The sequence below is a fragment of the Ambystoma mexicanum genome, chromosome 1p (genome assembly GCF_040938575.1).
Source record: "Ambystoma mexicanum isolate Mex_15411 chromosome 1p, UKY_AmexF1_1, whole genome shotgun sequence".
Lineage (NCBI taxonomy): Eukaryota > Metazoa > Chordata > Amphibia > Caudata > Ambystomatidae > Ambystoma > Ambystoma mexicanum.
Window position 1 is genome coordinate 1,378,245,516 of NC_090921.1, and position 72,089 is coordinate 1,378,317,604.

Sequence of the window (72,089 nt, forward strand, 5' to 3'; positions counted from 1 at the left end):
AGTCACCTTGCACTGCAAAAGTCAACTTTGCACTGCTCTGTGAATCAGGGTGTTTGTTGGCAGTGCAAAAGAAATCCATGAATCAGGCCCAGTGCCTCTTCAGGGACAGAGCTGTGGAGTGTCTCCATTTCTAATGAGTGATGTTTGGTAACCTCTAAATCACATCTGCGAGTAAGTGGCAGTGTGCCCCATGAATGCAAACATGTTTACACTGGGTTTAGTTCTCTTCGGACAAGGGTGTATTTGTTGAAATGTCATTTTAGTAATCACTTCCAATACAATTCCTATGTCACAAAGGACCATTTCTTCTCGTTCTTTGAAGCAGATTTGCATTGGCGCTGCCCCTCTCTTGCCCTGTGGCTCCCCATAGGAAAACTGGTTCTCAGGGGATCTTCTTGATTCTGAAGTCTCTGCAACTCACAGCACCCAGCACTGCATCAAAGCTGATACACTGCCACTGGGAATGTTTGCGGATGTAGGTGCTTACAGAAAATGGTTACATATTCTGCACGCTAGTGTCTCCTTTTTGTGGGCATTTTCTTTGGTACCACAGTACTCCCCCAGACTAGCCACTATCATCTCAGCAAAGCTCTTGTCTTCAGAGTTTCATTTTGGGCCTGGCGGGTCCTTGGGGCTTGGTGGGGCGGCTCTCTATTGGTTCTCGTCAATGCGGTCTTGTGTTTCCATGACTCCGAGCACACCATGCATCCTTGCTGCCTCAGTGCACACCTGCTCATAGGCTGTGGTGAGGGCTGGATCAATGGAGGGACGCATATCCATGGAATCCGTCAGCTGGACCGTGTGAATAGTGCGGGATATTAATGCGTTGCTTGTATCTCGTGGGCATCAGATGTGTTTGCCAGGACAAGCAGATGTGCACATCAATTAGTTCGCCATTTTTGTGTGTGGTTAATCACTATTTACTATTGAGCAATAACATAATGGCTGAGAAATCAAGACAGAGCATCAGATGTTGCTGTGTAATAAACTGGTGCTTCACCTGCATCAGTTACCGCTAAATGTAGGTATAAATGAAGGGTTGTCTATAGTATCAGATGGATTTCTTTCATAGCTGGGCACCCTCCCTAACTAACTAACATAGGGCTGACATAATGAGAAAGGTGTGTTGTTCCCCTGGGGCCACATTATCCTAGAAATGGAGCAGATTGATTTATCACGACGTTTTCTTCTTAGAAAACAGGGAATGGAGCAAACAGGTTTTGCTCCAATCCATAATCCTAGAAAGCCTTTAACGAGCCCAAAAGAGAATTAGACTTTTTTCATCTAGGGTTTCTGCAGAACTTAAAAAGAAATATAGTGTACACATTTCCTTTTGGGCCCCTCAGCACACCATAGCACTACAATTGTCGAATTTGTCTTTGGCCCACAGCAAGCGTTCTTTACATAACATGGATTTGGACAGCTCCAGTTTTCTCCCTTTGCATTAGATAAGCAGAAGAAATGGACATAAGTTTATAAATTAAGTACATTTTTAGCACCGGTGTAACTGTTAGATAATCTGGGTCCTGGAAGGCATTATGCAGTTGGTTAGTGGTGGGGTGGAAGGATGGCTGGAAACAGTGTTCACGCGCCCCCTCAGTGGCGGCGCCTGTAGCAGACTATTTCATGTGCCAATGCATCCAAAAAAAGAATGTGTACGCGGGACGAAATTCCTGTCATTGACAGTTGCTGTCACACTCCTTACCGCTCCTTGGGCCTCATTATAAGTTTCCCGGTCCAGTAACAACGGTACCGGTAAGCTTGCTGGTACCATTGCTACCGGAACGGCAAACTACGTGGTCTGCGAACGGGTGCCTATTCCCCCGCCAGGTCTGACCTGGCGGGCGGACCGGCACCCGTGAGCAGTCCATGTCGGATGTATCGGCACCATTCATGAATGGTGCTAGTGCACCCGACCTTCCCTTTCCCATTGAGTCCAATGAGACTCAAATGGGAATGGGGACTAATATTTTTTAGCGCCCGGGAATGGGCAATTACTGGGTCTGCCGGAGCTGTAATGCCCTGGTAATTTCCCATTCCTGGGCACCGGAAAAAAAAGTGACTCCGGGGCAGCCGTGCTGGTTTTACTGCCACGGCTACTGTTGGAGTCATAATGATGTGTGGTGGTAGCACACTCCTTCCTGAGCACACGTGACTAAGCCTCTTCATAAGTACGGTGACTCTATCCACAGCTTGAATAGGTGGGGACCATGCACCTTTGAGTTTCTAAAGGAGAAACAGCTGCAGCTGTTGCTCATCCTAACATATCTCAACCAGGAAATAGATACCTAGAGAATTTCATAAGAGAATGTTCATCCCGCGTGAGGGATGCTCAGCTCTCAGGAGATGGCTAAAATGGTTGGTCTTTTGGGAGGGGATGCCCCGTTCGAAAAGGTTTGCTTCTTACTTGTAAGAACAGTGGTCCTGGTTTTGAGGTGTTTCCTTGTGTAGAGTAGGAACATAACCTAACCAGGAAATACAAATGAAAATACAAGCATTTTGGAGTTGGCCTGGGTTCATGAAGCACTTTTGAATAGTCTGCCAGCGTTCATAATTGACGGCATACCCAGAAATCCAGCTCAGTGAATAACTAGATATGACCAGCTGGCAATCCTCTACATTATCATCTGTTCCCACATTCTCAGTGGATGTGTGCCTCTAAGCAGTAGATATTGACAAGCTCATGCACCCATTGGTCAAAGGTTGGCAGAGCAGACTCATGCTATGGCCGCGCCAGAACCATCCCTATTTATTGCGATGTAGAGGAGCCGCTCAGTGCCACTCTTTTCAGTTAGATCAGGGTCAAGCGTAATCCTGTTAGCAGCTGGCTCAATTTGAACAGGCAAATTTCACTTGGAGCTAGATAGTTGACCAGTATGTGTGTATTGCGGGCAAACTGGCATTACGTGTGTTGGTTTGGCACCAAAAGTCTGCCGCCTAGCACATTTTTATATTGGACTTTGTTTACATAGAAGCATTCTTAACAGTGCTTAATATAGAAGGAACAGAGTATTATTCTGCACACATTCAAATTGGCAGACACATATTTGCGTGACATTTTGAGAGATTTTGTAATCCTCGAATTCTGTAAACTACTCTGCTTGTCCACTTATCGCTTGCTATTCGAAAACCTTTTGCTGCAAGTTATATCAAGCGTGAATAATATTGCGATGTTGCACATTTGTGTCAAAAATAATTTTGATTACTGTTATTTCTTTTAAATCCAATCCGTGTTGCGAATGGGATTGAATGCAAGTTCTTAGTTGTAAATATTTGAACAAGTAATAATGTGGTACCCGAAAAGATTAAGATTATACATTCTTGAACAGTGAATATACGTTTATTTTGCTCATTGTTTTGTAATATTACTTGATTTACTGAAAATGTATTATTATTCCACGGAATAGTATTGATTTGTATTTGAGGGATTATAAGTGTTCTACTAAGGAGTTAGTTCAGAGGTAGTTCAGAGGTAGACATTTAAATTGGCTTCATTTGATGGGCAGGTCGAAAAATTAAAATGAGATTTAGTTAAGAAGCATGTACACAACTAAAACGAATTTAGCTGAGAGAGGTAGATAATTAATACAGGATAAACCCTTGTTTTGCCACTGGTAATACGGTCTCTATTACAACCCACACACCTCCATTCATGATATATATGCATGTGCCATTTCTTGTAAGTAGGAGGAGAAGAGCGTCACAGAACTGCTTGCAAGCTAGGGCTTAGATTATGTACAGTAGCTGTAAAGCAGTGCTCCATCTTGTAGTAGCCAAATATGTGTTGCTTGTGAAGTTGCAAATAGCAAACCTTGGAATTCTTTTTAGGCAAAAGTGTGTATTCAGAGTTTGTCGTCTTTTATGGCCAGACCAAATACTGTAATATCATTGAGCAAGTTTGTAAGTATTGCTTTTTGTATCGTGCAAATTGTCCACATCAGCATTAGACTCTCTGCTGGTTTTGCCCCACTCTATCTTCAGTATTGGTTGTTAACAGCCTTTCAAGTCACAGTTTATAATGTCCTCATTGGGTGGCTCCCTACCATGCAATGGGGTTGGGAGCAGCTGCATCGTCATGCTTTGACCTTGGCTACAGGCACTCTACAAGTCGTAGGGGAGTGGGAGGAAAGCCTCCTTTTAAGCATGTAGGCATTCAGATGCCCATCATTCTCTGTGGCACTGGTGGCCGGGATGGTGAGGAGGTTGAAAGCTTGTCTGGTGTTTGCTTTAAAGACTGGAGCCAGGGCTTCTATCCGGTATGAGCCTCATCAACTTGGCAACTGCCTCATCAATTGGGTGACTCCAAATCAACTAGCTCCCAGAATTCGATCCACTCCATTCCACTTTTGTTTATTTCAATGAGTTGCCCAATAGGTTCATGTTACACCTATTACATTTATGGGTATTGATTTATGATTTATTTTTGATTTACCCTCTGCATATTTTCCATGTATTTGTATAACCTCCTATTTATTCAGTGCAGGAAATACACTCCAGAAATAAGCACAGGTGAATGTGTGCAGTGCCCAATGATTTGACAGTACATATTGAATGCATGGTGCATATTTCTATGTACTGAATATAACACAAAGAGCAATAATATACTGTAGAGTACACTTGTCGTGGAACCCCAAATTCACAAGCATACTCAATAGTGGAGTTCCTCTCAATCTGAGTTCCCCTCACTCTCCTCTCCTAGCCATCGACACCTTGAAGCAGCTGGTTCCCTTGTGAAAATGTGGCAAGCACTGGGGTCATCATCTACATATGTCTGGTGTGCCCACACACTCACCTCACAGCCTCCACATTCTTATAAAGATGTGACAATAAAGGAACACCATTCTGATTATTATTATGGTACTCATAAAAACACAAATTGCATTGGCTGTCAAGCAGTTGGGTGTATGTAATAGTTAATACCTTATTTGATTATTTCAACCCATTTCTGGGAGTCTTGATACACAGACAGAACCAAATAGCAAGTTGGTGTACACAACCACCAGTAAACCAAATGAAAATGGTACTTGCTCCTGCAAGTGTACATACACCACTGCACACTGCTACTAGTGTTTGTAGTCATGCTTTGATTGAATGTTAATAATTGAAGACATCTGAACAAAAGCATAAAAAATGCCAATTCTAAAAGATTTTGGTGGATTTGGGAGTCAATAAAAAGAAGTTACTAAAAAAAACAACTTCTTGCCACCCAAGACAACTGCTTCACAACGAATTCCATGAAAATGAAGCCAGGAAAAATGCAGCTTCAACTCGTCCCTGTTCATTACAATGCACTCTGCTTGCTACAAAGTGTCAATGACGTTGCACTGTCCCACAGTGCACAAGGCTCATTGTTGCTCCAAGTGTGTCTATTTCTATTTATAATGTTACAAAACTAACAAAACCAAGGATTTGGCAAAACTAGTTTTGGCCTTTGTGTAGGCGTTTGAAGGCATTCACCCTATACCGTTAATTGTCATAATTTGCTCTAATATTAACATCATATGAGATGTATCACTATCAGATACCAGCTATTGCCATAAAATACCAGAGAGGTAATTTTCTATTTAAATGTAACTTGCCCAGCGGGGACAAAAACAATGAGTTTTTTTTCGAAAATAAATTTGTGGTAAAAAACCCCGCGATGAAAAGTCCCGCGATCAAAGGACGGTATACCGAGGTCCCCACTGTGGAGTGCAAATGAGAAATGTAAAGAAACTGTGGAAGCCTCTTTACACTTGTCTATTTGCACTCTGCGGTGCAGATAGAGTAAATGCTGCCTGCCCTGCACTCATGGCAGGCAGTGTTTACCATGATTTTGAATGGAAACTCCCAGTTTCTTGCTGGTGCAAAAAGCAGGCGGTTGCCATGAGAAATTATTGGTTTCATGGCAAGCATGAAAATCTCATGCTGGCATGAATCCAAGTTGTTTTTGAAGGTGGAGGGCAAACGGGAGGCAGAAATGTAACGCCTGTTCCGTCCTCTCCCTGCGCCTTCAAAAACAATGAAAATCCCCCAGAGTGTGAATGGCGGACTCCAAAATGAGACTCAATGTATTCACAGCATTGCAATGTTTTTACACCAAATGCCCATGTACTCACACCATTAAATTTGATTGCTCTACGTGTGCAGGTACTTATATATTTGATGATTAAAACACCTTTCTAAAACGCACGTTGAGACTTCAAATCAGTGGTCAATCAGCTTTATTTTGCATTATTACGTGTAGTACGTCTGAGGAGGAGGTGCACATTCTGTCACTTGTTTATTTTCTTCCAGCTCCATCCCAGCCCCACTGCCGCCCTTTTACCCTACCAAATATCTGAATTATTTCTTGTCTGTGCCACTAACTGCTCATAGAGCAAAATGGTGATTTCATACCTGACCTACTGTAATCTGCCTCCTTTTGTAATGTTAAGACAATGTAGTTTCCAATGTTGCAAATGGTTGCCAATCAACTGGTTAATGAATGTTGTTAACACCTAACGCTATAGACAAGGGTGATGTGGGGTCAGAGCTAAAGTTGCAGAGTGGTAGAGTTAGCCAAGACTACAGCCAATAGAGCTTGATCAATTATATACTACAGTATAACGTTTTTGCGATTTACTGCAGTACTTTAGTTTCATGCATGTGCAATAGAAAATCTAAAAGTTGATAACTACAATACAAGATGAAAATGATTGATCCCTTTGGAAAATGTGCCCTCAATGAGTGCCGGATTAGGCTACTACTCAGTGTTTTCATGCAGGAAACATTTAGTGATAATAAAGGCATATCACCAAAGACTTTTTCAAATGGGACCAAATTGCCACCTTACTTTCCAAGATTTTAAATGGATAGATATGTCCTACTTGGTACGGAAGTTCTTTTGGATTGTTTTGCTTCCTTGAATGGGTAGGGTAAAGGGCAGAAATGTATAACAATTTGAAAATACTCTGGTGGGTCGGACGAAGAAGTTGGACACAAGATAGACATTTGCTCTTATTTTATTTAAAGAATAAAGAAAATACCTATCTCACCTTATCACAATACAGTATTTACCTGACTAACCAACTAAACTAAAGGGGCTTGTCTGTCATCAGGAAGTCGATAATTGAAAATGTCCTCAGTTCAAAGCTTTATCTACCTATCACTACCACTAATAACCCATATCTAAACTGGGCCAAAAGAATGTCTCTGTTTGGATGGCCTCCCCATTGCCTTTTTGTCTAATGGCTTCTTCTCAGGGTATCTTCATTTGTTCCCACTCTTCCAAATATAAAGGTCTCTTTCGGATAATCTCTTTAGGTAAGACCGGCAGTTCTGATTCACGAGTTCTTGTAACTCTTTCCAACTGTTAATATACTTTGGTCTCCTACATATATGATCCTCCTCATTATTGTCTTTGAAGCAATCGTTCAAACATCTTCCTTGTACTTTATAGGGTTCACTGGTTTTACAGACTTTGAGACTTCCCCCAGTTGTTGGGAAGAGGGCACAATCTTCCCGCACTGCCAGGCACTTGAGAATACAACAAAAGCTGTCATCGGTAATATGAGAGACCAGGAAGGAGGGAGATGCCTTTACAGGTTTCTACACAATCATATTATTTTATATTTTGCTGGTGTAGTGTACATGCGGGAATAGCAGCTATCTTAGATACTAGCAGACATATTGTGGTACAAAGTTTAAACGTACCGCAGCAGTCAGCACACCAGTCCTAGGTCACGAATATGAGGAAGGGAATAGGTTGTATCCCAAACACTGATGAGAAAGTCTAGAGCTACACAGATCCATAAATCCCTTCATTGTCTTAAAATGTTGCCAAGCTGCGCACTCTGGGGAGAATGTGACCTGCAAGCCCACGGGAGGAGGGCTCAGTGCCTGTGAACGGTGTGATCCCATGAGAAAGAGGGCACAGGCCTCCAACCCCCACCAGTCCCAATCCTAAATTATAGCACCCAAATTCCCTGGCTTTGGTACCTCTGAATTCCAATGTACCAGATAACCCCAGACCACTGATCATAAACCTGCTGGACCCCGATCGATCAAAAGATCAGAAAGCAGGGCCGTACTGCCTTCACTTCTGAAGAACGTGGGTGGGAGACCTTGGAGAAATGTCGGCCTGTCTGGGAGCGATTGAATTGTGTGAGTTAGTTTGACCTTGGCTTTCCCTCTGGGCCCCTTCTGTTCGTAGCAGGTGCCCTGTTACATAGAGATAGATGTGTTGTTTCTTAGTTAGTGATATAATTGTTATTTGGCCATCCGCTGACCAATGGCAACTGCAACATTGCCCACGTGGAAGAAGATGGATGGACGGGGCTGGCACCAATGGCCTGGAATTCCCTGTGGAGCGAGTGACCTATGTGTAGGGTTTCACCAAGCAGCAGTGCAGGATTTTACTGTATGTGATGATGTCACTGATGATGCTGTGTACCTTCTTAATGTGCTGCTCATGCAGATTTTGGTAGAACGTTCCACTGCAGCAGAGTTCTTTGTTGGCGCGCATTCCTTTTGTATGGAAATAAAATGTGTTATCCTTGCAAGAGGTGTATCAGGCCTTTTTCCTTAGTGGGTTGTATTTTTTCTGGTGTGAGCATCTGGGCGGATTTCTAACATTTGATGACCCTCATGTGATACCAGTGACCCCTGCAATGACAGAGGCTTCCAGGCCATTTCCCTGGAGGACACATAGACGTGAGTACACCCCTTGCGAGGGATAACAACGAGGCATAGCGTGTGTGGGGAGTGTGACATGTATGGGTGGAAGCATAGTTTGGTGAGGCCACGTGGTGAGATTTGTTGTTTATTATTATCATTATTTTTGGGATAATATAAGAGGATTTTTATGGAGGAAAAATCGAAGTGTAGGGAACCTTTCAGAGTGAGGGAATAGTATGGCGCCATTTGTTTTGTAACAAGGAGATACAAGAAAAAATAAGGAGCTCCGTTTAACTAGTGGGCTCCCTGGAAGTAGTGGTTGTTGTTTTATCTTGTTATTTTAGCTTCTTGTTTTAGTGTATTACGATTATTTTGTGTACAAGGCAAAGGCCAGAGGTGGGCCAGTGTTGAAAATTTGTTTTGAGGGCGTGTGATGAATTAGCGTGAGTGAGCATGCGCAAAGGGGGAAAAGGGAGGTGTTCACAGGGGGCGACAGGGAAGGCGGGGACAGTGTACTGGTAGAGACTTAAATGGCACATATGGGAGGGGGACGCCATTGGAGTATATGTATAGTGCATTACCATTGTATAGGGGCATGATTGAAAAATATCACAAGCAATGGATGGTAGAGTCACAAGGGGGTGAGGTTTGCCCTTCTCCTGGTCAGAGCAGCGCACCCATAATGGAGGGATACTGGACCACATGAGCATGATCTTAGCTGCTAAGTACAAAGGTAAACAACTCCAAAAGAGAAAAGAGATATTGGAACTGTGGAAGATGATAGAGGATGGGGAAGACCCAGATGGGGGTGGGCCTCAAGGTGCTGAAGAAGTCGCCCTAGATGCAATATTTGTGGCAACAAAAGGGAAAGGGACTGGGTCCCTAGACACAGGACTTTACCCACTTACCACTCGTGCAGCCACAGGGTATACCAACAGGACATATCTACCCACCCCGGCGACTGCCCCACCTCCCTACATACAAACATTGAGTGCTATCCCGCCCCAAAACAGCAAGATACAGAAGGAGTTAGAAGAAGCGTTTGAGGCTGCACCGGTGAAATTGGCTCAATTGAGGGCAGCCCAGGACGGAGGAGGGAACAAGGGGAATGGGTTAGATGAATTGAGAGCAGGAGAGATTTTGTTCAACTTAGACAATTCGGCAATCAAGGATATGCATATCGAGAAGGAGGGAGGCGGCGATGGACCAGTAGGAAGCACGGGTTGGGGGACTGTAAGGTCAGACAGGGAGTTACGGGAAGAGGAATTTGATACCATAGATGAGTTTGAGGATGAAGAAGGGAATGAAAAGATGCCAGAGATTACGCCACGGGTGGAAAGTTTGTGGGGACCACGGTTGAGGAAAAGGTTTGGCCGAGTGGCTGTAGCAAGGAAAAAGGGAAGTGGACGGAAAGAATAAATGAGCACAGGTACTCAGAAGCCGTTGCTGCATAGAAGCATAGGCAGGACACACTATGTGCCCTGGGTGCAAATGAATACGAATAATTTGATTAAGCTGCTCCCGCCCCTTACTCCCTGGGTGGGGAAGTATATCTATGCTTTCAAAAAGCAGACAGTAGGGATTTGCTTAACTGTGGGTGGGTATGAAAAGTTTGCTTGTTGCAATGGTGGGGAACCAAGCTGGAGACGTGTGGGTCAAAGCAGGATATCCTGGAGTAAAACTAGATGATGGTGCACCTTTTAACAATATCAGAGCACAGGTGTGAGACGCACTATGGTGGACATACCCCGACACGCCAGATTTGCAGTGTATCATGCAGTACACCATGGAGGATGATGATAACCCTGCACAATAGAATATTAAGGTTCAGGAGATGTGGAGAGTGGGACGGGGGACCAGTGGGACCAATCAGTTCCTCTATTTTACTTCATTATTAAAAAGGGTTCACCAAAAGAAGTTCAGAAGGCACTAGAATGATGGGTATTGAAGCGAAGGGGTGGGCCGAGATACAAACTATCATCATACATCACTGTAATATAATAAAAGAGCAAGAAAAGGAAACAGCCCAATGGCTGCAAGTGGAGGAAGCAAAACTAGTGCAAAAGAAATTGACGAAGATAGCAGTTGAGGGGCAGTGCCATTGAGTGTGCGAACGGAGGTGGCGGAGCAGACCCCGACCCTTCCAGAGGTTCGAATAACAGCATTTTGGCCAGGAGAAGGACAAGGACAGTGGGGAGGTGGACTTAGCACCCCTACTCAGAATGGCAGCAAGTATGTCAGCAGCGCGAGAGGGGCAGGTTCAGAGAGGGGAGGGGGATTCGAAGGGATGTGACCTCAGGAAGCAGGGTGTGGTCCCTCACAATGCTCTAGGTGTTGCAAGTCAGGACATTTTGCAAGGAAGTGTAGAAGCAGGCAGGGGAAGGGATACAATCTGTATAGCAATGACTGCCCACCACCTCTGCCCCAACCACAGCTACCAACCCCGAGGCTAACCTCCATACCTAGGAGATACACCAGGCCTACACTCAAATTCCACCACAACCCCCAGGTGCATAAGTGCAACACCCAAAAATGACACAACCATTAATGCCCCAGCAGAACGCCATGGATGCGAGCAGAATGGCAATGACCGATGCGGCGCTGGACGGCACTGTTATACCCTACTGTGGGATGAGCATGGTGGAAAACTACCCCATCAAGCTCCCCGGTACAAATACATATTGTGACTAGGAAAGCCCACAGAGAACTCTTGCGTGCCCAGTCCTGTCCTTGACAGTCTTCCCTGACAAAGAACCCTTGGTGGGCACTGAGATAGGTAACAAGCAATTCATCTTAATGGTTGACACAGGTGCCACTAAATCATGCATCAGTGAGGGAAACTTCCTACTATCAGGTGAAACTCTTGGCATGCAGCGCTTCTCTGAGGCTGCCACCATGGTTCCCTATACAAAAGAACTTGACATCAAAATAGGAGGAAAAGTGGTGCGTGCACCTTAGTTACATTCTGAGAGCTCCCTGGGGCAAGACCTGTTGATCAAATTGAATATGACCGTTTCTTTCACAGATAGAGGGCTATTGTGCGCCGCTCCCGTCATTTGTGTTATAAGAGCAATGGTTATAATACATGCGCGAGGAGGAGAGGCTGTGGTTTGCAGTGTCAACGCGGACCCTGACTTGTTTGTGTATGACATAACAGTGCTTCTCGAATCAGTGCCCCAAATTGGCAAAGCATGTTGGTGAGTGCCGACTGACTTTTATTTTTTGACCTGTGGTCTCCCATGAACTGGTGGCGGGAACAATATTGTCCCTAGATTTTCAGGGTCTTGTGGTATCAGCTCAATGGATTGTTGTAGCGCACAGTGTTGTGTATTGACTTACCAATGACCTTCAAAGAAGTAACAGATGTAGAGTTGTTTGAAGATCGACCTGACAATGGTGAGATTGTGCTGGCAATTTCTATCCCTTGTGCCATTATGGTGTAGTATCAGAAAGGGCATTGTCCAATGATGGCTCTTGTAGCACCGCCTCCCTTCACTGACACAGACTTAGAACAGGTCCCTCAAAGACTGTGGACAACAAATGCTCACAATGTTGGACGCTTGCAAGGGGTGACCCCAGTTTCAATAACGCTAAAGCCAGGAGTGGTGCTGCCTCAGGTAAGACAGTACCCCTTGTCGATGGAGGCAGTGGATGGGACAAGAGACACTATTGTTGCCCTACTAATTCAGGGGATAATTGTACCTTTTAATTCCCCATGCAACACAGCGATCTACCCGATAAAAAAGACAAAAGTGGGGAGTTGATTCAGGATTTGGGCCCTCTTAACGTCATTGTACAGACAGAATGTCCAGTGGTCCTGAACCCCGCAACAATACTCTGTAACATCCCCAAAGAGGCGACACACTTTACTTTGGTGGACCTTAAAAACACAAAAACACCTTCTTCTCTGTTCCTCTGTACCCGACTCACAGTACATCACCATGTTTACACATGGGGGGATGCGCTTTGAACACTCAAGATTGCCTCATGGGTACTACGAGTCCCTTAGCATTTTCGACAGGATACTACATGCTGATTTGGGTAATATTCACATGCCTAGCACCATCATTCAATATGGTGACGACTTACTAGTGTGTAGTGTCAGTGAGCACCAGTGTAGACAGGACTTCATAACACTCCTACAACTTCTGGCCACAAGGGGTACAACGTTGACAAAGCAAAATTACAGTATTGCCTCCAGCAGGTGCTTTACTTGGGTCAGTTAATTTCTGTCAATGGCAAAAGAATAATTCCTGACCGTTCTGCATCTGTGCGTGCAACTCCACAGCCCAATACAGTAAAGGAAATGCAATCATTCTTAGGACTCTGCAGTTATTGGAGGGCATGGATACTTGATTAGGCAGCTTAAACATGACCATTGTTGCAGGGCCTCAAGGAAGCTCAGAAGGGCGACAGCAAAATAATATGGACAGAAGAGATGTGTACAAATGTCAATGACCTCAAGGAGGTTATTTTGACTGTGCCAGTGTTAGCAACCCTAGACTACATGCAAAGGATCTACCTATTCTCCATTCTAACAGCACAGCTGATGACTGCAGAACTGACACAGAAAAGCTCGATGGGCCAAAAGCCATTGGCCTATTACAGTGGTATCCTAGATTCAGTAATGCAGGAGCAATTCGTCTGTGAGCAAGCACTTGCTGCAGCGGGATTCACCATTGTTCAAAGCTTGACTATCGTTAAGGGGTGCTCCATAACATTGTATGTTGAGCATGCAGTGTTTGCCATTCTGGAACGCTCTAAATCCACACTAACCACACAGCGAGCATCCGCATAGAAGAACATTCTATCCAGTCCAAACATTCACATTGTACGATGAAAAACCGTTAACCCTGCCACTTTTCAGACCGAAGTGTGTTCTGCTGAAGACCTGGCCACCCATGACTGTGTAACGTTTGAAGGTGAGGAAGATGACATCCCTAAAGCACATGACAGACCACTCGAGGGGGGGAGGTCATCTTCGTTGACGATTCAACCACAATTTACCAGGACACTGGCTTGCAACGTACTGGGGTGACAATGGTCCACATAGTGGAGGGGGCATATGAAACACTAGTGCAGAAAAGGTTACCAATGCATTTCTCGGCTCAGGCGGCCAAGCTCATATCACTTATTGCAGCACTGCAAGCATCCCAAGGGTGTCTACTCAAACTCAGCATATGTTACCATCACAGTACATGCAGGTCTTGCACGGTGGAAGAGAAGGGGATCCAGGAGGGCACACAGATCTCCCGTGCAACATGCTACATTGCTAGACAAGCTCATCCATGCACTTTCCCAGCCATCCGCAGTGACGGTCGTAAAATGCACCAACCACATGAATAACACAGATGAGGTCTTGCTCGGTAACACCCCTGTGGATGCGGCAGCAAAAACTGCAGCATACCTCCCAGTGCAGAATATCCTGCATTGTCGCCTACCACCGAACAGTTGCCTACTCCATACAATGCCTTACCAATTACCCATTTGATTGAGCTACATGGGCGGGCCCCACAGACAGAGTAAGAGCTGTGGGTAAAGAAGGGGTGTAAAAAGTTTCCGACAGACCCTCTTGTGGAGACAGGAGATATCAGGGAAAGAGGTAATGCCCCATGAGTTGTTACTAGTAGCGTCTGACCAGTTACATCATCCATCACATGTTTACAAACAACATATTGCAGCAGACTTTCAGGAAGACTGGTTTGTTCCCAACATACAAGAAAGTGTAACAAACATGGCCACACATTGCACTACGTGCCAAAGTTACAATACAGGTCACACATTAAGGACTATCAGAGGCACACTGCCCCACCCCAGTGGGCCGTTCCGCAAACTCCACATTGATTATGCAGACATGGGCGAAAGGTGTAATGGATCCTGTTACCTCATTGTGGTCGTTTATCCTTTCTCGTGATGGTTGGAGGTAGGACCTTGTGCACATCCAGATGCTAAGTGCGCGGCCAATGTTTTAGTGAGAGGTTTACCTTTGATGGGGTGTGTGCGATGTATTAGGGTCAGATAACAGCACACATTTCTTTAATGACCTTTTTAAGGAAATGTTGCCATTACTGGGTATCAGGCATAAAATGTGCACCCTTTACCACCCCCCGGGCCAACAGAGTTGTAAAGAGGATCACTAGCCTGCTAAAAAGCAAGCTGTCAAAATGATGCACCAGATTGAAAAAGAAATGGGTGCATTGTTTGCCACTGGCATTATTCAGTTTGCACACACAGCCCTGTAAGGGCTACCATTTATCGCCCCACAAAGTGGTCACAGGGCGCTGCATGCACACGCTGCTCTCTCTGTCAGGTGAGTGTCAGACGCTCATAGAGCATCATCCATTTAATGGGAGGAATTTAATAGCTGACTGTCCTGCCTAATGAAGGCAATAAAATGTGTCTCTCAACAGATTGTGCCTCCCCGGACAGACGAAGCAACTGGTGCCACAGCAGACACGCCTTGAACATTACCTCTTCTGCAACTCTTCCCTGGTGATCTAATTTATGCTAGGCATTTTATTCACTGATGGAACCAGGCCAGGTATAAAGGCCTGTTTCAAGTTGTCTATTTCACTCCCTTCAATGTCAAGGTGAAAGAGCTATGTTACTGGGTACACCTCTCTGATGTACAAAAGGCACTTTTGCACCAACCTGCATCAACGGATTGAACTGCCCCTTGCCCATAATATCACGACTTCGCCCTCAAAAAACGCCTGAACAACCTTTTGTAAAGATTAAAAAGGCACCCCCCAGTACCTCCACACAAGGCTACTACTCATTACTTTTGCACAGGAATTGCACTCTCGCTGTTCCCCATACTCTCTCTCCCACTCCCTCTTTCTCCAGCTCTCTACCGCTCTCTATTACTGCATCTATCTCTCTATATTTATTTGTCTATCTTGCTCAATCTCCCTCCTTCTTTCATCTACCTCTTATAATTAAAAGTCCTTTTACGGTTGTCATCGCAATGGATCCAGCAAGCTCCAACAGTTCCATTTATATTAGGAAAAGTAATGCTTATAGTACTGTGTCAAGATTTTCCTATTCATATCTATGTGAGCTGGATTACATTGCTGGACTATTTGCAATATTTATGTTTGATTTAGGAATATATTTAGGGCGTACTTTTATTTGGGGAGAGCATATAAAAGAGGAGGGTATATGCAAGCAAATGCTACCATTATTGGGTCTATTAAAGATGCTAACTTGGCTGAGAGGGAATTGAGGATGTGAATATCACCAAAAAACTTCACAGACATGACACTGTGGCCACAGACACCAATGTTGAAGATCAAATTAGAAGTGACAGTTTTGATCGTAATGCTACAGATTTTAGTGCTCCTTCCACAGCTCCTTCCAATTTCACCAATTTCACCAGGTCTCTTCAAAGTATATAAAATGTAACTTGAACACGTAAGAAAAGGCAACTTAGAAAATATAGATATGATAAGTATAATGGGCTAAGCATAGACACAAAAGATGTACATCATGCAGAATGTTCAAATAGTTGGTACGCAGACATGAGTTTGGTGGGAAAGAGAAGAGTGAATGAAAGTTATGTTTTTTTGTTGATATCACGTGTCAGGGGGACACAAGGTATTAATACCGCAAGATCTACCAATTATAGAGGCTCAATGCCTGGTTCTTCTGGCACTGTGTAGGATGCGAGGCACATTCCAGGCACAATATGTGCAATTAGAAACTATGGACCCTGATCAGCTGCAATGCAAGAAAAAGGCCAGAAGCACCCAGTGTCTGTGGAGGCCATACATGAACTTACAAGGAGGGAGGTATTTAGACAGCAGGTGGCAAGAAACATCAATGTGCAGCAGGAGGGTTACTGGAATTCAGAGATGAAGTAATGGAAAAGCCAGTAACAGTGCAGCAGCAAGAAACTCATGAACTATGCTTTTACAACAAAGGAACTGTTTTTGTGGGGTATAATCTCAAATGCAATAAGACACTGTTTAACCCAGACCTCAAAAAAGGCACTGCTGCTGTAATGGACTACTACTGGCTGTGTGGAGAGCAGGCGTCTTGCACCTCGCATCATCATGGATTGTCTATTGCTCACTGGCCTTGTGATTCCTGAAGAATACCTTGCAGTGGGATCAAATACTTTGCCTGCCCCAAGCCCAGCCACAATAGGGCCAACCAGAAACCTGTTACCATGCACCATCTTCTGTGTCTTGCCTGAGAAAAAAAAGAACAGCAAGTTACACATGAAAAGATCTAAATTATCTGTCTCAGGACTCCTCTGAATGGCTCAAAGAAATACCTAATGAATATAGACTGTTCAGCAAAGAAGAAACATTATTTTCTTCTCTACTTCTGTTGGGGGTCCAAACAGCGACAAATGCTAAGTGCCTGCAAATAGTCAGATGGCAGGTCATCCAGCTGGCGATTGACACAGAACAAGGCCTCAATGCAATCGAGTTTGAGATGTGTGCCATGAGGTTGCTGATCCTTCAGAACTGGTAGGTGCTTGATCTGCTCACAGTGATGGAAAGAGGGGGTCTGCTGAAAAATTGGCGATTCTTGCTGCATGTTCGTGCCCCAAAATGACAGAGAATGGCTCCCTGATGCAAATAATGGTAGCACTGCACTCCCTCGGATCACACATACAAACTGAATCTGGCATACAAGAAGTTGACTGATTTGATGGACTTTTTCGGCTTGGGAACACCAGCTGTGTTATGATATGGTATTTATAACACACCTATACACAAGTGTTTCAAGGAACAAAATATATACTAGCAGCCATATTGTGGCACAAAGTTTAAACGTAGCGTGGCAGTCAGCACCCCAGACCTAGGCCGCAAACATGAGGAAGGGAATAAGTTGTATCCCCAACACTGATGAGAAAGTCTAGAGCTACACAGATCCATATAACCCTTCTTTGTCCTAAAATGTTACCAACCTTCGCGCCCTGGGAAGAATGTGTCCTGCAAGGCCATGGGAGGAGGGCTCAGTGCCTGAAAATAGTGCAATCCCATGAGAAGGAGGACACGAGCCTCAAACCCCCACCAGTCCCAATCCTAAATTATAGCACCCAAATGCCTTGGCTTTGGGAACCCTGAATTCCAAGTACCAGATTACACCAGAACACTGATCATAAAATTGCTTGACCCCCCGATCGATCAAAAGATCAGAAAGCTGAGCCATCCTGCCTTCTCCTCTAGGTCACTTGATTTGTGCTGCGAGGTGCAGGGAGGGATGAAATTATAGCCCAGAATGAGGGTGGGAAACCTTGGATAAATGCCGGCCAATCTGGGACTGAGTGAAGTGTCGGAGTTAGTATGAGCTCTGCTTTCCCCCTGAACCCCTGTGTTTTCGTATCAGGTGCACTGATACATGGAGATAGATGTGTTTTTTCTTAGTTAGTGATATAATTGTTATTTGGCCCTCCGCTGACCAATTACGACTGCAATATCGCACACATGGAGGAAGATGTACGGACAGGGATGGGGCCAATGGCTGGGCATCCCCTATGGAGCGGGTGACCTATGTATAGGGTCTCACTAACCAAAAGTGTGGGTTGTTACTGTATGTGATGATGTCACTGATGATGCTGGGTACCTTCTTAATGTGATGCTCATGCAGATTTTGGCAGAACGTTCTATGAGTTCTTTGTTGGCTGGTCTTTCCATTTGTATGGAAATCAAACTTGTTATCCTTGCAAGAGGTGTATCAGGCCATTTTCCCTAGTTGGTTGCATTTTTTTTCTGGTGTTACCGTCGGGGGGGCTTTCCAACACAGTCTTGGATCTTCTTACTGTATTATTTCTGTTGTTTATTTCACTTGACACTCTTAATCCACCACCTGTATTATCACACTTCCTGCAATGGACACCCCACTTCTCTTCAATGATCTAATTTCGCATTGTCTCTTCGGGTTCTCTATCTCTCTTGTCTGTCTCCATTGAGTTAATATCTCACATTCATTCTGATTCTTGAATAGTTCCTTAGATATCCCAATTCCTATCTTCTGAGATTACAATTTTAACAATTAACGTCTCTGCTCTGTATGATGAATCCTCATGGGGGTCTCCACCACTTCAGCACACCCCAGTACCTGTGTTCATCATGGTTGAGCTTGCAGGGTTTGGCAATCACTCAGGTTTATCGTTCGGCTTTCCTGTTCCTTCCGCTCTGGTTTCTGGCTCACCTCACACTCAGCTAACAATCAGCGTCCTTCTAGCTTGCCACATTCAATGCACTGTGTCAGCTGGGAGCTTACTTGGCTCACTGTGTTCCCGGTCTCAGCGTAGTTGTGTGGGTGCCTGGCCCACCACAGCACATCCGTGGCCACACCACCTCTTTGGACTGTATGTTCCAACCCGTCTTGACCAGGGGTTCCCCATTGTCAATTTTTCGAGCCCTCCAGTGTCTCTGATGGCTGTCCTCCGCTTCTCGGAGTGTTGCAGGTTCCATGATCCTGCTTGGCTCCATCTCTCCAGGGTGTTCTGATGGAAGGGGACTTCCCCTGCATACCGTTCTCTCTCCTCCCTGTGGGCCTCCTCGTTTCATTTCCATACCAACTTTTTCTTAGAGAGATATTTCCTTTTCCTTTCCATGGCTTGTTTGAATAAACATTATCTCCAGCCAAACAGAAGGAAGACACAGTGTTTTTGACACAAGGCAATCCCATAAATGCACATAAAGTGTCTTTTAAAGGCAGTTGCCCTTGGGAATGAGAGTCCTTGCCCCCTACGTGGGAGTCCCACCCAGTGAGGCCTCACCTGTCCAGTCCCCTAAGGAGGGTCTCGAGGAATGGGCTCACCTCCCTAGTTTCACAGGGGGTGGCTCCCACTTGGGAAGAACGGATAAATGCCCCTGATTCGTCACAATAGGCAAAGGACAGCATGTATTGGAGAGGTACAAATATGATACATAGTAGGGCCCTACCAAACCTTATCCCTACTGCCCCATGCAATGTGGAATCAAAAAAGGAGAAAGGGCCAAGCCTTAGTTTAGATGTGGGTCCCTTCCCATTTTAAAGTAATACACATAATGCATACATTTTTACACCTTCGGCTCTCCAGATGTTTTGGACTACAACTCCTATCAGCCCTAGCGAAGATTGTCAATGCCAAGGGATTGTGGGAGTTGAAGATAAACATATCCAGAGAGTCAAAAGTTATAGACCCTCATAAAAATCAAGAGCAGCTTTTACAATGCTGGTGAGTGCTATTGGGCAACTTTCTTCAAATCGGTGTTTGCAGTTCGGCATGCCGGTTACTTTTGTTCCTGAGAAATACGGGGGAAAGGCTGCGATCAACCAGGAGACCATTCAGAGGTTGCTAGAAGAGAATGATCAGCTGATACGATGCATTGCTGAATATCAGAATAAGGGGCGAGCTGTCCAATGCGCCCAGTACCAACAGATTTTACACAGAAACCTTATTTATTTGGCCACAATAGCAGATTCCAGTCCAAGTACACAGACAAAAAGTGTCTCGGAGGGCTAATGCAGAAACGCCTTGGTTCGGAAATGCCCAGAAGTGCCTGTTAGCCTGGAGGGAACGCTGCTGCTACGTGGAGAATAACACTGGACTGTTTATACATTGGATCAAGGAAAACCCCGCCCACCAGCTCCCAAAATTCTTGAAAAAGGCTGGGTCGCGCGCACTTGCACGCGCGCACCAAGGAAGTGCCCAGAAGTGCCTGTTAGCCTGGAGGGAACGCTGCTGCTACGTGGAGAATAACACTGGACTGTTTATACATTGGATCAAGGGTGAGCTCCCATTAGCTCATCCACGGACAATGTGGACTTATATTATCTTTTAAACAGTTTAGTAGCTTACAAACTATTACTAGAAGCTAAATAGCATATATATTCTGTTTATTTAGAAAACCCCGCCCACCAGGTCCCAGAATTTTTTTAAAATGCTGGGCCACGTGCTCCTGCGCACGCGCACCAAGGAAGTGGCCAGAAGTCCCTGTTAGCCTGTTAGCCAGGAGCCGGGGCCTGGGAGTATAAGGCTGTCGTATATAAACAAGATAAGTATTGAGGAAGTATCGCGTTTGGGCTTCTTTTCTGCAATGATCCGCAGACCGCAAGCGCTGCCTGCAAAATGAAATTAATTCGAGTGGGATGCACTCGTGAGGTATGTGTAAATGTAAACACTGTGCATTGATGAACGCATAAGCGTGACTCCGTAACGGAAGCTGTAAAAGCTTTAGAAGTATATTGTTGCGAGAGGGATGTATTCTGAAAATCACTGGCAGGTAAACGCAACATGTCCGAGAGAAAATGGTGAAGCGCAATGAGTAATGCACACAATTGTTTAGAGCTGAGATTGCATGGTATACGTATGCCCAAACGAATGCTTTGCAAAAATCATACTGCGGCAGCCTTCCACACATCGTGATGAATGTTAAACAAGTGTTGCAATGATCTTGACATACACACAACCAATTGGGTTGAAATGTTTGAATACAAAGTAATGATCAGAATACGTGGTTACCCTATCAGTAACTGGAATAAAGTGAAACTTGCGTGTAATGTGTAAAGAGTTGTAGCCACTTAGACAAATTGCTAATTGAAAACATTTCCTTTGTAATTTCTATGGTGTAGACAAAAATGATGTTATTGACATAATCATACATATTAAGTGCTGCATAACCCCTTGGGAAGATGTACATAATTTATAATTGACCTATAGAACACGTGGTTTGTCTAAATATACCTTCAAGTAGGGAATAGTAGGAAGGAAAGTTACGTGTGATTCTTTAGTTAAATCACCAAGGTAACGAGTGGAAACTTACCCAAGAGGAAAATGTGCTAGTGGTTCTTCCTGTGCTTTATACATCTCCTCTGTGATATGTTAGAAGGCGAAACTTGTTGGCATTTCATGAGTATAAGAAATAAAGCAGGTATGAAGAAAAAGGTTATATGTTCAAGAAAGGATGTAGCATTAGGACCTACAGTGGTCACCACTAGGAGACGTACAATGCTAAAGGCACTGGCTATGCCCCTACCACCTTCCCCATGTCATAGAAGTAACAGTCATGAGGAAGACTGTGTGGAAAGCGAACCCCCACATTGCACAGATGTTGAATTGGTAAAAATGGCTGATGAAATGGAGAAAGGAAAAGGTGAACGGGAAGAAGTGGAACCAGCTCAATCTCAACTACTGTTCGAGGATGATGGGGACGGGGGAGAACAGTTTAAGGGATGCTCGGAAGGGGGAGGAGCTGGTACATCGAATACAGAACTACAAACTAGTCTGATGGCAGATACCCCACTAATATTTACAAAAGGAAGAATAACACAACTAGCAATGATGGGGGATGTAATGGAGGGCTCACAAAGAGATCAAGTGGAGAGAGAATGGCCTAATGATATAAACTCAAATACCGCAAGTAGGGAAAGGACCTTCATTATAGTGACTCTATGTGTACTAAAAGAGTGGTTACATAGGGAAATTACCAAACAAACGGTTAGTCTGGAGCATATTGTTGAGAGAATAAAGATGTTGGAAATTCGAAGTGAGAATGTGGTGGATGTGGCCGTGGAGGATAATATGGCAGTATCTGGTGGAGAAGTGAACAGAAAAATAGGTCTAAAACATGGTAAGGACAATAGTAAAGAGTACACTCAGAGAGACCACGACATTAGTGACACAAGGGAAGCAATATATATAATTGAAGAACAGGCACAAAAAAGTAGAGACAAGGATGGAGAGGAGGGAGAGTTAAAAGTGGTAACATCAAAAAACGCAAAAAAATGCGAGAAAAAAAACAGTGCTAAAAGCGGCAGAATTGAAAACTGGCAAGGCACCATCATTAAAATTCCTGCGAATTATCAGAAAGGGACTTACTGGAGAAGAAGCTATAAAAGAAAATGATTATGAGGAAAGTAAAGGTGGGTCTAAGGAAGGGTACTCCATTGTGAATGAACCTAACTATGAAAACTCGGACATAAGATTGAGGGACGCACTCAAGGGGAAAAAGGCAGAAAAAACACAAAACAATGCCCATGAAGGAAGATCTATGCAAGAAAATTCAGATATAACATTGAAGGATACACGTAATGGGAGAAAGCCAAATATAATATCTAATAAAGTCAACGAAGGAAGGCTCACGTATGATATATTTAAACCCCCGATAGGAATTATGGAGGGAAGATCTATGTAGGATGCACTTAAACCCCCTTTACCAGTACCCCCGAAACAACAGCAGATGACCTTTAACAGTACTGGGAGGGAGAGTAGATGGGAAATAAGTGGGGAAGAGGAAAAAGAATATGAATATAGATAACCGAAAGGCAGAGAAAGAAAAATGAAAGAAAGTGGTTGCAAAACACAAGAGGATGAAAAAATTGCAAAATAATTGGGAAAAAACAACAGTGGAAGAAAATGGAACATAGTAATGGAGATTTTGAAGGAAAAGAACTGTAGTGAATTGCAACATATGACAAGAACAGAGAGTAATCAACAAATGGAGAAGAGAGTAGAGGCGGGTAGAGAGTATGAAGGAGGAGGTAGAAGAGAAGTAGAAAGGGATGAGTACTCGAAGGATGGGCAGCACAACAATGAATTATCGAATGGGGGATGTGAAGGAATGCACGGATTAGGAGCTTTGAAGCTCCGTAAAGCCAAATATCCAGATGCATCAGGCCTGATATTACAATACTTGTTTGAGGAAGGAGGGCCGGAGTCACTGAATAGGAGGAAAATATTGGAGTTATTCGAAGAAATCTCTGAATGAAGATTAATTACATCTGCAGATATACAATTTGTAGACTTCATTCACGGGTGGAGGTATGATTATGTTAGATTGGTTATGTCGGCAACCCTCCAGGCCCTCCAGACCACCGTTCATCAACTGAAGAATGATGGTCTGGAGGTTTGCGCAGAGCAATGAACAGAGGTTAAGATTAAGTCTAAGGGAGTCATTAGAAGTTTGGTGGTATCTAGATGGTATTGCCACCACACAGATTTAACATTACGGCACTCCATCTATCGAAATTACCAGAAGATTCTGAAGGCCGGTAAATTAAGTAATTCCCCATTCCATTTAAGACTCTATGGAGGGTATTGCCGGAATTACCGGCACCGGAAATACCAGTGCCGGTAATTCCAGCATGTTTTTGCCGGCAAGGGCAAGATTTTCCTCCAGCTCTGGCAAATTTGTGTTTTGGCCGTGTGGTAAAAGTGCCGATTACCACCACTTTTACCACCACTTTTACTGCACCAGGTAAACTGTAATGAGACCCTAAACCTTCCAGCCATCACCTCTTCTATTTTCTCAGACTCATAGTAAGAGCCATTGTGATCATTTAATCTTCCTTTAGGTCTACAGCACATACAGTGCTGTCTTTTTCAATGGGCCTCATTATGATACTGGCGGTAGCCATGCCGGTAAAACCGGCAGGGCTGCCACGGGTATCATTTTGTTTTCCGGCGCCCGTGAATGGGCAATTACTGGGTCATTATGGCCTTGCCGCACCCGGTAATTGCACATTCACGGGTGCCGGAAAATATTCTTCCGCCCCATGGGGCTCAATGGGAATGGGTAAGCCGGATGCACCGGCACCATTCGTGAATGGTGCCGGTGCATCCGACATGCTCTGCTCGCGGGTGCCGGTACGCCCTCCATGTTAGACCTGGCGGGCGAAAAGGCACCCGCGAGCAGAACTCGTAGTTTGCCGGTCCGCTAGTAACGGCGTCGCTAGGTTACCAGCGCCATTACTACCGGACCGGCAGGCGTATAATGAGGCCCAATGTGTGTTAGTAAGAAAAAATGGTATTGCATGCATTTTAAAATATATTGCTTTTTGAGTTTGCACTTCAGTTCCACTTCTAAAAAGAAACATTTATGTCTTGCAATGCAAAAAGAAATCATTGCTTCATGAAAATCGTGTTCCTCCATTCTGCTGCTTCCAGCAGCGAGGCAGTGACTAGCCACTGCTAGATTTAAGTGTAACTGCCCTGGTGACAGTGCTGTCCCTCCGATGCTAAGCGCCTTTTGTGTCCTTAGATTGCCCATATTAGACTGCTATTAGCAGAATGGTCATAAAAAGTCGTAAAATCTGACTTGCAAATGGAGCTCTTGCGAACTTAAACTGCCATCAATATGATTAAGATATAGCTGGTAACAACTGTTTTTGCACATTAAGGATATAATTGATACACATTCTGCTCTTTATGGATAGAAGCTGCAGCGAGGGAGTCGCTGTGCGGAAGCACTCCAGGCAGTTAAACTGGTTCTCATTAGTAAAGAGCTGAACTAGTGAGGTGGAAAACGGCGCCACACAACTTTGCGCCCCGGGACCCATGGATGCGAGCAATGTACACACAGAAAACAGGCTGCAGGAGAAACCTGGCATGTACTGACACGTTTTTATGCTTTTATTTCATGTTTGGCAATCATTCTTTAGCAAGAAGGCTACCACTTAGTTCAGACATGATGTATTGAGGCTACATTACAAAATGGCGCAGGCATTCCCTAGGTACGTCGTCCGCACAATTCATGGTGGGTGTTAAGATCAGGAAAATGCAGGTGGCGGAGGGATATTATTAAAGGGGCGTGGAGCAGGTAGAGTGGCTGGGGACTAAACCTGCATATGATTAACATAGAGGACTATTGCGTTTATACATTTGAGAATGATGTAGTTGGGGAGTGGAGGCTGGGTATTAGTCGGGGTGGGATGGTGTCGTGGCAGGAGCGGCCCTTTCACCAGCTAGCAATTGAAGCTTCTTCCGGGTCTTGAACAATGCCACTGATCAGCGGGTTTTGCCAGTGTGGGGAGAGCATTATAATGACGAGGGTAGGTAGGGAGAAGCAGGTGAAGTGGGAAGAGGTCAGGGTGGGAGGTACAGAAAGGTTGTGGAGAGAGGAGGGGTGCAGAGGTCAAGAGGGAGGGCAACGAAGGCTTTGGTCAGCAAGGTGGGACTGGGGCAAGACCGTGGATAGGTTTGAAGATGATGGTCTGGTTTCGTTGGAGAGGATGTACCTGGCTTTGTTCAGAGGAGTAAAGGAGTAAAGAGAAGAAAAAAAAGGAGTAGACTTGAGTAGTGGCCCAGTACCCTGGGCACCAGGGTAGATATTAGAGTTGTGTCTGAGTGGTGGGTGAGGTGGGGGAATATATTTTATGTGTCAGGAAGGTTGATTCTGGCAGCCGTGAAAGTGGTCACAATGAACTTTTGGGGCAGTAGGTCAGTCTCAAAGAGAACCCCAACTTTTCGTGCTTTAAGGATGAAGCGAAAAGGGCAGGAGAAAATGAGATTTTAGATGGGAGAGTGGAGTTACCATCAGAGTCTGGGTAGGCGATGACTGTCATCTTGAATAAGTTTAACATCAGGTCACGTAGAGCCTTGCCCTGATGGATAATGGTGTGGCAGGTGGTGATGCCATCAGAGGTGCTATGGCTGATGGAGGGAATGAAGAAAATGATCTGCGCGTCAATAGCAATGAGGCAGTTTTTTAAGCCGAAAGATGAGATGGGTTTAGGAAGGGACTAAGCGTAGAGGGCAAAGAGGATGCGGCTGAAAAAATGAAATGATTGTGAACATGTTAAACCTATTTGTGCATGGTCACTAAGGGATGATTTGTCTCTGTATAGAGAAACATATCCCTCCTAAACTGTTGAAGAGTCAAACACGTGAACAATGGTGGAGTGCGAGTTAAATCGGGACCAAGTTGGCAAGTTATGAGTATCACATTTTAGTTGCCTATTGCTGCTCAATAAATTCCAATTGATGAATGATTATGCCTCGTTTCAAGCCCTCAAACTGGAACTGGTCCTAGATTATTTAATTTGTATATTTAAAGGAATTACAGAGGGGTTTATCCCACCGACCCCCTCATTGTTAAATCTGGACAAGTACAGTTAAAATCACAAGTACAGATAATGTTCTCTGATCCTCCCCAGTCAATCCACCAGTTAAAGATGTAAGTCAACTTGGCCCTCAGTTGATCCTCACTCTACACTTTAGGGATACAATACATGATGTTCAATAATAAAATCTCTTTCTCCCTGGCACTTACACCTGCTGTTCACTCACGAGCATGGGCACCCCATCACTTGCCCCCCTCTCCCTCTTCCTCTCTCTCTGCACTTAAATGCTTTGAATGCTCACAAGGCCTAGTAGATTAGTCTTTATCGTCCAGTGTAGTCATTGTTTTCTATCCCATGTTGCCTCCCTGTTGCCTTGCGGGTGTTTTGAAGCACAATTTAATTGTTGTATAAGTGCCTAATAAATTCCCAATAAATAAATAAATAGTACCATCATCACTAGACAGACCAACCGCAGGGGGTGAGTTTGCACCAAGGGCGCATTCTATTAACTTAGCATCAAGAGTAATTCTAGATGCAATTAATAGCACCCCAAACTGTCTGCCCTTTTTTTCCCCCTTAGCTACACCCTTAAAGCAAACATTAAACCTGCCTGTGATCAGGGGCTAAGGCAACCTCTTGAAATAATATTATATCAAATTCAAAAATGTATTCCGGGACAATGGTTCCCAGAATGCTGTTGTATCCCTTGTGTTGCAGCTGAATAGGCATAAGCCCTTTTGGTGTTTTCCAGCCCTGGAGTTTGTTGAAGGGTTGCTGACAGCCATGTCCAGTTATCTGCTTCACCTTCCATTGTATTTTCCCAGTGAGAGGCACTAAACACAAGCCTCCGTTCTTGAGCCACACTCGAGCATGTGATCATTAGGTCACTCATTTCCAGTCTGACAGCAGAGTGTATGTGTGCCTCATCCTACTCATGTTATGAGTGTGCATCTTGTTATTTGGTGATGGGTATGCGCAAGCTAGGTTAAACCCCCCCTGCAGTAATAATGCTATTACCTCACAGACCAGCGTGAGAACAACTTTAGAGGAGTAGAGTCTTACTTTGTTCACGTGTAGGCCAGACATGAATTCCATTTGGCCGGTACAATAGTTCAGTGGGATGAGCGCTCTCTGTTGGGATTTGTGTGATCTGCAGGTCGCAGGTTCCAATTCCGACAAGGCCAACTCCGACTTTCATCCTCCCAAGGTTGATAAATGAGTACCAACTGTGGTTGGGTGATATTGTATGTAAAATATGTTCTATGTAAAGCACTTTAGTGAAAGTGCTATATGAATAACACATCATTCTCATTTAATGTCTGAAGACCTGATAGCCCTCAGAGGCGGGATCCCCGAAAAGAGTGCCAGGATCCACATTCTATTCAGAGGACTCCCCGCATCCTCCTTTAGTACGGATTCTAAGGAAAGACATAAGTTAGATCCCAAACCTGCCATTATTGAATTCACAGAGCTTGCAGGCAAGGTCCTGTCAGCTCTGTTTGTCTTCATATTAATGAACTGGTTATCTTCAATTAACCTCTTTTGGCTGGGTAGACGTCCCACGAGAAGACAATCATCGTTCTTTATAATGACTAATATGTCCTCACCTTGCCTTTCCTCTTCAATCATGGCTGTGCTTTTCTGTAAATGGGATCCATGCCTTTTTTCCTTATGTGTTCTACTTAACTCAACTATGTCATCAAGTGTGAGAACATCTTGTCTATATCCTCCGGATTCTTCTTTTTCTTTTATGGCCTAAATAAGGGGACGATCTCTACTTCAAGAGATTTTATCAGTTTCTATGTTAATCCACGGAACAGCAGCCCTTTGGGCCATGTGTCGTATGCATTTTCAGGGGCCTTTCTTGTTCTCACTTACAATATTCTGTTGTCACTGAATGGCCAAGTTCTGGGTTCTCCACCAACTCTTGCGTTGTAACTCTTTCTGGTTGTTGGTTAAGTGGGGCAGAATTCCCTTCGGCCTGTTTCCTATCATGGTCTGATGACATCCCATATGTTAGCCTAGAGTTCAAAATATCATGGTTCTCTAGTAATTATTAAGTTATATTGGTTTCACTACTTTACTGATTGCCATTTATTGGTTTGAATGGGACCTCACTTTGCTACAGATAGTATCGTACAGACTAACGACTGATTCCAACACCGTATTCAAGGCTAAAATTTACGAATACCCTAACGTGTCCACTTCAATAACCAGAGGAAATCCAAATGTGTGGAGCAGGCAACAATTCATTATGGTTAGGACAACTCCTCCTCCTTACGGCTGTTGTCCACCTCACTATGGTATTTTTTGTCTTGTCATGGCATATATGGTTACATTTTAGCAGTAGGGGCTCAACGTGCAAGGAATGTGTTTTGTTATATGTTTTTTCTTGGCTGTTAATGGTGTATAATGTGTAATGAAGATACTACATGTCTGGTCTTTTAATACAATAGAAAAAATAGGGCGCCTGGCAGAGTCCTGATTTACCCAGGTGGGTGTATGTACAAAAGGAAAAATAATCAGGATGAAGAAGATTCTACAAGAAAGCCAGTTGTGCTGTGCATGTATGTTTATTTTACATTGACACAGTCCTATTTTTTTTAGTTCATTCGACAATTTATTTTACAGGGCTTTCGATAAGCACAAAAGTTTTTTGGCATCAAACGGACAAAAGTGATTGTGAATGGTGGTGACACGGGTAAGTGCCAACCTCTGATGTGTTGAGGTTACAACTCCACATGAAAGTACATTCCCTGTATAGATGTGATAGAGAAAGAACTATCAAGCAGGGAAAGTATGCCTGAGGCTTGAAAATGGCCCCAGGGTTAGTTCACCCAAGGGTTACACAACAAATATTTACACAACATACACGAGGGGGAAGATACAGTTGTGTCACGGGGATCGACACAGGTGTGTTTCGGCCAAAATATGGCTTGATTGAAGCCGGTCTATATGCTGGCCTTCGTCAGGAAAAGCACTAATGGTGGTGCTGTCCGTTGATTCTGTGGGTTTAAAAGAAGCAGTGAGGATCTTCAAAAAGGGTGATTTAATTGATTTAAGATAGTATTAAATACTGGCCGATTTTGGCCATGATGTTACATCTCGTGGTGCAACTGAGAAACGGCTTACCTGCTGCTCCAGTGGCAGTGGCAAGCTGGGAACTATCCTCACGTGGTTGAAGGATAGTGAGTGCGTGATTGCACTTAGGAATAGGCCTGAGAGTGCTTCAGGCCGACATCTCTCGGATTCCCGCTGACTGTGAAGGGCCACAGTGGGTCCCAAATCTGAGAGAAAGAGAATGCAGGATCAGAATGCATGATCCTAGATAAGGATTCAGAGTAGTGGATTCGGTGATGGTGAGCGAATCCTACTCGGGGTAGACAGCCCTCAAAGACCATGGTGGTGAGCAAGTACGTGCCTATGAGGTGAAGATGTCTGGCTGGTGGTTCAGGTGGTCTGTGATGTGTCCATCTCGGTGAGCAGGGAGGTTCCCGCGGAGGTCGAGTCGTTCCGGTGCAGCAGAGGTCCATGGAGGTGGAACTTGCCGCATATCAAAATCCTGTATGGTTATCAGGAGTGCGAGTGCGTGCATCGAGTAGCGCTGAGGTCTAGGCAGAAAAATGGCCGGTCAAAAACACTAAAATTGATGCAGTGAGACCGTGTTGGGGTCAGAGGAGTGAGAAAAGGAGTGAGAAAAGGGCGCGTGGGGTGTAGAGGACCAGAAGTGCCAGCGGGTGCGCGCATGAAGTAGCGCTGAGGTGAAGACACTGATGTCGCTAGTGTTCAATATTACAATCAATGCGGTGAGATCGTGTGGGGGCTGAGGAGTGAGAAAAGGCACGTGGGAGGTGCGAAAATTCGGGTGATTTAGGTGCCTGTATATGGCGGTGTGGGCACCAGAAGTGTCTCTTTGTTGTAACGAGTGGAGACCGGCAGAAGGGTATTTATAGGTAAATGTAGCCAGTCATGAGACAAAGGACAAAAGGCGCTCTGTGGTCAACAATTAAAGAGCTAAGGTGCTACTCCCTGACTAGCTTACCGCAGTATGTCCGGCGTACCTCTGTAGGCGGGGTCCTCAGCTCGAAATGAAACTGTAAGGAGAAGGCTGGCTGCTGTGTAAATAAACAGCTGACAGGCTAAGCGGCGGCCAATCAAAAACGCGCATTGGAAGTACCCAATGGGTACAGGAAGGAGTTTGAACCAATCGCGTGTTATCAAGGGGGCGGGTCCGTGTGGAGCACAAGTGAACTACTCGAATCGTGGAGCATCAAGGGAGGTGTGGTCCCAGATACGGTGCTGGCTGACCAAAACAATGCTGAATGGGATGCACTCGTATGAGTGCTGGCATAGTACAGGTAGAGAGGTCCACAACACATGCTGTTGAGTGCATACGCATCCATTCATAGTACAGGTCCACTAAACACGAGGTTATTTTGCATTGGATATATAGGTGGTCCCGTCACAACAAATGTCACCCGTGGTGGTAATTAATACATGTGTCCACTTAGTGTTAACAGGAGATACATAAGTTCTGATTGCGAGAGGTCAAAACAATTGGTGACAAAAATACAGTTGTTGATGTATGCAAAAAGGTTGCCCCTAGTGTCCCGAAATGCTAAAAGAAGGAGGGTGAGGTGGTTTTATTTTTAGAAGTGTTTCCATTCAACGGTTATATTTAAACCGTGACGTACAGTGTCCAATTTGTGAACCCATTTCTGTTCCAGTTTTGTCAGAGCCAAATTGATATCACCCCCACGACGTTGTGGTTGAAGCTGTTGCAGCACGGTCCATGAAAATTGTTCATGAGTGTGGCCCTTTTTGGTGTAATGTTCAACGAGTGGTTTGTCTTGGACTGAGTTCTTTATGCAGGACCTGTGTTCATTAATCCTTTGTTTTACGGGTCTTATTGTCTTGCCAATGTAGACCATGTTGCAGGGGCATTTAATGGCGTAGATAACACATCTGCTCTCGCAGTTAGTGTGGTTGTTCATCTTCCATGTGAAGTCCTTGTGTGTGAAAGTCTTACTATTGGTGGTGTATTTACAGGCGACACAGTGTCCACAACTGAAGTGACCTGTAACTAGAGGGATACTCCATAGGGTTGCAGTCATTTTCGTGGGTTCCAAGAATGTATGTACAAGGGTATCCCTCAGGTTCCTGTTTTTCTTGAAAGCGAACAATGGTTTTTTCGCTAGGCTGCCCTCGTTTTTGATCAAATGCCAGTTGGGGTTGATGGTGCTCTTTATGAGATTGCTGACCGGGTTGAAGGTAGTTACACATACGGTCCTGTTGATGGGTTTTTTTTCTTTTGTTGTCAAACAAATCGAGCGGTCGGTGTTCTCTGCTCTCTTCCTGGCAGTCCTGATGGATTTTTTCGGTTAGCCTCTCTGTCCTAGGCGTATTTGGTGTTGTTTCGCATGATGGAAGAATTTCTCTCTGTCGGTGCAATTCCGGCGGATACGAAGGAACTGGCCGTATGGGAGGTTGTACTTTATCCCTATTGGGTGATAACTCATGAAATGCAGCAAAGTGTTTCTGTCGATGGGCTTTCTGAAAAGTTCTGTTTTTAACGTATCTTCAGATCAATAAATATGTAGATCGAGAAAGTTGATTGCTTGGTAATCCCACTCGATGGTGAACTTTATGTGGGTATTCTGTCTGTTGAGCCATTGATGAAAGGCCAGTAGTGATTCTTGACTGCCTTCCCAGATCAAAAGCACATCATCAATGTATCGGCGCCAAATTTTGATGTGCGATCTGTGGGGGTTGTTGTTAAAGATGTTATCTTCCTCATACTGAGTCCTCTACACCCCATGCGCCCTTTTCTCACTCCTTTTCTCACGCCTCTGACCCCAACACGGTCTCACTGCATCAATTTTAGTGTTTCTGTCCGGCCATTTTTCTGCCTAGACCTCAGCACTACTCGATGCGTGCACTCGCACTCCTGATAACCATACAGGATTTTGATATGCGGCAAGTTCCACCTCCATTGACCTCTGCTGCACCGGAACGACTCGACCTCCGCGGGAACCTCCCTGCTCACCGAGATGGACACATCACAGACCACCTGAACCACCGGCCAGACATCTTCACCTCATAGGCACGTACTTGCTCACCACCATGGTCTTTGAGGGCTGTCTACCCCGAGTAGGATTCGCTCACCATCACCGAATCCACTACTCTGAATCCTTATCTAGGATCATGCATTCTGATCCTGCATTCCCTTTCTCTCAGATTTGGGACCCACTGTGGCCCTTCACAGTCAGCGGGAATCCGAGAGATGTCGGCCTGAAGCACTCTCAGGCCTATTCCTAAGTGCAATCACACACTCACTATCCTTCAACCACGTGAGGATAGTTCCCAGCTTGCCACTGCCACTGGAGCAGCAGGTAAGCCGTTTCTCAGTTGCACCACGAGATGTAACATCATGGCCAAAATCGGCCAGTATTTAATACTATCTTAAATCAATTAAATCACCCTTTTTGAAGATCCTCACTGCTTCTTTTAAACCCACAGAATCAACGGACAGCACCACCATTAGTTCTTTTCCTGACGAAGGCCAGCATATAGACCGGCTTCAATCAAGCCATGTTTTGGCCGAAACACACCTGTGTCGATCCCCGTGACACAACTGTATCTTCCCCCTCGTGTATGTTGTGTAAATATTTGTTGTGTACACCTTGTGTGAACTAACCCTGGGGCCATTTTCAAGCCTCAGGCATACTTTCCCTGCTGATAGTTTTTTCTCTATCACATCTATACAGGGAATGTACTTTCATGTGGAGTTGTAACCTCAACACATCATAGGTTGGCACTTACCCGTGTCACCACCATTCACAATCACTTTTGTCCGTTTGATGCCAAAAAACGTTTGTGCTTATCGAAAGCCCTGTAAAATAAATTGTCGAATGAACTAAAAAAAATAGGACTGCGTCAATGTAAAATAAACATACATGCACAGCACAACTGGCTTTCTTGTAGGATCTTCTTCATCCTGATTATTATTCCTTTTGGTCTTTTAATACAGACATATTAAGTATATATACATGTGCGTACATGTATACATTATGCCATTGCGCTAGCGAATGGCATATTTAAGGTTAAGATGAATTGCGAATAGTTTCAGAAAATAAGTTTTCTTAATAACTCTTGAGCCCTTGCATGACATAATCGGGAAATATTCCGCAGTAAAATGTTCATGCTTCTGCCTGGAAAATGTCAGAATTTTTCACGGATGGCTTCATATCTAAAAAAGAAAAATAGTTTTGATTGCATTTTGAAAAACCTTCAACGTAGGGTTTTCTCATAGGGAAAAACATATTTTTTGGCACAAATATCTAAAAAGTGGCTGCTTGGATATTCACCTGCACCTAGATATAATTAATTGGTGCCCTGGAAAAAAAGGTTTGAAATAAATCGAGATAGCCAATTTCGAGACATTAATGCAAGATGTATCTATGTATGATGCATGTGCAGAATGAATATGGATTGTTCTTATGAATTGTACACTTATGTATTGAAGATGTAAATTTCGTGATATTTCCAACTGTACTTAGGAAAATTCACATCGAATTGAGGAATCACTTTGATGTCAGTTTTCATATGTATATCAGATGTGTAGAAGATTTAAATTGCGTTCATTATTGCAATGTAAAACTCTTTTAAGCCCAAAGTGACAGCTCACATTACCATGCGCATTTATACGTTTAGAATGCGTATGACACAAGAGTGCAAAGAATGTGCATTTTATATTCGATCTGCACATGTACATGTAGGCGACATAAATTTCATACAAATGCACTAATATACGTCTGAACTCGGATCAAAGTCATGCTAACTTTGATGACAGTGTTCAGAAAATGTAAATTGCTTTCAGGTGCGAATTGAAAAACTCGTATTTGCATCTTGTACGCATGAAAATCTCACATCTCAGTTAGAGCTCACTTTAATGTGAGCTAGCATACATTTAGGGCTATATTATACGTGAGCCAAATTAATGTACATTTCATATATGAACTCTGCACATACGTGCGGTACATGTACCTTCCGTACATGTAAACTAATATACATCTGAAAACTCACACAATAGTCAGGATTGAATTTTATGTCAGTTTTCAGGAAATATGAATTCCATTGTTGTGTGAATTTTAGAGTGTAGACATAATATTGTATCTAGATGAATTTGTAGAGTGGCGCCATTGTAGTGAATCCAGGTGAATTGTAGAGTGTAGCTATTGTATGGAATCTTGGTGAATTTTAGAGTATAGTCAATGTATTGAATCGAGGTGAATTTTAGAGTGTAGCCAGTTCATTGAAATTAGGTGAATTGAGAGTGTAGCCAATGTGTTGAATCTAGCCGAATTTAGGTGTAGCCAATGCATTATGCTAGGCACAGTTATATAGCCAATGTGTAGAATTTAGCCACATTTCGAATTCAGCCGCATCTACGCAACCAAGAAAGCAGTCAGGACACACAGGTGCGTATCAAACTCCATGCTTATGGAAACTACTCTGACTCATCTGCTGTCCGACGCTACTCTACGACACTTCGAACAGCACATCTGCCAAAGAATGCAGCTGTTTCCCACAATATAAATTCGGTCTACCTCCACACATAATAACTGTCCTGCTCTTCCCTACTCACCAAACTACCTCACAGCATCCAACCACATGCAAGGTCGACATGGGTGGGTAGCAGGGACTTGAACACTCCTAGCTACTTTTGTATTGGCGAAAATGCTCACACGCATTTTAAATGCCTCTATAGACTGTCGAAATACGTCAACTTCAGTCCCCTGATGGTGTTCAACCTACAGCATGTTCGGACCATACCAGTGGTGAAAGGTGCTATACAAATGGTAAATGATGATGATGATATTTACAGACTGTAAAACTCATATATACACCTCCTGTACAGATTTAAAAATTACATCAAAGTGAAACCTGATGAATGCTGAGGCATAAAAACAAGCTTGCGGGATAGCATCACTGGACTGCGAGCTGACTGCAAGTGGGACGCAGAGTTGCTCTCCCTCCACCGATCTTTTGCCTACACATGTTACGGGAGGCTGGGCTTCAGAGGGGCTGCACCCAGGTTGCCTATGCCAGGCCTGACTTTGAAGGGCCACACTGTTGGTAATCCCCCTCGCTCACCACTGTTGGCAAACAATGAATAATGGGGGAGAGTTGGATCGCGGCTGGCTCTGAACTACAGGAACTACAATTCCTTGCTATAACATTGTGATACTTACCAATAAAGTTCCACCTTGCATACCTGAATCAGATCTGCATCCCTGATAGCAATATTTTTTCCGTGAGCTGATTGCAGCTGGGACGCAGAGTTGCACCCCAACCATCCCTCTTTGGTCTACGCAAGTTTTCCTATGTATCTGCTGTATATAGGAGACGCATATTTCATAACTTTATGCCAAACACTTGTATGCAATTTATATGCCATAATCTCACATGCCACACACTTACACACCAAATACTCATATTCCTCATACCAAACACTTATGACAAACACGCATACGACACACACAACTCAAACTTACGACACACACTTATGACACATTCTTTATACATGTGTGCTACTATACAGATGAAAACTATTGTGTACATTTAATAAATATAAAGCGTATAGCTCATATGACATACACTCGTACTCTAGTACACTCATATGCAAAAGACTCATACTACATTACCTTATACTACATAACTCACATACTATACCCCATGCTCCCCACAAAGAACCCACTGAAATTATGGATACAAAACCTTTTTTAATCACAAATGACAAAACGTGTATTGTACAAAGACTGAGAATAATAACGCTAAGGTACAAACACTCACTGTATAACACTACCAATCTAGCCATGAAACAAAAAGTATAAATACTACCTCCATACCACTACAAATTGAACCTTAAAGCTCATTTCAACTATGGTATCCATGCCATTACAAATCGAAACTTAACCTCACTTGAAATATTAGGCAGGCTACATCAATATCAGAGATGAAATTAGTTTTAAGGTTTGATTTGAAGTTGTATGGAATTGTTGTTTATGGTTTGAAATTTCATGGTTGATTTTGTAGTGTGGAATATAGTTTGTGTACCTTAATGTTATTATTTCCACTCTTTGTACACTTTAGTTTTTATTAGATTACCCTTAACTCTTAACATAATGGGCCTCATTACGAGGTTGGAGGCAGCCATGGCGCTCTTAGCGCCATGGCTGCCTCCAAACTCGATCCGACTCCGCCCTGGTGAATGGAGCAATTACCAGTCCATTCCAAGGTTGGCTGGACCGGTAATTCCCCATTCACCAGGGCCATTCCCCATTCCCATTTGAGCCCCCATAGGGCTCAATGGGAATGGGGAAGGCGCTAATAACGGTACTTGCGGTACCGTTATTAGCTCCAGAGTCCCTTTGCGGGTCCCGTCCTTAACGCCTGGAAAAACCAGGCATTAAGGGAGGACCCGCAAAGGGAACTCGTAGTAGGGCGGTAAGGGATTACCGCCACCGGTGCCATCACCGGTGCTGGTAATCCCTTACCGCCCACCTCGTAATGAGGCCCATAATATGTTTTTTAATCTAATTATATATATATTTCAGGGCCTGCGGTAGCAGCCCTTTATTTATGGTTAAGTTGCTCAACTCATAGAAGGAGCACTTATTGAGCGGCTTATAACTCCCCCCCCCCCTGACAAATCTTCACCAAACTTTGCAAAAAGTATATGGCCCCCTCAGAATTATTTCACAAAATCTTCCAGGGGGTGGGGTGGGGCAAAGTTATAGAGGGTTTCCAAAATTTGTGGAAATCATCATAGATGCAATGAAAAAGAAATGTTGCTTGTGCCAACAGCCCAAACCGCTGGATGGATTTTCACCAAATATGCACTAGAAGTGGCAGCTTGGTCCCGAAAGCATACATTTTAAATTTGGTGTAAATCCGTCCAGTAGTTTTAAAATAAAATGCCAAAAAGTAGGTAAAAACAAATTAGTGATATTTCCTGATTCAGAGTCTGTGGATGCCTCTAGACCAATTAGAGGGTGGCTCGACGTCCACGGACACCAAAAACGCATTGATTGGATGGTGAAAAAGTGAGGTGCATCATAATTTTTGAAACGTTTGTCATGTTGGAGCCGGGGAATAAAGTTGATATGGAGCTGTATTTATGGGTGAAAAAAGGGTTTGCCGGTGCCACTGAGTCCACGAACATCACAGCTGACTGTGGGCAGTGCAGTGGGAAAAAGTCTGAAAAAAACACATTTGGGGTTATTTAGTGGCTGAAAGGGGGCCTAGAAAGGGTGGGGGAGTGGAATAAAGTTGACTTGAGCTGTTTTTATAAGTCAATTTTAGTGTCCGCGGACATCATTTGGATTGCAGGTGGTTCAGTGCGAGTCCTGTTATCTGAAGGTGTATTTTACGTATTGTATGTACTTGTTATATGGTTTTAATTCTATTGTGGTGGTTGTGGTCAAGAATCTGGCCACTGGCCACACATAGTATAGTAATGTGGTATAGTAATTATAGGTACTGTCGGGGAGAATACAGTATTTGTAATATGGTTGAATGATAAAATTGAAGAGTAAATGGTGTTTATGAATGTAGTACAAATGAGGATAGTGCTTATGGAAATTGTATTTGTGTCTTTGTGAAGATAACAAATAGGATAATACTTATAAAACTATTATAATTATGTGAGTGTAAGTGTGATAGTATGTTTGTTTGAAATGTGTTGTAATTAAGGGTGTATTATAACTATATTGGAATACTTTTCATATGAATATGTATACTTTAGGAGGCATACAATGCATAGGCAGAATGTAGGTACATTTTATATTAAAACACTACATGCACATTTGTGATGCTAACTAACAACATACGAAATGCACACCAAATACACACATGCTTACTGCACATAACATGCAGACGTACGCCAAGTGCTATTACATGTACCTAGGACACGTCCACCTAGGACACATGCATCTATGACACCTACTACTATGAAACATGCTCCTACAACACACAATCCTACCACACACACTCTCACGACACACACTTAACGCACAATCTTATGAAACAAACTCTAATAAATGCACTCATACAACGTCTGCTCCTATGATGCATACTCCAACATGCATGCTCCTACAACACGTGCTCCTATGAAACATGCAGCCAATGCACCTGATTCTATTACACATACATGCTCCTACCACACATGGTCCTACGACACAGACGCCTAGAATATGCACTGCAATCACAAACAGAGCCTAAGAGTTTTACAGTTGGTACATTACAAAATTAACATCACAGGGAAGTCATACGAACTGTACACAGAGTGCATGAGTGTTTACTATTCATACATTACACAATTAACATCTACAAGCTCACATCAAAGGCAAGTGACAGCTAGTGTTGATGTCATTTTTAAAGTGATGTAATAAATGTGTAATTTTCATAGGTAAATGTACACTTTGGGAGGCATACAATGCATGAGCAGAATGAGAAGAATGGAAGTACATTTTATATTAGAACCCTATACATACATTTGTGATATTAACATTGTGTATATTAATACTAGTAATACAAGCTCTTTTTATCCACCCCCTTAAAACATCCGCTCCAATAACACCCACACACATATATATAGCATGCACTCCTACGACATGTGCTTGTGCCACGCACAGTCCTATGACATGTGCTCCTACAACAGACGATCCTACGATAATCTCTTACAAAACATACTCCTATGTTGCATGCACCTACGACATGCACTGATATTACTCACACAGTTATGGCACACACTGTTATCACCCATACTCCTGACACATGCTCCTATAACACGTGCACCTACATGTGCACCTAGAACATGTGGATCTATAACACATTCACATTACACATGCACATACAACACGTGCACCTATAACATGTGGGTGTAGGACATGTAGACAAACAACATGCACACCTATGACACATGCTCCCAAAACACACCAAACGATGCCACACACTCTTATAACACACACTATTATGACACACGCTCCTAGAACACACACTCCTACAAGACAAGCTCATTCAATATAAGCTCTTTCAACACACTCTCCTCCAACACATGCTTCTTCAACACATGCACCTACAGCACACACGATACACAATCTTATGACACACGCTCTTGCAACACAAAAATGTAAAACACATGCACTTATGACACATACAATTATGCCACATGCTGTTATGCAACATGCTCTTATGCCACACATACACTTATACTACCTGCTCTTACACCACATGCTAATATTGCAACAAACACTCAGAATCAATAATCACGTAACTGTAAAAAAAAAGTTGAATATATTTGGAAACATTTTTTGTTACAAAACCAACAAAAACTTAAAGTCTAGAAAGACCTCACATGAGAGAAAGGATGGGGATAAAGTTACGAATCTCAAAAAATGAGAATTTCAAAGGCAATCAAACTACTGAACAAAGGTTCTAATATCTCGTGGGAAGAAAGCGGGAACATAAAAAAGATGTTGAAAGAAAAATACAAAACCTGGCTTAAGAATCATAGACTCCTGAACTGCATTAGTAAAAACAAGGATATCTTCTGTGAAGTTATTGGGAAAGATGTAAGGGGAATTTGGTGGATTCTGAACAACAAAAGGGAATCCCAACTAAAATGTCAATCCTGCTGTGTTGCATGGTCAAAATGTTTTACAAATGAATTCAAATGTAAGACAGCTTCAGCAGCAGCACACAATACAGACAGAAGTATGTCAGCTGTGTGGGTCTTTAAGTTTCAGAGGTCGGATATTAAATTTAGGTGGACCCCATATGAGGCAATATAACCTACAAAGGGGGAAATGGTCCCCACTCACGGTGCACATATAAAAAACATGTAGCACATAGAATTAGGCGAACAAGGGCTAACCATGTTCCTGCACCGCGACTCCATTTTGTATTAGGCCGAGACCATTTTACCAATAAGGGCACCTGGTTAATGCCTTACTCTGCCAGGAAGGTAACATTGTGAATAGAACAAAATTGAGTAAGGACATGAGAGTCTTACTGCTGAAAACTAGATGAACACACTCCTAAGATAAAAAGCCACCTGTGAGTAGTGGATCTTTTACTAATATAAATAGTTGTGACAAATATTTTGACGCGACAATTCTGTGAGCTGCAATAGGGTTTTAATTGGTTTGCAGCAGCTGTTTTCAATACACATAATTTTGAGCACAAGATAACATCAGCCAGTGTACATTTTTGAGGTTACGTAAACAGTTTGTAGGGGACAGATACTGGATATTTGTAGTATCAATCTTTTGCTTCTATGTCCACTGAGGTGTCCTAAGGAAGGAGACCAGCGGACTTATTGATGTGATAGCATATTTAGCGGTGGACAATTCGTCAGAACAATGTATGGTTGAACAACAACAACACACAAAATACAGAAGGTCAACACGACAGTGTTTCGGCCAGAAGGTGAGCTAAGTGAGCTCTGGTATGATGGCCTTCATCAGGACAAGATGATTCGAGGGCGGAGGTGTCTTTAGAGGTCGGACCTTTAGAGCACAGTGGCTCGGAAAGAGACAGTGGGCCTCATTACGACCCAGGCGGTAAGGGGTTTACGGCAGCGTAAACAGCACCGACCCTTACCGCCTGAGTACGAGGTCCCTTAGCGCCATGGCGGATTTAACACCTGCTTTTAGCAGGTGTTAAAATCCATGGCGCTAAGGGACCATGGAGTTTATTACGCCACCGTAATTTACGGTGGCGTAATTAACGCCTTCCCCACTCCCATTATGCCCTATGGGGCAAAAATGGGAATGGGGAAGGGTAAATGGGGATTGGGGATTTACCGCCCCGCCAAGGTCGGAATGGGACGGTAAGTCCGCCAACCACCATGGCGTAAACTTAGTTTACGCCATGGTGGTAAAGTCACGGCCCAGGCGGTAACTTACCGCCTGGGTCGTAATGAGGCCCAGTGTCCAAATACACTGTGAGGATTATGGGGTCTTAGGTGTGCCTGTTCCTATAGGTAACCTGAGACAGGATATTGCGTCAGGTCGGCGTTGGGTAACGCTGGGTCAATCTGCCAGGATGGATGACTCGAGGTCGGACTATGAACGTCTGCAGGTGAAAGTCTGTAGGCAAGCACGAGACCCATAAGTGGCCTGTAATGTGCATGTCCCGAGTTCACTCAGAGAATCCCAGCCCGACATCGGCACACCAAACCCGCTATGCATGAGCCCTGTTCCCACGGAAGTCCATTTCCCTCCTGTCCTTTCAGTGTTGCAGATATCTAGTATCACTTCTAAGAATGCGCCCTGTGAAGAGCGTGAGACAGTTCCAGGCACCTGTACGGTGTCCATCCATCTCCACTAAAGTGCCACTGGGCCCCTGACCCCCACCCAGCCAGGTCAGAGCTGGCCACACTTCATTGCCCTAACCCCCCTACCTTTTTACATACCAATTAGTATCCGACCCCCGAGACCCTGACTCCCTAAGGTGCCCACCACAGAGCTAAAGCCTGCACGACCGTATATCTCTACAATAGCAACACATCCCTTTTCATATCAAGAGGCACCGGGGAAGGTAAATCATAGATCAAACACCAGGTGGAGACCAGGGATGCGGGAACCATAGTCTTATCGAAGTCCTGAATGTGGGGGTCAGCACAACTGTATTTTATTCTCACCTTTCTTGGCACCCCTTTCCTGTGTTGCCCAAATGTCCATCATAATGAATGAATAGCCGGTTTCACTTGTTTAGTTTAGACTACATATATTGTATAGTATGTATGCCCTGACCTTCACCGCGAAGATGAGCTCAGCTGACCTACGTGGAGCCCGATCGATGAGGAAGAGCCAGCCAATTAGCGCCGGCATCCCCAATGGAGCAGGCCCATGTATACGTTCGCACCAACCAGTCATGTGGATTTCTCCTGTATATAATGATGTCACTGATGATGCTTTTGGCCTTCTTAACGTGATGGCCGTGCAATTTTTAGTAGAGCGCTCTTGGGCAGAAGACCTCTTTGCTGACAATTTTATTTTATGAGTGAAAACCTTGGTATCCTTGCAAAACTATCTCTTGGCTTTATTCTGTAGCGGGTTGTATTTACTCTGGAGTGTGCGCACATGGGTATATGCCTTCAGCCTTTAAGTTTCAGAGGTCGGATATTGAGACTGTTATCAGTAATTTGAAGAACACAAGAGCTTGTGGACTGGACGGTGATGTGAATGGAATCTACAAGAATTGCCCTTGGTTGTGGGCTGATATTTTGTTTAGATTGTTTTCACACATTGCTGTCAATGGGAATTGTCCTGAATCTTGACTAGAAGCAACCTTAGTACTTATTTTCAAAAAAGATTGCAGAGACGACAAAATGAGCTTCCGCCCAATTTCATTAATCGACTCCTCCTCAAAAATGTTTGCCACGCTGGTATTGAAGGAGCTGATGTCTTGGGCAGGGAAGACCCAACGATTTAACCCATTGCAAACGGGTTTCAGAAAGGGGGTAGGAACACTTCTGAGTGGGTTGGCCATTTCGGCCTTTAACTCAGGCCTTAAAGGGAACTTTGGCCGGCCAATATATTTGGCAGACATAGACTTATCAGCGGCCTTCAACAATGTTAACAACATTATTATGGAAGAAATTAAAGTGTTGGGCGATAGATGCATGCTTGTTACACATGATCCTGATGCGTTATACAGGCAACTGTGCAGACGTTTGATTAAATTACCCTGGAGATTTGTCACGCAGTTACCGTTTAGAGAAGGGAGTGCACCAGGGGTGCATCCTAGCCCCAGTTCTGTTAAACTTACACTTGGCAGACTTGTGGGACGTGGCAGGGACCTAGATGGGGTACTCGCCCAAGTAGTCTAATCTGAAGGTTAACTGCATAGCTTACGCAGATGCCATTATTTTATTCGGCTATAACCCTGCGTGTCTGCAAAGAATGTTATGTGGGATTGAGACTTACTTTGAAATTAATCAACTGGTCGTTAATGCGAGCAAATCCTATATCATGACCTGCTCGAAGGAAATGAAAAGTAAATCTCTGGTGTCAGAGTTGGACAACATAAAAATAGTAAGAGCTGATTCACTGTGTTATTTGGGGTTTGTTATTGCCTCAAAAAAACAGATGGACAAATGTAAACTTAGGACAGAGGATAAGACTTGTTTGCGTAAATCTATGATGAAGAGGGTAAAAAGTAAGTTATGTGCGTATTCATTGAAACCTATGATCGAATTCTATAAATTGAAGCTATCAGCGATAGTTTTATGTTGGATCGAATTGGTGAATTTTAACAAGACTTTTTTGTACGTATTGGGAGATAGAATTCTAAAGCACCCGTTAGGGCTCCCAAAATCAGTTCCAATCAGTGTCATTAGGCTGGTACTGGGGCTGACCTCATGGTGGGCACAATATGTCAAGAGAAGTGTATCACTACTGAACAAGTTAATACAGGCAGACCAAATTAGCTTGGGTTCTCATTTAAAAGATCTCTTACACAAGGGCTACAACCCCTGTCGAAGGAAACTTAAAAAAAGATGTGACCTATTCAGCAAGATGGTGGAAATAGAGGGCTACAAGTCTGACTATGTGATAAAGAATAAAATAAAAGGATGGTATAGAATGATGCATATCCACGATTTGGGGAGATTGACCCTATATAAGGACAAATAAATGTTCTATACTCTGCCATCTGGCCAAAGAATGTAATTTAAAAAAAGTCCCCTCACAGCTGTATCAGGATTGGTATTTTAGGTTTTGCCTAAACTGTCTTCCAACATTAGAGGCCATAGGTCCCAAACTGGGTGTACCAAGAGAATTGCGTGAGTGTCGGATGTGTGGCATGGCCCTGCTCAAGTCGGTTTTTTCCTCTGTTAATGGAATGTCTAAAGTTTGCGAATGATTGGATCTTGAGGTTGGGACCATTCATACATTCGACGGAACAGGTACTATTGAACAGCTTATGGGCAAGACTAATTTCAACTTCGCAACTCGCTCTGATCTTGGCATTGGTAAAATGTGTGAACATTATTTTTTCTTATATAGGAAATATGTGTCAGGATCGCTGACGGTTGTGCACTCCCCCAACTCCTCACCTGAGCTGCTGGAACTGATGGCCAGAGTCTTCAACTTCCTGAAGTCCTTTTTTTGTGTAGATGTGGCCTACCTCGGGAGGACGCCACAATGGTTGCTTGAAGTGCAAGCAGGCCAGTGACCCCGCTCACGAGATGACCGGAATGGGGAAAAAGCCAGGTAAGGCACAACAAAAATCCTGTAGTCCAATGAGTGTGATACTGTAGATAGGAAGATGGCAACCAGCAGGAAGTCTCAGGGTTTTCCAAGGGGAGTGTTCCTCATAGGCTGTTATGGTGTCCCAGGTGTAGCAAACCACAATGAAGGCGATGTTGAACAAAGAAGGTGGCAGTGAACGGCAGGACCGCCAAATAGATATGAAGGGGAGGAGTTGCAGTGCTAGCAGGAAGATGCGGCTGAGCACGGGAGGTCAGCAGCGCACCAGAGAGAGGCAAGCAACAAGGTGTAGCAGGAGGAGGAGGACCCTGAAAGGGAAAGAGAGGAAAGAGGAAATCTAGAACGAAAAGGAGAAGAGGTAAAAGGAGTGAAAGGGAGAAAGGAAGGAAAGAAATATGCAGGGCCGGTCTTTGTGTCAGGCAGCTCAGGCGGCTGCCTGATGTCAGTCAGCCTCTAGGGGGTGCCGCACCAGCAGTCCGCGGCGGTGCTCCTGCAAGCCAGGCCAGGCACATTCATTTTTATAATGTTAGGAAACAAACTTGTTACACGTGTATTCTAGCACTGGCACTGCTGCAGGTTGCAGCCTCGGCCCTCAGGCAGAGCAGAGCAATTGGCTAATAAATTAGCAACATTTGTTGCTTTATTCACTTCCACTGGCTTGGGGTGGCACCGGCACCGCTGGCGCCAGCCAAGCCCAGGGGCGCACGTGCAGCATGCCCTCCTCCAGATTATGCGCGTGCACTAACAGTCATTGATTGGGGCTGGCTGGCGTTGTCGTACAGATAAGTGTTTGGGTCCTTTCTGATGTTGTGTTCCCCACTGCTTGCTAGTAGTATCTGTAGCCACACGATTGGATTATATTTTCTAATCATGTATGTATAGAGACGGACCCTGGATAGATTTAACATCATGTGCGTGGTGCAGGCTGAATCTCAATGGTCTCGGTTATAGAATAATACAGGGTGCTGCTGGTCAGAGTGGAGGGGTGAATTGGCAGCAGAGCTTTGCGTGGAACAGTGGAGTAAAGATATTAAAGAGGGCCACACTCCGTGGGCCCTGTAATGCACCCACATACATGCGGTCATGTTCCGTGGATGCTGGAAGGACCGGTTCACTACAGAGTTGCCGCTCAGCCCCACGGGGTCAGAAGTGTTTCAAAAGAGCATTGAGACCGTCTTAAACGTCAATATTGGAAGTTTAGTTATGGGATGGGGGAAGCAAACATTAATTCAACTCAAGGTTGACTCAGCATAAAAGTTTGTGAAGAACTGGCCAATAGGCATAAGTATACTGCGCCTAATGGATGTTCCTGGGCACCATCACTCGCAGCAAATGTTAAACTGTGGAATCTTCACCTACTGGAAATTCGTAAACTGGTTGGTCCCACTCCCAACTTGCAAATTAGTTTGAATTATCACGACACTGTGTACCCTCTGAGAAGCGCTCGGGAATAGCCACCATACTACAGTAACTACCAAGTACATCAGCACATGTGGAGGCCGGGAGGGGGTGCTTGTGAGAGGTAGTCACTGCCAGTGCCATGACTGGGCAAAAAACACTTAACTGCAACAGCTTCTACCAATAGGTGTGACAACTGGCGAGAATGGGTGAGGCACGAATCCGCAGCCATCACTTGGCTCTGCGGGCCTTACTCTCAGCAACACCACACCACAGAAACTAGAGTAAGCTTCATAGGTGATGTCGAATCTACAAATCTGAACCATGGGGGAGAGCTCAAGGCGGGAATTGAGAAGGGGCACGGCGGTTTAGAAAACCCTGGCAGCACAACCTCCTTATCCCAGGCGTCAATTTTGCTGCGTGGACTGTGTTTCTTACAGTAAACTCCTTCACCTTTAACCTGGAAAGAGAGGCACTGAAATGAGACAATGTGCACATGTGTTCCAGAAATGATCTCTAAGATGACAGCATAGCCGCATGTTCCGTGGACGCCGGGATGCCATGGAGCATGTGACATACCCGTGGGCCTCAAAGCACAGGTGTGAAGCTGCTTCCCGTCTTGAACCTAGGGAGGTAAGGCACAGGCAATGCTTTACATCACACAGGCCCCAAGTGGGGCGTGCTCATGTGTACCGTAAAAAGACATCATAGAGGCACAGTGGAAAATCTGCAGAGCTAGCCGTGGCATGACACAGAGGCAGCGATCACATAAGGCAGCTGCAAACCTGCACCGCACTGATACTATGCGCGTTTGCATGCCTACCACTCTCTGGTGCAGGTGCATTGTCGGTAGCACTGTGGGTGCTGCTAACACACCATAAATGCCAAGTGGACCCAGGCCTGGGTTTTTCCATTGCATGCTGGGACTTGTAGGCCCATACTTACAATGGGAAAAACGAAACAACAAGTCCCAGCATACAATGTAAAAAAAAACAGGACTGGCTCAAGGTGACGACCCCTAACTTGGGATGTGTGTGGTGAACGCTCACAACCTTCCTTTGTTAGATAACCCTTATGGTTAAAACACTACTAATTTGGAATTTAAAGAAGGGTGCAAACCCGCTGGAAAAGGTGCCTCCGTGGAACGGCACACAACGAAAACAGGGGGTAAGGACCAAGGCCGTTAAGCCAGCGGTGCGGGCTGCACTCCCAAACACCACTCGTGGTGTATAGATTCAATGTGGTTCAAAGCACAAAATAATTAACTTCTGTCAGTTTACTGCAAAAAATGATAGTTTAATACTTGATTTTCGTCATCAATTTAAGTAATTGTGCATCTTAGAAAAAGCAGATGTGCAGGGCGAGCTCAAACAATTGGCCAATGCATTTCGGAACACTGTTCCTTCGTCAGGGCCAGCTCATTCACAAACTAATCAGATTCGAGTACCTAAAATTGAGCAAACGAATCTTGTCAAAGATACAGCATGGACTTGAATTTCACACCAACACTTCCAAAGTAAACGTGCTTGACTGGCGTTTCTATGCGTGTGCCGGCGTTTTACTTTGCGTGCAGACTCTTGCCTTCTGTAAAAAGCTCAGCCTGTCCATCACCGCCATCCCTACCAGCCGCTTGGCAGCTATATATCAGCAAAGTGTATATATTTTAAGCTGATCAACGTCAGAGAGAGTCACTTTTACCGAAATTTGGCACCCTGGTCTGTCATGTGAGCCAAAAATCTCTGCAACAAGAGTTTAACACGTTGAACAATCTTCTGAGCGATTCATGGCTCTCACATTTTTAATATGCATTTCAACTTTGGTTATTGCACATGACCGATATAATCCCCACAAAAAGGTGAGCATGCTACACCAAGTGTGCTATATGAAAGCACAACCTGTATGTACTGCATTGAACACAGTCTCCATTACAGGACAAACTGATTAGATCTGTACCTGCGGTCATCACCAGGCAGCAACCTCAGGGCCTGATTCTGAGCTGTGCGGTAAAACAGAACAGTGGTGTTTCTTCAAGGAAGGACACTTCTCTACATCGCACCAGACTCTCTTGAACTCCAGAAGTAGTTCACTGCAGTATAATCTGTCACTTTTGCTCACCAGTCCAGGTCCTCACTGCACAGCTTGGCAAACGCTCCTATTTACTGCACCCACCGCTGAGCCACCAGTGCAGTCTCATTCTACACGATCGGCGCACATTTTTACCTATGAAAGGGTGCACAGTGTCGTTCGTGTAGAATGTCAGGTTTTGCATTTTAAAAAAAAATACATTTGTAGAGGCTCTGAAAAGGTATTGCAGAAATGGGCAAAGAGGGCGCAGAAAACCTGCAGTGAAGCAATCTATCTTCTAAATGGTGTTTTCTCTACTATCCGTCTGCACCAATCAATGGGGCAGAGAAAGAGAGAACTCTGCACAGCAAGTGGAAGCACAGGACGCATAGACAGTAGCAGCATAACACATATTCCCTTGATACACGGAATGCCACATCTGCACATCAAGATTTGGGGCAATAGCATTAGCAAGGGGGCATTGGATATAAGGCAAGATGAGAAGGCCAAACCAAAATGATGATGGAACATTGAGGAAGCTGTGGGGGGAATTTATGTTACCTCACTTTCACTTGTATCACTGCCATCTTTCATTGGTATTGATTTGTAACAATTTGCGTGGGCCTGGTCGATGTACAATAACACATCCAGGGTACCGGGAAAACATAGCCAATTGCATTGTTGTATGAATGCTAAAAAAGAGAGCAAGAGCTTGCTTAGCTGTTTGGGCATTTCTGTGTAAGCCCTTCCCTATTTACACGCCCCATTGCACGAGAGCTGGTATTTTGTGGCTTAGCGTTAAACAGAGATGAGCAGCTGCATTCCATTATCCTGCATTATTATTTCTTTGTATAAACACAGTTTTGTACCATTAAAACTTCCAGCTACAAGAAACTCTTGACTCCTTTTAAAACCGTGTACCTGCTGATTAAGACAACATGAGTTTGAACATTGACAGTAAGCTCGAGGGAGGCCAGTGGCACAGTGAGGGTGAATGCCACTTAAGGATGCTTTAACAGTACTGCCACCAGGCACTAGCAACTTTTCCAAAAGCACACAGAACCCCAGCTTTTATAATAAATGCTTGGAGCACATGGCACAGCCAGGGTGGTAACACAGTCATACACTTTCTGCTTAATGTAAAGGTTTATAACTGGCTTACATTTCAGATTCAGCTCCTAACTGACTTCTGTGATACTGGGCCGATACATTCATGTCATTGTGCTGTGTCTGCCACGCATGAGTTGTGTGAAGTGGAAGGCAGGACAGCAGCAGGTATGCATTGACGTCGGGGTAGGTGCACGGCAGGTGTGGGTCTTGTTTTGTTAGGAAGAAGGATGCCGGGCATTCATTTTGTGCTCTGAAGAGTGGGCAGGTACGACACCACCATGTTTAGGAAAAAGTGCCCTATAATGCACTCTTTTAGTCCATATGTAAATGTTATTCTTGGGAGATTCCCCAATCGCCCCTTATAGTGTTTGAGGTTCGCTTGCCACGCTCGCCTCATTGGTGCAATATGCTCCACTTTGAAAAAAAATTCCAGGGCCAATTTTGGTTCCCAGAGTAGCCCTGCCTATATTAAACTGCAAGGAGCCCCTTTCTGAGACTGCCAGAAGCCTTTTTTGGAGCCTGTACAATGACCCCTCTGAGCAACAAATGAAAGTGTAATGTTTTCGGTTTGTAGAACATGAGATGGAATTAAATATGACTTTTAAATGTCGCTTGGCTTTAGGAAAGCAAGCTGTTACCACTAGGTTATGGTTGAAATACACAGGGATGGTTGTAGGTATTGGGAGGTGCTATGTGGCAAAGGACTTCCAGGGACCCTTATTTTGCATTTGTATTGAGATCACAGAAAATTACTACAGGCAACAGAGGAAGTCAATTATAAAGTTGCTTTTTGAACACATAATACAGGTAAGAATCTAAGACTGTCACCTAGTTTCTAATGCATGCATTTTCTATTGCATTTCCATCTAGTTCTTTATTAAGTGCTCTGTTTACAACATTTGTAACATGCAATTTTTGTTTTTGTCATTTTTGGCATGGTGTGGGGTGCGCCAGCGAGACTTCCTGCTTGGGGTGCCATCTTGCTAAGACGAGCCCTGGAGATATGGTGCAGGACGCCATACGAGAGCAAAGACGAAGTACTCCGACTGCTCCGAGAAGCAGGGCACAAAGGAGAGGCAAAAACTCCCAGGTTGAAACGCGCTGGCCGCCAGGAGTTCTGGAGAGAAGTACCTGCCGGCGGCAGCCATCTTGAAAAAGAATAGACCGTGTGAGCTGCTTGCAGCTCAGTGTGATGGAACAATCAATGGCGGTGAGTGTGCCAACAATCCCACAAGCGCCATGTGAGGGGGTGCATGACAGTATACCCCCTTCCACCTCAGGGAACCCCTGGTTTGCTGGGATGGGCCCGATGGAATTTACGAAGGAGATCCGGGACATTTACAAAAGACTTGGGTTCCCAGGTGTCTTCCGAATTGGGGTAGCCTTTCCAATGTAGCAGATATTCCAGTCGTCCCCTCCTGTACCTGGAATCTCGGATCTGTGAGACTTCGTACTCCTCTCTGTTGTTGGACACTTGTGGAGACCCTCAGCGAATGGGCCGCAAAGGAACATCTGCATCCACCGGGCGCAAGAGTGAGGAGTGAAAGGCAGGATGTATCCGACTAAGACTCTTAGGTAACCTGAGATGGTAAGCAACTGGATTGATCCTAAAAATTATCTTGTATGGACCCAAGAATCTGGGGGACAGTTTAGTGGGGTGAACCCTGCTTACAATCTGCTTGGGTCTTGTAGGTTTGCTGTGAGTCCAAAAGCTTTTCCTTTGTGGTCCTATGTGCCTCTGAAATATCCACCAGGGTGGATTCTATGGATGGAATGTCAGAGGGCTGGGACACCACCAGAAGAAGGCTGCGGGGGTGTAAACCGTACGTACAATAGAAGGGACTGATGCCTATCGCAGCATGAACAGAGTTGTTGTAGGCATATTCTTTGGTTGAAAGCAATGAAACCCAGTTGTTTTGTTGTGTGTTGACATAGCATATTAGGTATTACCCAAGTGTCCCATTTAGCCATTCGGTCTTCCCGTTAGTTTTTGGGTGAAAGCCTGAAGAGAAAGCTCTTTCGATACCTAACCTGGCACATTGGGCTGTCCAAAACCGGGAAGTAGCCTAACTTCCTCTGTGCGACACTATTTTGTTAGGGAGACCGTGTAATCGGTATATGTCTCGGACAAACACTTCTGCCATGACAGAATCCACTGTCACCAGAATACAAGTACAGCCCTGAGAGGGAGGTAGCTCAACAATGAAATCAGTGGATATGTGGTTCCAAGGTCTGGCTGGAAGTGGGGCTCGCTCAAGTAATCCGATGGGCTGTTGTGTTCAATGTTTGCTTCTGGAACATACCGGACCTGCCTTGATGTACTTGTCTACATCAGATGGCAAACCTGGCTTTACAAAGAGCACGTGACCAGGTCCAGCGTACTCTTCTTGTTCCGGTATCCTGCAGTAATGTGATCATGGCACCATGATATAACCTTGAGACGTAGTTCTCGTTTGGGTATGTATAGTTGTCGGTTGACAAAGAGGAGACTGTCCTTGTCCTCAACAAAGGGTGTGTTTTGGTTGGGCATCTCTGGTCTGGAACAGATGGTAGCTTCTCTGACTTCCTGCATGAAGGCAGAAACCTGGAGAAGAATCCTGTTTCGTGGAAAGAAAACATCTGGGTTTTTTTCGGATGAGGATCATGGAGAATCACAGCGAGAAAGGGCATTTGCCATTACATTCTGGCTTCCGGGAAGGTAGGTAATATCAAAATCGTACTGAGCAAAGAAATGAGCACATCTTGCCTGACAGGAGTTAATACATTCCATGAGTTGAAGCACCTTGAGATTCTTATGGTCTGTCGTTAGAATGAATGGAAATGTACTCACAGGCGATCTTCTTGGCCAGAAGTTTTCTCTCTATTACCGAGTAGTTGCTTTGACTGCGAGTCAATGTTTTGGACATCCATTTGATGTTCTTCTCCTTCATGCTGTTGGAGTAAAACAGCCCCAACAGCTCTAGCCGATGCGTCAGCCTCCACTCTGAAAGCTTTAGATTGGTCGGGTTGGTGAAGGATGGGAGCAGAACAGAATAGTTCCTTGAGATGTTGTGGAGCTGTCACCACTTCTTCAGTCCACTTAAATGGCTTAGTGGATTTTGTCAAAAACCGGTAATGGGCAAAAGCACATTTGAGAAATGCGCTATGAATTTGTGGTAAAAGTTTGCAAAACCCAGAAACCTCTGGATCTCTTTAATGTTTGATGGGACCGGCCAACTCAGTATAGCCGAGACTTTCTTGTTGTCCATCATGATACCATTGCTAGAGAGGACGTATCCAAGAAAACCTGAACACACATTTCTCGGGTTTGATGAGAATATGGTGGGCTTGTAGGCAGAGCAACACCACCCTGAGATGTTCTGTATGTAGCTTGTGCAAAATTATAAAACATTGATGTACAACGAAAACATTTGTTAAGCATGATTCAATAGCAAAACAAACCAGTCCCCAGACCCAGGGCAAGGAGGCAGTTAGGGTTTGCCAAACCAACACATTGAGTATATGGTTTAAAGTAACAGACAGTTGCACCGAATGCACATATCAAATCAACCCAATTCAAAGAAAGGAAATTAAAAACACAAAAAGTGCGTAATTCGGTGGAAAAAATATATCACATTATAAAACAATGAGAAGAGGGGGGAGAGAGAAAAAAGACAAAAGAACAACAAAATTATTCAGTGAGAGAAGATGCTCATGGTAATCAGCCAGAAATACATGTATAAGGCCACAGACTGTTAAAATTGTACCTTAATCTTGGCTAGTGTGTATTTTGAATACTAGAGAAAAATGCAAAATTAAAAAATGTTTTATCAAGTGGCAACTTAATGAATCGAATACGATAAAAAGAGGGGTTGCAAATATGTTGCGTCATAGAAAATTGTTTTAATATTATATTTATAGTTTTATCCCACTTACCAAAGGTAGAAGTTGAGTAATCTGACAAAGTTAGGCGTGGGCTCCCTATAGAGCAAAAGACGGGATGGTTATTTATATAGGAATCTGACTGACTAGATTTCCACCTAGCAGTCATTTGAAAATAAAGAAATGACATACCATTATTTTGCAGTTGCACGAATGAATTTTCAGTAAATTATTATCTTGCTGCAGCACGGGCAGGAAACGAAGAATGCAGGTGCGGCAAGAGCCAAAGAAAACAAAGCAACAAGAGGTCAATTAGCTAATTGAGTGGTTTATCTCTGTGGACATCTGAAGCAGCAAGAATTCTCGCTGGAAGGGTCCGTGTACAAATTGTCAACGTTGACTCACCAGTACGTTCACTGCTATGTGGGGAACTGGAGCCAAACGGAGACCCTCTGTGTGCCGAGTGTAACTCGGAGATGTGAGGGAAGCAACAGTGAAAACGCCCGTGCACAGGCGAGTCACCACAGAATTAATGGGAAAACAAGAGCGCCATGATGGACTAGTGTAGATATCATGTAAAGAAAATCATTAAAGCTACTCAATATAGACAAGGATATGTTTCAGGTGTGCGTATGCCGGAAATAAATTGCGCATGGTAAATGCACAAATAGAATTGAAATTACAAAAATAAAAAAAAAATAAAAAATAAAAAAATAAAAAATAAATTGCGAGACAGAAGGACATAGATCCGGAAGACATTAGTTAATTAATTGGAGTATGAAGTCACTTGAGCTGTCCACGGATGGCAGTAGTGTATTGTAAAACACCTGTGACTGCATCTATAATAAAGAGTGTTGCATGTGCTGAAAAAAATGCTAAATAAAGGAAGTGCGCCTCGACCTGACTAGATATGCAAGGGTTGTATTAAAACGGTTGCGCCCATGCTAGCAAGTGTACTCATTAAAAAAAAAAAAATAAAAAAAAGGGGGGGGGTGGCGCTGCACCCGGGTAGATAGCATAATAGTTGAGTAATGACATGTAGATAGCGGCTGATTACCATTGACATCCATACAAATAATCGGTACCTATTGGCATGACATGTGCGAAGACCTTAAAAAACACACGTGTACCATAACTTTTAAACAACATGTAATCACAAAAAGACAGATAGTTCATGGTCTGTGTTCAGGCCAAACTCTACAGTACGGTATTGACAAATCAATCGGGCTTCCAATTGTCTAAGTTTGAGTATCTGGTTGCCTCCACGTTGTGGAAGTGACACCTTCATCATCCCAGCAAATTTGATCATTGTCTTGTTATCCATTTGATGGGATCTTTGCCAATGCAAAGCTAGGGGATATTTGGAGTCAGATTGAGTAATTGAGTACAGATGTTCCCTGAAACGAATTTTCAGCGGGCGTATAGTACTGCCAATATAGAATAGGCCGCAGACACATTTAATACAGTAAATGCAGAATTTCGAATTACAATTAATAAAAGACAAAATCTTATGTGTACCTAAGTGTCCGAAGTCGATGGAGGTGGTCTCCAGTGCATGTGAACACGTGGAGCAGCCCCCACACTTGTAAAAACCAGGGCGTGGGGGCTGGTGTAACCAAGTATGTTGCTTGGGTGGGATTGACATGAATGAAGGAGAAAGTATGTTCTTGAGGTTGTTTGCCTTAGTATAGATAAAACTTGGTGAGTTGTCCCCCCAAGGAGTAATATCACGATCAAGTTGTAGGATGTGCCAATGCCGTTTGATTATATTGTAAAGCAGCGTACTATCCGAATTAAATCTGGTAATAAATTTGAGTTTCTGAGAATGAACAGTCTCGTTCCTTACTTTCGGAGTGAGTAGATCGCATCTCTTCATGGCCCGTACATCATGTTCTGCTTTTGCTACTGAGCGTACGTCATAGCCTCTAGCTATAAACCTTTGGCGTATCAATGAACATTCCTGGTCGAAGTCTTTCGTAAGCAGACAATTCCGTCTTGCCCGAATGAATTCGCCTTTGGGTATATTGGAAACTACAGTTTTCCTATGACAGCTAGTAGCATGCAGAACTGCATTCACGGATGTAGATTTTCTAAAAGTTTTAGTTACAAACTGATTATCTGAGATACTGATAGTAAGGTCTAAGAAATTAACACATATGGGGCTATACGTGTGTGTAAATTGAATGCCCCAATTGTTAGAATTGAGATAAGCAACAAATTCATTTAAAAGCTCAATAGAACCATTCCAAACCAAAAGCACATCATCGATATAACGTTTCCACATGTGAATATGTGGCGTGAAAAGCTGGTTAGAGAAAACGAGTTGTTGTTCATAGTTATGCATGAAAATGTTAGCTAACGCTGGGGCATAACTTGCCCCAATTGCAACTCCGATCAACTGTCTGTAATAAGTGTTATTGAAAAGAAATACATTGTTGGTAAGGGCAACAGATAGTAAATCTTTGATCATTTCGATAGCCCCATATGTGTTAATTTCTTGCCACTTTTCCTTCATGTTCTGTATGTACTTGAGTGGTGGAAGAAAAACAGAATGTCATCTAAGCAGACAATTAGTGAGTGAAAGAGTAGGTCAGGGAATAATCTGTCCATAAATCTTTGAAAAATGGCAGGGGCATTGAAAAGAACGAAGGGCATGACTCTGTATTCAAAGTGCCCATATGGTGTCCTGAAGGCCGATTTCCACTCATCACCTTCTCGGACACGGAGCAGGTGGTAGGTACTCCTTAAGTCCAATTTCAAGAAGACAGTGGCACCCTGAACTGCTTTGAGAATGTCGGAGATTAGGGGCATAGGATAGCAATGTCTGATGGTGACCTTGTTAAGTCCCCTGTAGCTTATACAAGGCCAGAGTTCTGTTGAATCCCTTTTTGGAATAAAGAACAGCAAAGCACCCGGCGGTGATCTTGAGGGTTGGATGAGACCATTCTCCAAATTAGTGTCAAGGTACTTCCGTAGAGCCTTCTTTTCCATTAAGGACAGAGAAAACATACGTCCAAAAGGGATCAGGGCATCAGGAACCAAGTCAATGGCACAGGCTTCTGGTCTGTGTGGTGGGAGAGCAAGGGGGCCCTTATCCACTAACCCCGCCTCAAATTCCATAAGATCTGCTGGTACACAGTGTACAGTAAGAATTTCCTGGGGGAAAGCAGGCCGAGTAGTCACAATTTCAAACTGTGTTTCCAGAAGACAATGTTGTTTACAGAAAGAGGAATAAAACCAGTCAATAGACGGATTGTGGTTCTGTGGCTCGGATTGTATCAAATGACATCTCTTCAGTGTTGCAGGATGGTTACTTGGAGGATCTCTGTGGTGTGAGTGATGGGCCCGGAGCTGAGAGGAGTGCCATCCACCCCTTCCACCTTTTGGTCTTCCTCCTTTTCCACACAATGTATGCCAACCTTGCTGGCCCTGCTGGCCCTCAATGTATCAATGATATTACCGGCAGCGCCGCAATCAATGATGGCGAGGGTGTCAACCTTCTGTTTCTTCCTATGGATTTGTAGAGCCACCATCATGAGATGGGAATCGTCCTTGATATCCGTAGGAGAGACTGCCATAGAGACTTAGGGACTGTAGGCCATACCTCAGGAACCCGTCCCCGCTAGGACCGAGGTCGCCCATTTCCCAGACGTCTTTGAGGAACTTTGCGGCAGTCCCTGAGCAAATGACTGGAAGACCTGCAGTACATACACAGTCCAGAGTCCTTCCTACTCTTCCTTTCTTCTGGAGTGAGGGGTGCTCTGGCAGTTCTTATTTGCATTGGCTCTTCTTTATTTTGGCAGGGAGTAGACTGGGAAATCGAAGGAGTGAATGAACTCCTCTTCTTACTTTCTGATCTGCGTTCCCCTATGCAAAACTCAATTTGAAGAACAGCAGACAACAGATCTGAGAAAGTGTTGGGTGCAGGGATTCTCGCAAGCTCGTCTTTCATTTCTTCTTTGAGTCCACGCCAGAAGATTGCAAACTGAGCTTGTTCAGGCCCTCCTGCTTGAAATGTGCTATGTAAGACAGCAGTTCAGTCAACCCTGTGGAACGTCTAGGAGTTCCTCAAAAGCTGCGAAAGTGATTTCAGGGCATTCGAAAGTTTGCTTGAGCAACTTCAGGAAAGCGCCATAGTCATGCAAGACAGGGGTGTTGCTGGTCACCTTGTGGGTGGCTCATGCAAGTGCATTGCCTGCAGAGGTTCGATATCATATAGCCCACTCAAGAGTGTTCTGATGCATATGTACTGGCCCGAGAGGCAAAGTTTACCATACAGGCCTGTATGAATTCTTTACGTTTTTTAGGAGACCCGTCAAATTTGCCTGAGGAAAGGGCCATGGGAGGTAAGTCCGAAGGATGATGGTCTCTGGCTGAGACTGGTTGACGAAGCACTGCGTTTTCAGATTTTAGATTCTGGACCTCCAGCGTTAAACTCAGAACCACAGTCACAAGCTCCTGAACTTGTTCTGCGGTGGCCATCCTTGGTGTAGTAGATGTTTGGTTTTTCAAACTGTCAGGATCGCTGTTGGATGTGCACTCCCCCAACTCCTCACCTGAACTGCTGGAGCTGATGGCCGGGGTCGTCTTCTTCTCCCTGAAGTCATTTTGGTGTGTATAAATGGCCTACCTCGGTTGCTTGAAGTGCAAGCAGGCCAGTGACCCCGCTCCTTAGATGACCGGAATGGGGAAAAAGCCAGGTAAGGCACAAAAAAAACCTGTAGTCCAATGAGTGTAATACTGTAGATAGGCAAATGGCAACCGGCAGGAAGTCTCAGGGTTTTCCAAGGGGAGTGTTCCTCATAGGCTGTTATGGTGTCCCAGGTGGAGCAATCCACAACGGAGGCGATGTTGAAGAAAGAAGGTGGCAGTGAACGGCAAGACCGCCAAATAGATATGAATGGGAGGAGTTGCAGTGCCGGCAGGAAGATGCAGCTGAGCACGGGAGGTCAGCAGAGCACCAGAGAGAGGCAAGAAACGAGGCATCCTCGTGGGAGGTGGAGGACCCCCAAAGAGTAAGAGAGGAAGAAGAAATCCAGGACGGAATGGAGAAGAGAAAAAAGGAGGGAGAGAGGAAGGAAAGAGATATGGTGCGGGATGCCGTATGACAGCACAGAGGAAGGACAGCGACTGCTCCGAGAAGCAGGGCACAAGAAAGGAGGGAAAGAGAGAAAGTATGGCGCAGAGAGCGGTGCAAGACAAAGCAAAGGGGGGTTTAGCAGAGCCAAGATAGCACTAGTGTTGCACCCAAAGGAGACGGGCTGGCCGCTGGGAGTTCTGGAGAGAAGAACCTCCCGGCGGCGGCCATCTTGAAAAAGACTAGACCGCGTGAGCTGCTTTCAGCTCAGCGTGATGGAACAATCAATGACGGTCAGTGCGCCAACAATCCCAAGAGCACCATGTGACAATACGATGCAACAGCATGACAATGAGTTGTACAGTGCATGGGATTCATAATGAACTAAGACGCACTGTGTGACGGAACTCGACTGTGAGCATTGCTTGAGAAAGTATAACCATTTGATTTTTCCTTTCTGTGTGTTTTCGTGTGTTGCTTTCTGTATGAATTTTGTAAAGTGAGTTGATGGTTTACAAAATTTTATAACTAACGATTTTAGGGATTATAATGTTAATATAGTGTTTGAACTTAACAACGACATTTTGTGTAAAGTACTATGTGTACTAAAAACGCAATAAAAAATCCCCCAAAAAATGTAAGTCTAGAAACATCTGAAATAAAAATGTTAAGGGAACAAAATAATAAACTTTAATAATACATTTAAAATATATTATATTGAAATCACATATTATAGTAACCTTAACTCACCCAAACACTTAAAAACATACAATATTAATATAACAGTATAAAACTGTCATATATAAAAACAAGTAATTGTATAAAATGTAACATCATTCAAAAGTACATTAAATGTAGATGTATACTATGTGAAAAGAAAGTATAAAATGTGTGTGCAATACACATTACTACATAATAACAAACTTTACATATATTCCCAGGAAGAATTCCTCCAAAAAATTGCAATTAACAAAATACAAATTATTTTAATAAATATATCTATAATAAAAACATACATATGCATTAAAATGTCATCTTTTACATATACCGCAATATCAATTAACAAGGTGCATGTCATCATTGTAGACACATATACATTACAAAACATAAACATAACATTATAAAAAGAAAACATACCCTAAACAACAACAAAACTATCATATACAGCAAAGAGCTTAGTAATAATTACTTATACAAATAACAAAACATACACAGCATGTATAGTCATTACAGTATGAATACAAAATGCAAACATGTAATGTGTGCTAAATTAAATTTTGTAAATAATGCAAGCTGTAAATACTAACAAAAACAGCACACATGTAATACACATTAAAAACATGAATACATAAAACCAGTTGAACATTTTTATTAAAAATAAATATTCACACAACACAAAACATTACTTTCTCTATGAAGTATTTTAGTGCAAAAATGAAGTACTTAAAAGGTGTTATGGTGTCACATATTACTATCAGGTGTTGATTACTTACATTGGTGTGAAACGTGGGATCATAAAATGTGAAACCTGTGACTAGTTGGTGTGATATTATCTGGTAAATCCTTGTGAAGATTGGATTCTGTTAAGGATTTCAATCAGGCAATATACACCTTGGTCTCGGCCTAGTATGAAGCGCACAACTGAATTGCTTATTTTTATGTTAGATTCAATATTGAGATGGTTCACCACTCAAATCACACACCCTTTTCAAATACCCCGTGTCACAATGGACCATGATCCAGGCTGGTTGATAAAATGTAATATTTATTTATTTATTTGAAAATTAAAAGAAATCATACACTGTTTACACTGGGGCAGCGATCACCAATGGGGTGATAAGAACAATAGGAATGTATGCAATGCACTTAGTTTAACTTTCTTTTAACACTTCTACAAAACACCAGGGAATAGGAGCACATTTGGTTTTAGGAAAGATAGCCCTCAAGTGAGAATTTCCCTGTGCAGTGTTCCCTCAACCCAAAAATAATCAATTCTGAGTGGATAAACAGAAGCAGCAGGTAATCAGGAATCACAAATAGGAAACAGAATTCAAATCTGACCTTCCCTCCCCAAATAAGAGAGAAAAGCGGATTTCAATCCCCTTTGCAATGCTAAAAATGACCCTCGGAAATGGATGAATAAAATAATGAATGTGTGTAAAAACCTTGAAGCAGATACAATTCTTCACTAAAGCAACAATGCAAATATACTAACAATCCCTAAGAATGGATAACCAGGAGCATACAGTTCAAAAATGAGTAGCAGGGTTTAACACATGTTGCAGCAAATGACACGTTGGAAACTTTGCAAACTTTGCAATTCCCGCCTGAAATTACCCCAAACGGTTTTTAATAAAAACAGGTGAAATACCCTGATTTGAAGTTTTTTATGTTGGGGATAGCTATAGATCACAGGTACAATATGGAAGTGAAATTAAGTCTCTAGCTGGTAAATTGAATGAGTTATGCAAGCTCTAGAATAGTGTGTTTTGAGAAAAATGGAGCAGTCAAAAAGGAAAGGAAATCAGTTTTGACAAGAACACTTTTACTCTACACTAGAGCATTCAGGCTAGGCTACCAAAGAGGGACACAGTAAGCTCCTGGGTTGATTTGTGAGTTCAACCCTAGCACCTCAGCGCCCACCCTGGTGGAACCAGTCCGATCACTCGAAATAGTACTAAGGGCTTAGGATTTACGCAAGGCAGAATTACTAAAGAGATGACGCAAGCACTAGAAATCAAAGGCAAGGTTGCACGAATGATTCTGACAGTATTACAAGTTATCGGGGTAAAGATTGGATGACTTAGAGAGGGGAACTAAGGATAAGGCAAGGCAAGGCGAGGTATACTATGGTTTTCTATGGTTCCTATTGATACTCACAGTCCACTTTAGTTATGATTTTGGGACAGTCAGCCTTCTGGTCAGCAGACAGATCTGGTATAACAAAGGACAGCCGGACAAAATCAGTGGGACAGGATCAGCTGGGCAGGGACTGGATACCAAAGGATAGTTCTGGTCACCGGATGGCACAGGTACCTCTGGATGCAGTTATTGGGCAGCAATTGGTGGACCGCAAGCCATTCTGGTGTCAGGAGGCTTCCCATAAAAATACCACTGCTTCTCCCTTTGGGTATTGGGATTTTAGAATTGAGGCCTTGCTGGAAGGGTCAGCAATGCTTGGCCTGGTAGTTGTATCTGGAATCTGGATCAGTGCAAGACGAAGGAAACAGGAACAGGGCGCCGTGCAGGAAATCAGGAAGAGAGTGTCTGTAGAGTCTTGTCAGGGACCCTTATTTATAGTGCAAAATGACATCATCAAAAATATAGGCCGGTCATGGTTAACTAAGCACACCCCTAAACTACTTGGATTGGACAATCAAGGTTAGTTGCCTCCTCTGGGTTGTACCCAGTTTATGAGGTTGTATTTTATGATAGAAAAATAATTCCCAAAAAATGTTTTGCCAAAAATCTTTCATATCAGTATTTACACTTTTGTACAATGGTGGCACCTTAATTAATTGCATAATCAGGTCACAAATTTTATGTAAAGGACAGCCGTCGAATCCTGCAATCTGTGAGACATTATTTTGGACGGTAACTATTTTTTGATCATTTTAAGCATGAAAAGTTCGGCCTAAAATTCCATACCTTTATACATATGTGTGGTTAATCATAAGGTATATAAGTATAACAATTTACATTTGGGACATGTATATTTTTCTGATAATCTGCAATATTTTGTTACTTCTGTTCCCTATGCAGCAATGAAACCTATGACGTCTTAAAAGAAAGGCCATAAATTACTTCTAAACAGTGAAATATTTACATGTTTCCAAAGTCCTGCTGCAGAGATAAAAAGACTTTAAAGTCTATTTCTGACATAGGCCTTCATTCTGACTCAGGCGTTAAGGGGTTTACGGCGCCGTAAACGGCGCCGACTGTTAACGCCTGATTACAAGGTTCCCTTTGCGGGATGGCTTTTAACGGCTGCTTTTTTGCAGCCGTTAAAATCCATGCCGCAAAGGGACCTTGGCGATAATTACGGCACCGTAATTTACGGTGCCGTAATTATCGCCTTTCCCCATTCCCATTATGCCCTATGGGACGAAAATGGGAATGGGGAAGGGTAAAATGGGAAATGGGGATTTACCGCCCCACTCACCTTGGAAAGGGGCGGTAAATCCGCCAACCACCATGGCGTAAACGTACGACCCAGGCGGTAACTTACCGCCTGGGTCGTAATGAGGGCCATAGTCTTTAGAAGCAATGGACAGTCCTTTGTCTTGACCTGGACCATTTCAGCTCTCACCATCTGTCATTTCCTTCAAAGCAAGGTGGGGGTTTCTCATCTTAATTGAAGGTTTTATTGCCCCTTCATACTTCACAGGTTAGTGTCCCAGGACTTCTATTGTCCCAGCCTGGAGCACAGACGAATGTCTGATGAGCGTGTGAACTTTCTTTGTCCTGGCCCATTCAAAGTTGCCTCCCTTCCTAGGTGGAAGTTTCAGGGCTGGGACTTGAATAACTGTTTTTTTATTAAGCTTGCAAACTCAGCCCATGTGCCTTAATCTTTATTTTCTTATTTTGAGTCTTGAATTAAAACAAACCTGTGGAATAAAAATCGCCTATGTGTGTTTTATCACCAGCCACAAACCCCTTCACATTGCTAGGTAATGGCAGGCTTTCCTTCAACAGTTTACTTTTTAAATAGGCCATTTTTTTTTCTTCAGCCAGCGAAGCCCATTGTTACACGTGTTGAAAACGGCTAGCATTTCTTCCTTTAAATTCGGTTTGGTATTTGTCTTTCCAATATGGTTTACACAACAGTCTGGACAAGGCAAAGGTCTCCATAAAATTGACATGTGTACATACAGCTCTGATTCCTTTTCAAACAGTGATTTTGACGCTTTTTAGCCAAAGTTAAGCGCTTTTCCGTGTTTGATGCAGTGCAGCTTTTGTTGGTTTTCAGGTTTTGGCTGGCACAGCCTGTCATTCTGGAATAAGGCTTAGTTTTGCGAGGGATAGTGGGGATATGCACGGGCATGGCAGGGCCTTATTAATCGCAGTGGTTGGAGGAAGAACAGATGGAAATAGTGTCAAAGCAGCATTTTTAAAGGTAAAAAGGGTTTCTTTTCAATGGATATTTTGGCTTTTGCAGCAAACCAACACTGCTTTTCCCACTTTCTTCCTTTTATTTAGGTCGTAACACACTGGCAGTCTCCTTCAATGTGCCCCATGGTTCCATCCTGCCCGATGTGTGCCTGGCAGGATGGTGCCGCCATTTTTGTTGTTGTTGCAAAATGCAGTTTTGAGCAATGGCGCTCACAGGAGCCAGCCCAACCCTTTTGTGGTTATTTCTGCGCAAATGCAGCTTACTGATGTGGGGCAATGCCGTTGAGTGGGTTAATATATCCCACAATTCATGTTAGTTACTTTTGGTTTGAACAGTCAATGCCCACAGAGGAATTCAATTCATTATCATTTTTCTGCCAGTTTCAATAATATTTAGTGGTAAACTTATTGTGCAGCTTCCATACTCCACCAACCTTTCCCTCTTTAGATTTGTAGACAGTTCCCTGAAAGCACCCTTCTTTCCCTCCCTCTTTTTCCCTTTTTTCCTTCTTCTTCCCTTGCCCGCTGATACATAGCAACAACCACCTGCTGCCATGAAGTTGGTATAAAACCGCTTAATCCTATATTGCGTACATAAGCTCATATGTTAATTAATTTATTTGGAAGTTTTATTTATGCATTATTTGTGCATTTTACACTGCACACTGCATACATTGGCATCATTTATAAATGTAGGTTATTACTTACCATGCACAAAGACCAAGGCATTTGATGCAGCAATTGACATGTTGCAGACAAAACCTATTGGGCCTCATTACGAGTTTGGCGTTAGCGTGCCTGTAACAAAGGTACAGCTGCCGCCAAACCTGTGATTTTACCGGCACCCGCGAATGGGCAATTACCGGGTCATGCCGAGTTCGGTGGACCCGGTAATTGCCCATTCGTTGGTGCCGGCAATAAGGGACTCCCTATGTCCTTTCGGCCCCATAGGGCTGAATGGGAATGGGGAGCTCGGATGCACCGTTCATAAAGGTGCCGGTGCATCCACGAGTTGTGCTTGCAGGTGCCACCCGGCACCATTGTCACCGTACTGCCAGGGTCGTAATGAAGCCCTTTGTCTGTGACAATACTTGTTTTGAAGTATAAGAACAAGAAGAACAACAAGGTTAATAGTTAATGCTAATGTAAACCTGGGCCCAAGAGAAACTCAAGTTAATGATGTCCCTTTACAGGTCACTACATACATCTGATGTGTGCATTTACATTAAGTGGTACTGTAGCATGGTAAACCTCTTTACATTTTACTACCTAGGAACATTACATTAAGTGTCCTTTAGTTATAAACATTAATACAATATACATTTCCAATGGTAAATAGCGTATACTTATTTAAACTGATGCATGGAAGATTTAAGGTTTTTCTTTTTGTTCAACTTTCAGTGAATGCATCATTAAATGCTATTCACCATTCTACTTAAGTATCAAAGAGCACATTTGCATTTTTATAAGCTTGGTATTCGAAGATTTTGCATTTCAAAATTATTGATGTGATTAAGTGCTGAAATTAAGCAATCCTGGAAAGATAATTAGGAACCTTGAGGCAATTATCTATAGCAGGCACTTGACTTGTAATGGGAATAATTAATGGGCTTTAAATGATGGATGCATATTCTTTTATTATCCCGTGAAGAGATGAAAGGAAATAACACTCTGGTCTTCCTTCCTCTACCATTCACAAGATTATCTCGCATTTCACACTTTCAATAATTAGAGCAGTTCTTTTTGGAACTTTGACTTGTATCTATTTTGTTAATGCCTGTACATTAAATTCCCATCCTTACTGTTCATTGTCAAGGCTTGTGTATGTATGAATGCGAAATGAGATACCAAAAATTAACAAGTGCATATGCACGCCCTTTCCTTACCCATTTATTCACGGGCATGTTCCTTTTCTTCCAGGCTGGGTGAGTTGACAATTTGTTCACCTAGGTATAAGAACATCCTCTCACTTGTTTCTCAATGTCTTTGTTGAGGTTACAGTGAGACACTCAATTTGAACTGTAGCTTATAGTTATATGCCTTTCCATATCCCAGAAGAGCTTAAGGATTAGGTGTCTTCAGATGCAGCTTGGGCCCTATGGGCAAAACATTTTCAAGTTTCTTACACCATTAAAACGATCCTGTCTTCCTTGTCAGATTGTCAGAAGTGTTTGGATCCCATTTTCTGTGACCCAGGGATAATTTATGAGTGCCAACCAGAGGGGCATCCGAAATGCAACAGTCACCTATTGACATTTCACTTTGACAGCATTTGGGTCATGGGAGGGCAAGCTATCCTTAGAATGATTTTTTTAAAGTATGCCCTACTTCACGACACAGAGCTGAACAGTCTTACTGAGGGTTGCAGAATATTTTGTAGCAATACTCTGCTAGAGCTCGAGAGGCAAGACGATGACGCTCCAAGACTGATCCAAACTCAGAATCTGTGGCCACTGTCAGACCATTCATGCTCCAGGACCAGATCTTTTGCCATAGATAGGGGTCACTCTGACAGTGCAGTCTGATCATTCTATTGCAGACTCCTCTGGATACCATTATGTAGGTGTCAACTGCTTGCCTTTTAAGAGGCATCAGGCCATGCAGGAGTGACCCATATTTGATCTTCCTTAGATGCTCTGGTACCATTGTTGATGTTCGAAAAAGTGTTCTTTGGGGTCAACAATTGCAACCTGCCAGAGGTTCAAGACAAACAATTGTCTCTGCTGGAGAGAAATGTACCCCAAGTGAAGATATTGGTCAATGTTGCTTCTGGAGTACTTTTGTGAAAAAAGGACCTGCCGAATAAATATCCTACCCATGCTAGAAATAGTCTTTTTCACATAAGATATTCGTCCAAGTGGCCAATCGGCAAAGTACTGGATGAATTTCGATAAACCAGCAACCAAGTCAGTTTTGTGGAAGTAGAACACCGGACACCATAGCAACAGTTGGACAGTCTTCCATGCCATTGGCCACTACCAAAGCTATGTTCAAAAGAAGAGTTCTTTTTTTAAATGATTATTTATTTATTTATTTGTATTTGGCACAATGCACCTTTACAAATATTTAGTACACCACTTATACAAATTTACCAAAAATAACATATACAGCTCATACAAACAAACTCGTTCACCACTGGGAAAGCATTCTCATTCTTCTTCCTGGTATAATGTTTCTGCAGGAGTCATCTCAAAAGTTGCCCCTCATAACCTGTCACATGTTTGGACTTAGACTTCTTTCTGGCCAGTTTGTTTCACCCTCATGCTTTTTTATTGCAGGGAGTGTCTATTTCATTACGTTATTCTTTATTTTACTACATGACAGGGTGGCCTCATTAGAAGTAAGGTGGTGAAGACAAAAACGTATTGTTCGAAATATCCCATATTTCTTAAATATTAACTAAATATGATTTGGGATTGCCTGGTGGAGTACCTGGAGGGGTACATAGAAAAGGAGCAAACCACCCATTTGTATGATGTGGGGTTGCGTGGATATTTACTGCATGATAAACATAGTAAGAATTGCATGGGCTACATGGTGCCTATTTCTCCCATGCAGTAGTTTCTGTACAATTCATACAATAAATGGTCTATGGAATCCCAACTCGTAATTACGTGGTATTATAAAACATCTGTGGAAGTTTAGCTACAACATGTTGTACCATACTCATAATGAGGCCAAGTGAGTGTGTTTTCTTTTTGTAATTGCATTTACTTACATTACATTTTTTTATTTTAAGAATGCATATTTCAGAACATTGCATATTTGATTACTTAATCATTGTAAATTGTGTTGGCTTTTAAACTGTGCCTCACCTTATCCGCCGAAGAGGGGGCTTGTATTAAGTAATGCTGCCAAAAGTGTGGAAGGCTGACTAGGTCTGGCTTTAACTCCCACCATTGCGTTTATCCTTCAAATCTTGACTGAAACACAAGACAAGTCGGAATATTGTGATGCTCCAGAGGCGGGATTGGGAACCAGCTACTAAGGCAGATATTCTTGAAGCAGCTCATGGTTCCAGAACTCAGCAAACTCTGGCAAGAATGTTAACTGTCTCATGGTTCCACTGTACAAATTGTATAATTTACAACATTCAAGACTTTGAGAAGTAAAGAAAAGCACTTGAAGAGATGAGAAGAGTAGACTCAATGAGGAAGTGGAGTATGGGAGGGCCCCAGAGTGACAGGTACCAGCAGGAAATTGAAGCGAAGCAAAAAAACTGGCGGGTGTAAGCGATACATTGGGAATTAAGGGCTATCAGGAATACAAAAGTAATTTCGACGAGTGCTGTTTGCAGGAAGTGTAAACAACAAATATAAGTGTTCGTATTATGTGGGAGATATCACATTCCATGATGTGGCAGCAAAAAATGGGGAGTGAGCTCGCCCCACAGGGGGTCTACTAATATGGAGTTGAATCTCAAGTTAATTAAAATGATTTTCGTGCCATAGCTTCATTTTCATCTGGGGCTCTTGGGAGCTGGGTTAACTCATTCGAACCTGATTAATATGTTATTGGAAACGAGAGGTCATTCTGGCTTGTGTTTATTATTGTCTATGGGCCTCATTACGAGTTCGGAGGCAGCCATGCCCTTAACAAGGGAATGGCTGCCTTCAAACTCGGATCCGTGGTCCCTGAATGGGGAAATACCGGGCCATTCCGACTTTGGAGGGCCCAGTATTTCCCCATTCAGGGAACTCGGACAATCCCCATTCCCATTGAGCCCCATAGTCCACTTAAGTCTGGCCATTGCTGGAGCTACCTAGCTCTGTTTGACAAAACCTAAGACTTCAACTTTCAAATGTGTTGGCTGCCTTTATAGAGAAAGGTTTTGGCCTCAGATAACTTGAAAAGTAGCTTGAGATTTGTGGGAGCTGTAATGAATGAATCATTCCACAAGGCACACTTAGACTTAGAGTTAAAATGTATATTTTGTACCGCATTCTTCCATGGTGAAAGTATCTTGTGGACTGTTTAACCAATTCCCTTTTCCCCTTTTTCCCTTTGAAGCTGTTTTGTCAACAAAGGGTTTCCCCATCAGGTGTGCTCAGCTGTGAAGATGTTTATAAACAAAACTTTGTCTCAATTCAATGCAAAATAAAAACATCAGCAAAAGCCAACAGTTTTGTTTTTTTGTAGGTACGGGAGAGGCATTTGCCAGCCCTTGCCATAATGATGCTACCTGGCCATAAAATGGCAACAGCTGGAAAAGGGTGTTATTAACCTCGACAACCCCAAGTCAACTCAACAGTCAATAAGTGCTCCCACCATTGCCTCTTCATCAGGCGGATTATGCCCTAATTTTCCTTCACTGACAGAGTGATGGCCATCATCCCCATGACTCCTTCAAGAATCGCAAACATTATTTACCTAGGTATGCCGGACTAGCTCACAAAAATGCTTCAATGGATCCAAAACACAGCAGCCAGACTCCTACTCAGACAGAAAGGAACACATAGCGCAGGCTCTCAGTGCACTCCACTGGCTACCAATCAAAAAAGGATCCAGTTTAAGGCCCTCTGCACTCCCCACAGAGCGCTTGAAAGTCAAGGAGCTGAATCCTTCCAACACAAAATCTCTCTCTAACAACCAACCAGATACCTAAGATCGTAAAATTACATACTTTTAGAAACAAGAAGATTTTCAAAGAAGAGGATAGCTCAAGAGGCTACGCATTTGTCTTTGAAGCAAGACACTGCAGAGCAACACAGATTTGAATCCCGATAGCGCACTAAGTGACAGGTCTCCGGTATTAAGCATGTTATAAAAGATTAATTAATTTAATGAAAGACACAGAGGCTCAGGCTGTTCCCTGTATGGTTGCCAAACACTGGAATGCACCTTAAAGGATTCAGAAAAAGTCTAAAATCCGGGCTCTTCAAAGCTGAACAGAACAAATGTTTAACCTACACCAATCAATCAGTGAAAACAACACTCCTCACTGCCATACCGGTCCCCAACTTTCTTCCTAGAACACATTGCATGGAAGTGAGGAAACTAAAACAACTGGAAGACATCTCAACAAGGCAGGGGTAAACCCCTCACCAAATGCCTTCCCTGGCTTCCAGAATATTTAAAACACAACACATGACATCTCACTTCAACCACTACTAAAGCCAAAAAACGCTCGTAATACCAAAACCTACAGCAAGACCAATAATTTGAAAGTCGCACGTAAACCTAAAGAACACTGCCTGCCAACTTCAAACACCAAACACGTACACCTCTAACAACAACTGACATACTCAGCCCAGGTGAACACATGACCACACTATAGGCATGCGTCCACCCCTCTGGACAAAAATGTCTGCAATGCCTCCTACACTTCACACCTACAAAGCTTACAAACACTCAGAACTCAGGGTAATTCTGATTTGCATCCTCAAAGCTAAGCACTGCAATGTTGACTTTCCCGCTCTCCCAACTAACCAAAGCCACCCACTCCCTTCCATATCTGCTAAAGTGCCTGGAGACAAATGGCAGCAGTGTGTGGTACAAATCTTAATAACGTAACATAATATATGATAGCAGCGCCTGGCAAATGCCTATCTGATACCTATGCGCAAGCCAAAACTGTCAATGCTTGATTTTAACAGGATCTAATATAAATAAAGTGGCTGACAGCATACTTAAGACATTTCCATTATGCCAGAAGTCCATTTGTAGCTGCAATTAAGACTGCTTAAAAATAACACTGGCATGCCCCCACAATTCTCCAATTTCGCAAATCTCTCAAAACATGGCTCTTTCAACAATACCTAACCAAGGACTAATTCCAATGGACACACGTACCGATGCACAGACCTCACGGTAGTGCGCTATTGTTCAAAGATGGCAGCCTAAATGCTGGCTAACCACACTCTGGACAGCACTCCGCTACTCTCAAGCTAGGTCCACGCTTTAAACAATAAAAAAAGAAAATACAATAAAAAATAAATGATTAATATTACTGCTCGATAGAGGGATCCCAGGAGAATGTTTTGGGAAGAGGGAAAGGTAGGTAGTGGGTAGGGCATGGTGGGTAGTGGGTAGGAATGTCCATATGAATTAACATGGCTATTGGCAGCAAATGGGTGAGTAAATTACCAAACAACACCTACAAGCTGTTTGTCCCTGTTGCCTTCTCCCTTCTCGCTGTACTCCAATGCAATCATTTTGGCTTATAAGTGGAGCTAAAACTACAAACGCGAAAGCTAACATTTACCACTTTACACATGAGAGGTATAATTTTCAAATATCACATTATTTTATAATATATTTCTAGCATAACCACGTACTAATTCTGGCTGTTACAATGTTTTCACATTTGTCAATTCATTTGGAAAGTAGACTTGTAGAAAAGAACTACTTCTAGCTCTTAGTGCTGGTTTAAGAGTTCATAACGTGGGTGTTCAGTATGGTTCTAAACCATTTAAATAATTATTTATTTGAAGTCGCTGTGGTTTTTTCCAGTGGGTGATGAGGTTTCGGGGTGCATTTTTCAGAGAGGTTTGAATGTGGCCAATGCATGACAGGATGGTTTATCAGAAGGGTCATGTTCTGGGACATTGTTGGGTGGCTACAGGAATCTGCAAATAAAAACACTCAGGCTCAACCTGTGGCAAGACGCTCCATCCAGATACACACAAAATCCTGAAGATCTGATTGACTGAAAGAATCCTTGATCTGCAGAGAGAAGGAGGTGGAGTTACAAACATGAACCAGCAGGAAACACTGCTCAGGGGGAGACTTGAACAAATCAAATGTCCAGAAGCTGGACTCTGCACACCCGCACCACCATACTCCATAGACCAGCCTCTGGAGCAGGGTTGGAAGAGTAAACGAGGTGTAAAGAGAAACCGGGTGGTGATGAAGTTTGCAGCGAGTGGAGATCAAGAAGAGGAGTGAGTTAGAAGCGAAGAAGCAACTGCTTTGAAGGTGACTGGGAAGGATAATGGAAAGTGGCTGGGAGAGGAGAGGAGGAGTTGGATGCATGGAGGAGAGCAAAGTGGGTACCCTGGAAGAAGCACGAAGGAAGAATGGAACAATCAGAGGAAGTTGGAGAAGGGAATCATACCTTCGGCTGGGGAGAGAGATACCCCAGGTATTGAGGAGAAAGTCACTCCAGAGGTTGCATCGCAAAGCACCAATGAGGTTGCAGAGAGGGAAAGACTTGAACCCAAAAGGCAGGGCAAGGAGATACCACAAAGTTTGGGGCGAGAGATGCTCCAGTAGTTGGGGAGAGACATAATTAAGGGGTTGGGCAGAGAGATACCCCAGAAGATATGGAGAGACCTACTCCAGAGGTTGGGGGAAGAGATACACCAAAGGTTTGGGAGAGAGAGGTCCTTGAGATTATGGAGATCAAGACCAAGAGCATGGCTGGCAAGGAGAGAGAAACGACACAGTATAAAGATGGAGAAGGTCAAGGAAGAAACCCAGGCAGGTGATAAAAGATATATGGTCCCCATGTTAGGACTTGCATCTTGAAGTGAGTCGTTTCTGCCACCCGAGGGTCTCCAGCAGCTCAATTCCCAGTCTCTGACTCCAGAGGGGTCTAAACACATGTCAAAGTTCAAGGTAAGCAGACCAAAACACAGTCACACTATACTACAAGGTGTGGGCAACACCTCAACTACCGGCCACCTTGCAACTCAACTAAACCCCTCAGCACCCAAGAAAATATCAAGTGCAGTGCAAGTCGAGTCAAAGTCTAGTGCCCAATCCAGCGCTAATCTTGATTTAGTGGTGTGGCGAATGGTTTGTGGTCCTGAAATTGAGCC

At 43.6% G+C, this 72,089-nt stretch overlaps 1 pseudogene; it reads left to right on the forward strand.

Annotated features, from left to right (window-relative positions):
* Positions 1-19,842: 19,842 nt before the first annotated feature.
* Positions 19,843-20,119, forward strand: LOC138578555 (SS18-like protein 2 pseudogene; annotated as a pseudogene).
* The last annotated feature ends 51,970 nt before the right edge of the window (positions 20,120-72,089 follow it).